Raw genomic sequence first — 72,089 nt, 5'->3', positions numbered from 1 at the left:
TCCAGCCACACAGCTGGTCTGATATTCCGTAGGCTCTTACTTTGTTTAACAGGCGACAGTGCGGAACTGTATCGAACGCCTTCCGGAAGTCAAGAAAAATAGCATCTACCTGGGAGCCTGTATCTAATATTTTCTGGGTCTCATGAACAAATAAGGCGAGTTGGGTCTCACACGATCGCTGTTTCCGGAATCCATGTTGATTCCTACATAGTAGATTCTGGGTTTCCAGAAATGACATGATACGCGAGCAAAAAACATGTTCTAAAATTCTACAAGAGATCGACGTAAGAGATATAGGTCTATAGTTTTGCGCATCTGCTCGACGACCCTTCTTGAAGACTGGGACTATCTGTGCTCTTTTCCAATCATTTGGAACCCTCCGTTCCTCTAGAGACTTGCGGTACACGGCTGTTAGAAGGGGGGCAAGTTCTTTCGCGTACTCTGTGTAGAATCGAATTGGTATCCCGTCAGGTCCAGTGGACTTTCCTCTATTGAGTGATTCCAGTTGCTTTTCTATTCCTTGGACACTTATTTCGATGTCAGCCATTTTTTCGTTTGTGCGAGGATTTAGAGAAGGAACTGCAGTGCGGTCTTCCTCTGTGAAACAGCTTTGGAAAAAGGTGTTTAGTATTTCAGCTTTACGCGTGTCATCCTCTGTTTCAATGCCATCATCCCGTAGTGTCTGGATATGCTGTTTCGAGCCACTTACTGATTTAACGTAAGACCAGAACTTCCTAGGATTTTCTGTCAAGTCGGTACATAGAATTTTACTTTCGAATTCAATGAACGCTTCACGCATAGCCCTCCTTACGCTAACTTTGACATCGTTCAGCTTCTGTTTGTCTGAGAGGTTTTGGCTGCGTTTAAACTTGGAGCGGAGCTCTCTTTGCTTTCGCAGTAGTTTCCTAACTTTGTTGTTGTACCACGGTGGGTTTTTCCCGTCCCTCACAGTTTTACTTGGCACGTACCTGTCTAAAACGCATTTTACGATTGCCTTGAACTTTTTCCATAAACACTCTACATTGTCAGTGTCGGAACAGAAATTTTCGTTTTGATCTGTTAGGTAGTCTGAAATCTGCCTTCTATTACTCTTGCTAAACAGATAAACCTTCCTCCCTTTTTTTATATTCCTATTAACTTCCATATTCAGGGATGCTGCAACGGCCTTATGATCACTGATTCCCTGTTCTGTACATACAGAGTCGAAAAGTTCGGGTCTGTTTGTTATCAGTAGGTCCAAGATGTTATCTCCACGAGTCGGTTCTCTGTTTAATTGCTCGAGGTAATTTTCGGATAGTGCACTCAGTATAATGTCACTCGATGCTCTGTCCCTACCACCCGTCCTAAACATCTGAGTGTCCCATGGGGAGATGACCATGAGGAAAACGCTGAATAACCAACTAATAGACAATGAGTCAGGCGATGGAATGACAGAATTTTGAACGTGGTAAGGATGTTATAACATCTGAAAACGAAAATGCTAAAGCTCAATCTAGATACAGTGGGGGGTCAGTGAAGTGAAATGGAAGGAAGACAAAGATTATTGGTCAGATGAGTATATGGTAGTATCTATAGGAGCAGAAAATGGCGTGACAGGAGTAGGATTAGTTATGAATAAGAAGTTAGGGCAGAGAGTGCGTTTCTGTGACCAGTTCAGTGATAGGATTATTCTCAACAGAATTGACTGCAGACCAACATCCACCACGATAGTTCAGTTATGCATCTCGTCGTCACAAGCCGAAGATGAAAAGATGGAGAAAGTTCAGTATGTAAAGAGAGACGAAAATCTAAGTCACGGGTAATTGGAATGCGGTTGTAGGGGAAGGAGTACAAGAAAGCGTTACCGGAAATTATGGGCTTGGTAGTTGGAATGAGAGACCAGAAAAACTAACTGGGTTCTGCAGTAAATTTCAGCTCGTAGTAGCGAATACTCTCTTCAAGAATCACAAGAGGAGGAACTGTATATGCCGGGAGATAAGGGAATATTTCAGTTAGATTACATCGTGGTCAGGCAGAGTTTCAGAAGTGAGATACTGGATTCTAAGGTGAATGCTGGAGCATCTCCAAAAAGGGCATTTACGGAAGTTGCAAAGAAAAACACGAACAAGGAATGTAATTGGGAATAAACTATGGGTAACAGAAGAAATACTTCAGATGACTGATGAAGGTAGGAAGTACAAAATGTCCAGGGAAATTATGGAATACAGAAATACAGGTCACTTTGGAATGTAATAAATAGAAAGGACAATGATGTCAAGGTGAAATGCCAGTTTGAAAAATATGAGGAGGTCGAAAAACAAATTATTGTCGGCGGGACTGACTCAGCATAAGGAAAAGTCAAAACAGCGTGCGGTAAAATTAAAAGCAAGGATGCTAACATTAAGAACGCAATGGGAATTCCACGATTAAATGCAGAAGTGATAACAGATGGATGGAAAGAGTACACTGAAGGTCTCTATTACAGGGAAGACAGTCTTGATGACGTGATAAAAGAAGAAGCAGGAGTCATTATAAAAGAGATAGTGTATCCAGTACTAGAATCAGAAGTTAAAAGGGCTTTTGAAGTCTTAAGATCGAATAAGGAGCAGGGATAGACCACTCTCAATTGGAATTTCTAAAATCAAGGGGGAAATAGCAACAGAACGACCATTCACGTTGAGTCTGGTGATAGGCCATCTGATTTTGGGGAAAACATTAACCACATAATGCCGAAAATTGCAAGGACTGTTAAGTTTGGGAATTATTGCAGTCAGCTTAACAACTCATGCATCCAAGTTGCTGACGAGAATAATGTACAGAAGAATGGAAAAGAGAACTGAGGATGCGTTGGAAGACGGTCAGCTTGGCTCTAGGAAATATTGATATTGGAAGCAAGACACGTTCATAGGTTTTGTCGATCTGGATAAACCGTTCGACAATGTAAAATGTTTCAAGATGTTCGAAATCACGAGAAAAAGAGTGTTAAGCTATAGGGAGAGACGGGTAATATACAATATATACAAGAGCCAAGGGGAACAATACGAGTGGAAGACTAAGAACGAAGTGCTCGGATTAAATAACAGTGTAAGTCACGGATGTAGTCTTTCGCCCTACTGCTCAATCTATACATAGAAGAAACAATGACGAAAATAAAAGAAGGTTTAAAGAGTGTGATTAAATTTCAACGTTAAAGGATATCAGTGATATCCGGATTATATACATCATAAAATCCTTAAAATGTGAATGCAAATATGCATGAGAAATGCTTAAAATATGCATGAAAAGTTTCTAAATATGTAATATCAAATAATAAAAAAACATGGCAGTTACTGTGTGCATTGTATCTCGAAGTCGTACCTGTGCGTATCAATTACGAGAAAGAGCGCCGACCTCGCGAAAATCGGTACATTTAGAACGCCGATACCATTTTCTGAATACTTTGGGTCAGGAAGCGAGCCTTTCTGGGACTATTTTCTAAGACTTTGCAAAATGGGGACGCATGCGGTGTTTCAAGAATTGTTCCTTCTTTGCTTTTGTTGTCGGTACAAGCAGGTGCGTTGCGAATGAGTCGCAGCGAAACAGTCGAAATGTACAGGACAAACTTCGAGATATATCGCACGGAGAGCGACACGCTCAAAAACCCCGTAATATTTTATTTAAAAAACAACATATAATCACGAATATTTTGAACAGCATTAACTTTTAATTAATACTATTGGATCGAAGCAACATTTACGATTTATTACAATTTATATTACACCACTCAAAACATTTTTATAAGCAGAAAAGGTCCGTTCTAAATGAATTGAGGTAACTGGTCAGTATCTGAATTTGGGTGCTATGTTGGCACTTATTGATTCTGGCAAAAGTACCACGGTCCCATTAATAAAACTACAAATTTGGCACAAGGGTTCACAGCCTGGGTTATTATTTAAAATGTTTTCAAACTTTTCTTTGTTTTCTTGGGAATACCTCCGGCAATGAGCAGTTCATTAGCATAATTTTATTCATTAACTGAGTAGATTCATTCACCGCCAAACCATGAGTTTCAGGCTTTTAATACTTGCTGGTATATGGGAAAAATTAGTGCTACTCACAGCAATGTCTTTTTTTAATACCGGAATAATTAAAAGCTTCCTTGCACTAGAAAACTGCCAAAGCGTCTGCACTATCGAAGTCGTTTACTACCCCGCTAATGGCCTCGAAATGTTAGTTTTAAAACAAAACAACTTCACCCACGTACGCCAACGAGTTACGACTGGTTTGAGAGCTAAAGGCACATTTGGTATTTTTTCTTGCTAGGTCTTGATGCGAGCAGGATCCTTTAGAGATACTTTCTTTGTGGATGAAATCAGTTTATTTACATTCACAAACGTGGAACTTACTTCTTCAGCAAGGCGATGTACTCCATGAGCAAGGCACGTCGCTTGAACCAAATTGGGATAAAGTACTCGGAGGGCTTTTCCTGCTTTGATCATGTAGGGAGCAGCATCTGAAATAAACACAAACACCCTCTCATCTGCACAAGATAGTGGAAATATTTTTCTAATACACTCATTCACAAATCTGGTGATCGTAGAATGATTTATGTTCCCAAGTTCTTCGTAGGCCGCTAAATAGGAAGAAGAAGGCTGTTCATTTAAAGCACCAACAATTATATTTGCAACGTAATGGCCAGAAGTGTCTGTAGTTTCGTCAACTGAAATCCAGATAATGGTGTGCTTGAGTTCATTGAGTATTTCTTACAGAACATTTACGTAAATTGCCGGTATGTAATTTTTATGCAGTGTTGATTCAACTGATACATTTTGATTTAAGCAGTACTTGCGCAGGAAGCCTTTGAGGGTAGGTTACGTAAGTTTGTGAAGAGAAATGTTGCTTGCAGTGAATGCTTCATATAGATGCACGTTAAACTGACTTTCCTGGATTACCTTGGGACAAATCTCTGCTACTGCAACTTTCTGTTGTCAGAGGTTGTTGTATTGGTCCTTTCTTCTGCATTCCTGCGATATGAAGACTTGTCTTGACATGTTGGTCTATCTGAAACTTCTTTTGTGCGAGACGTTTTCATCGCAAACTCGACACTATAAACCAATTCCGTCATATTTAAATGTTCCACGTGGTCAGCTATCCACGAAACGACGGCCGGCATGGAGCACAGCACGTTACGAACTACACGTCATAGACTCTTTCAGATGTGTACAAGTAAATAGAAAGCTAAACTGAAACAATGGACGTTCAACTAAAAGCCTGCGTAGTTTAATTTAATTGCCGACGCGTGACGTATGACAGCGGTGGGGATTAACCGAGGGCACGGACGCAGAAGCGTTGACTCTGTCTGCCTGTTCCTGTTCCTCTTTTGTAATGATTTCGCTAGGCAGTGCCCTTTCGGCTAGCGATTGCACGGAGTTCCAAGTCGCGGTCAATCTGTGAGACATCAAAACTAGATCGAGCAAGAGACAAAAAAAGCATCGTCACTATTTTTTAGTTGACATATACAATATCCGGTGAAAGGGAACCAAATATGAAAATGCATTTGCAACATCAAAATGCATACAATGCGGTCTGTACTTATAAAGGTCGTTGATGACATTGTCGTACACAGTGAAAGTGGAGAGGAATTACAGGATCTGTTGAATGGACTCAACAATTTAATTACAGAATATGGATTGAAAGTAGATAGAAGAAAGACGAAAGTAACGAGAAGTAGCAGAAATGAGAACAGCGAGAAGCTTAACATCAGGATTGGTGATCATGAAGTAGGTGAAATAATGGAATTCACTTATCTAGGCAACAAAATAGCCCATGACGAACGAAGGAAGAAGGACATGAAAAGCGAACTAGCACTAGCAAAAACAGTCATTCCTCACCAAGAGAAGTCTACAAGTATCTAACACAGGCCTCAATTTGAGGAAGAAATTTCTGAGAATGTGTGTTTGGAGCACAGAATTGTATGGTAATGAAACGGGCACTGCGGCAAAACCGGAAAAGAACACAATCGAAATATTTTAGACGTGGTGCAACTGAAGAATGTTGAAAAATAAAAGGATAGTAGGACATTTGTTAAGACATCAGGGAATAAGTTCCATTATACTAGTGGGAACTGTAGGGGGTAAAAACTGTAGAGGAGAACAGAGATTGGAATACATCCAGCAAGTAATTGACGGCGTAGTTTGCAAATGCTGCTCTGAGATGAAGAACGGGAATTCGAGGCGAGCCGCACCAAATCAGTCAGAAGTCTTATGACTGAAATAAAATCGTATTTCCTTTCCGGATGTAAATGCGCTCCAAACATGGCTCGAAGACTTCTTTGCCTCAAAACCAGGTGATTTCTACAGGGACAGAATCGATAAAATAGCCCAGCGTTGGCAAACTGTCCTATATAATGAAGGAGAGTAAGCTATTGATGACTAAAGTCTCTGTTATGTGTATCGGTTGCATTTATTAAACTTATGGAGAAATACCACAAACTTACGCACGTACATGTTGGGTAAAAACTGTAGAGGAGAACAGAGATTGGAATACATCCAGCAAGTAATTGACGGCGTAGTTTGCAAATGCTGCTCTGAGATGAAGAACGGGAATTCGAGGCGAGCCGCACCAAATCAGTCAGAAGTCTTATGACTGAAATAAAATCGTATTTCCTTTCCGGATGTAAATGCGCTCCAAACATGGCTCGAAGACTTCTTTGCCTCAAAACCAGGTGATTTCTACAGGGACAGAATCGATAAAATAGCCCAGCGTTGGCAAACTGTCCTATATAATGAAGGAGAGTAAGCTATTGATGACTAAAGTCTCTGTTATGTGTATCGGTTGCATTTATTAAACTTATGGAGAAATACCACAAACTTACGCACGTACATGATACATACAAGATCTGAAACTGTTTGATGATGGTGTTTTGTAGAGGAATGTGTCGTGTTTGAGTGTCTGTAGAAAGATATAGGATGACTTGCATAGAATTTCTGTTTGATGTGATGAATAGCAACTTCTTCTTAATGTTGGAAAATCTGCGTTAATGCAAATGGATAGGAAATGCAATCCTGTAATGTTTGAGTACAGTGCCAGTGATGTGCTGCTAGAGACAGTCACATTGGTTTATTATCAAGGTGTAACATTGGAAAGTGATATGAAACTGAACGAGCACATCGTATAGGCAGTGGCAGAGAAGGCGAATTAGGAGAGTTGCATGAAAATGTAGCTCATCTGTTAAGGAGACCGTATACTGAACTCTTGCACGAGTTGTACTTCGGTACTATGTGCGTGGTGGAGATTTCCATAAGTATAGTTTAAACGAAGGAACCGAAGCTATTCGGATGCTTACGGCTAGATTTGTTGCCCTTTAGGTCCCATCAACATGTTTGTGTTACTGACGTGCCTCCGTGAACTCAAATGGGGAAGCCTGGAGAAATACTGTTGATAAAAGTTTAGAGCACCGGCAATTACAGCAGACTGCAGAACGATTCTGCTGCTACCAAGGTACATCTCACGTAAGAATCCCGAAGACACGATAAGAGTAATCACGGCCCGTACGGAACCATGGAGACAGTTGTTTTCCGTCACTCCACTTGCAAGCAGAAAAGGAAAAGTAAAGACTAGCAGTGGCACAAAGTGCCCTCGTCCAAGCACCACATCTGGCGTTTGTGGAATGTGTTCGAATCCCTCACTCATGAGAGCTTTATGCTCTGTGAAAGTGTTACGAATCACGATGCCGGTAATTACACGAGAGGTTGATTAACTAGCTGCATTACGTTCAGCGACTGAGATCACCATTTCTACGTGCGAGGACCACAAGTCGAGAAAACAAATGTCGAGAATATCAATATGTACATGAAAATGTGAACCTAACCCACTACAAACTAACCCGCTGGCCAGGTGTCTTAAGCCAGTTTCAACCGAGAATCTCTGTACATCAGGAAACAATACAACAATGTTAGTTTCATAGTTAACGTGTTTTAATTACTAAATTCTTGAGATAGTTCTCGAGAAGCTCCGTAAAGCTGTATCGGAAAATATCTAGCGCTACAATGGACAGAAACAAAAACCAGATGCTGCCGCGGAAAAAAGAAGGTGTCAGCCGTGGTTATAAAACTATCTGCTGATGTTCCTCATGCTGGCCTCTTTCCACCTTAGGTTCTGTAACTAGGTTCTCGATAGTCCGTCAAGATAAAAATAAACTGTACTTCCTATACAGTATTTACAAAGACAATGTGTTCTTTAGATAAAACAACGTCTGAATCAGCTCTCTCTAGTTTGTAGAATATGGACCCAGATGACATGTCCCTCAGACATGCTAAGTCTATTATGAAATCTTAAGCTGGAGATTCCTCCTTATGCAAGACACCTTTGCAGTTTTGTTTTCACCCAGACGTTTTCAGCACTTCTTGTGCTATCTTCAGTGGGATTGTTTATTTTCCTTTTCAGATGAAGCTGTTGGATATTACGCTAGGAGCCTTAGATCTACTGCGAAATCAACAGCTTGTCATAGTTTTTTGATGTTCTGGGGTTTTTTACTTTTTGTGTCGAGATAACACGCTTATTTACATCGTTTTTATCGTCATACGCCCATATTACACTATTTCTTGCCAATGCGCAAAGTCAATAACGGTAGACGTATGCGTGTTATCTCGCTCCAAAAAAGTGAAAACTTCACAACATCAAAAAACTATGACAACCTGTACATTCTGTAATAGACCGAGAGGTACTAACGTAAATATCCAATAGTTCCATGTGGGAGACCGCCTGTTTAGCTAGGTGGTTACGTTCTTGCCTCCCATGCAGCAGGCCCGGGTTCGATTCCCGATTAGGGATTTTCTCTGCTCGTGGACTGGGTGTTGTGTTGTCCTCATCATGATTTCATCGTCATCACCGGCACGCAAGTCGTCCGATGTGTCGTCGCCTTTAATAAGACTTGCACTCGGCGGCCGAACTTCCCCGGATGGGGCCTCCCGGCCAACAATGCCATACGCTCATTTCATTTCATTTTTCCATGTGAGAAGGAAAATAAACAAACCCATTGAAGATTGCGCAAAAAGTTCTGAAACGTATCAGGTGAAAACAAAACTACGAAGGTGCCTTGTATAAGGCGGAATTCCTCTCCCGTTTTCTTAGCAAGCACGGAAATATGAAGAACTGCAACATTCACAAGATGAACAAATCTTCAGTGTTTATCATTACGAAATACACACATGCAGACCTGGAAGTAACCGACGAGAAACAGGTAGAAGAAAATTAGAAAACTGTCGATTCACTATGGAGACGATAGGAACTGCAAATGGAATAGGTGCTTAGTTTTTAGAACAGCAAAAGACAGGGTAAGGTATGACCAATAGTCTAAAATAGAATTAACTGCGCTCTTGCCTCTGTCACAAAGAGAAAACGCCTTAATGTGAAATAGAAGAGAGTGTATCTAATTACGACCAGCTTTCTAGATACATTTCAGACTCTTAGTTAAGTACCTAGTGTTCCCAAGAAAGTCAAACGAGACTTGTGATGAATTAAACCTGTACTTTTCGTGGTACTTAGAGCAGAATCACAGTGAGAACTTAGAGGAAAATATTTATTTTCCATGGTTATCATCACCAGTTTACATTTATTCTTAAATGCTACTGCATTTTTCAGACCATTGTCAGGCTGACCCATCTGAGAAATCTGCAGCAAAATATTGTATTTGGTTGTTGGGCTTCCCCACGTGCTATTTACTAATCTTACTTCATCCTGCTACATTTCTAAGCATATCCACTTGCGAAAACCAAAAGCTTTGCTCTTAGAGAAGAAATGAAAATCACAGACATCCAATACAAACAGTCATTCTACATCATTTTTAACAGATATATAGTAAATTACGTTTGATGACACAATTTTACTGATTTTAGTCGAGAGATGAGCCATTTTCACACGTTTAGAAAAACGTTTTTGAACAGGAATGTGGGGCACATAGGGAGACCGGGTTAGGTTGCCACACGGATTGGCTGCCACATATTTGTCGGTCCCTGCTTCTTCCTAGCGATCTAAACTCAACCCACAGTACCATTCTTGTGTAGCAAATTCTTTTATTTATCCAAAAGCCCGGGCGTGTGTACAAATAACTTGTTGTAAGTTACGTATCCGAAAGAGTGTTGCCGGCCGATGTGGCCGAGCGGTTCTAGGCGCATCAGTCTGGAACCTCGCGACCGCTACGGTCGCAGGTTCGAATCCTGCCTCGGGCATGGTTGTGTGTGATGTCCTTAGGTTAGTTAGGTTTGGGTAGTTCTAAGTTCTAGGGGACTGATGACCTCAGATGTTAAGTTCCATAGTGCTCAGAGCCATTTTTTCGAAAGAGTGCTGATAGGAAAAACATGGACAAAAATAGCTCCCCGCCTCGTGATGACTGGGTGTTGTGTGATGTCCTTAGGTTAGTTAGGTTTAAGTAGTTCAAAGTTCTAGGGGACTGATGACCATAGATGTTAAGTCCCATAGTGCTCAGAGCCATTTGAACCATTTGAAATAGCTCCCGGAAAAGAGATGCAGCAAATTAAACTCATTCACCGGTTACAAAAGAACGGGAAGAAATTGTTGAAAATCAAATGAGGGTTTATTTAGAAATGCAACTCAAGCTACGGAAATGCAAAATTAAGAAGGAAAGTAAAAGCAAGAAAGAGAGGATGATGATCGATTTGGTTAGTTTGTCTTGAAATTTTTTCTAACCATAACGGACGGAAAAACGCATCCAGTGTAGGGAATGTAACAAATGTACGTCTGGCTCAAAAAAGTTTTATGCGTACCAAATTTGGTGTGTGGTCGAAAATTTTGAGGTAAAGCTACGAAATTCTTTTAAAATATGTATTTATGACTTTTCTATACTTAATACAATTTTAGTTGATAAATATTTTTTTCCGAATTGAATTACACGTTACAACGAGATCCAACGTCTGTGATAAACAGCCGAGAGTATAGGCAATTCGTCGCAAAAATTTACACCGAACGAACTTTTTTTCTGGAAAGCCACTAATGATATAAAGGGAAACCATAAACATCGCCGCTGCAAAAATAAAAAAATCATAAATTTTGGCAACCTGCACCACCCTCTATTGCTCTGGTTATTGACACGACTGAGTTATCTTATAAGATAAGGGCATATAACTTCGAAAAAAATGTTAAATTATACTTTTTCTTTTACTCTGTTGCCTTAGTCTAGGTCAGATTCGTTAGACAATTATGTCTATTTGTTCGAAACTGAGCCGCTAGAAACTTTGCTGTCGTCAGATGTCATCCTATTTATAGCATTATCTTGTCAATACATACAAGGTAACAAAGCAGACAATCGTCTCTGGGTCGGTCGAAACCAAGTACAACGCTGTTCTGCAAATGCTGTATCAAGGGAGAAGACACTTACCGTCGACCGCGTTATTCAGGCATTGTAAGGACAGGACGACGATACCTGAAAGGGTACGGTAACGTGCCATCACAGAACACATTTATAATCATGGTAACTGCAGTACCTTTTTTTTAATCGGAACGGGTAGAAATTTGCAGCATACTAATGGTATGTCTCTGATAAAAAATAACTTTTTACTCGAACATACATGTCACAAACTCGAAGCTATGGAGAGATCAAACAAATGTACAGATTTTTGGGAATCCTAGTGCAGATATCACAAAGAGTGTACCGTAATTAACATCAGGTATTTGAAATCTATGTCAATATAAGTTTCGGTTCTTGTATCAGACAGATCGATTATCTAACATCAAAGTCCTCAGGTATACACTAAATACGCCAGCACAGCAAATATCGACTTGAACAGCTAGACTGTACATTACGAAATAAACTGGAGTGTGTAGATGTTTACTCTATGAGAATGTCAAAAGAGAGGGGCAAATGCGTCATACCTCTTTCTATGTGCTACACATTTCTCTTTAATGCAGTTGTATAAATAATGAATATTGCCTAAATATCGCTAGAAATATTTTTATCTACAATTTGTAATAACTGTAACGTGCTCAACGTAAAAGAAATTATTAGTAGTCGGGTTAGCGAAACGCTGTTAGCAGAAACGAATAACGTTCTCAGTATCGGTAATACGGTGGAGCACCTCGCTCATATCCCGTTTAGAATGTTGTAATCAAACTTAACGTTCGCACTTTGTTGAACTGGGGGAAACTTGGGGAGAATAGGCGAAGGGGAGAATTTGATTATCAGCAATCCCAGGGTGCGCGCGGCTCATATGCCATGGAAAGTGAAATCATTTATGGCACTCTACATCATCCCTTACTTCGTTAAATTGAACGGTGGAGCAAGGGTTGGGGATGAGGCGAGGGTTGGAAAGCGAAAATAGCGCACTGCCTCTAGGCTAAAAGCAGTGCACTAATTCATTGAGACTACTTCACAGAATTGTGATGTCCAGCCATCGCTTTAGTGTCAGAAGGTTTTCAGAACTAGAGTCGAATGTGAGATTCAGTTGTACACCATAGTACACTGCGTGCTGTACAATTTCATGGTTTTCGGTGCTGTCATGACTGTTACTTCTTGTTTTCTAATGGTAGAAGATTGAAATAACGTTAGGAGCTAGTCACCGCTTTCACAAGCCTTATTCTGTGATGTATCTGGACTAGGAAACTATTGGCTGGAGCTGAGTTTAAGCTACAACTATTTCAGATTTAATGACAAAATTTATAGCCAACCTGATGGATTCGCAGTCTGTCACCATTTCCGATATATTTACGAACCACCTTGAACGATAGACATGAGTAATTAATCTTAAGTCAAGAAAATTATTTACTACCTATGTTGATGACACACTATTTTTAATAAAGGTATACATTGGGGCTCCACATATACAATAAAATTTTTCTTTAACTTACACAATAAAATAACAGTTACTCTTGATTAGAATTAAAGCAACGTTATAACGTTTCTGTCTTATATGTTAAAGTACAGTAACAGACACAGCTTTAGTATTCAAAGAAATCGAACACCTACAACTATATACTTTGAATCCCCTACGATGAGCATGACAGGGGGTTCATAGCACTGTACCACAGCCTACGCCCACATACACGGAGTAACTCAAAAGCAACTCGTCGCCGACGTGAGTTGGCAAGGGGTCAGTAGCGGCTCACTTCCTATGTGGCTAACTGGGGCTCCGCAGACAGCGCGACTGCAAAGTGACTCACCAGTACATGGCTTGCAGAGCGTTGCCATCCAGTTGCCAGCGACTCGGCGCTCTCGCTGAGATGCGAGCTGAGTTGCGTCGTGTGTTCGAACACAGCTCTGTATTGGTTTTATTTGAAGATAAACGAGTAGGTTGTGAAGCATGAGAATAGAGCTTTGCACGAGATGTCGGAAAACATCCAATGTTATACAACTATAAGCTCCCAAGCTTTGTAAGAGATATTTGACAGAAAATGCTGGGTGTGAAAAGGGTAAAGAACTCAATTCCATGTGTAGTGTACTATACTTTCCTTTTAGTCATCAGTCTACCGACTGGTTTGGTGCTGCCCGCCACGAATTCGTTTCCTCTGCAAACCTTTTCACGTCAGAGCAGTAATTGCAACCAATGTCCTCAATTATTAGCTGGATGTATCCAATCTCTGTCTGCCTCTATAGCTTTTACCCTCTGCAGCTTCCTGTAGTACAGTGGACATTAATCCCAGATCTATTAACAGACGTCCTACCATCCCTTCCCTTCTTTTTTTCAGAGAGTTTCGTGCATTCCTTTACTCGCTGATAATGCGTAGCATCTCCACATTCCTTGCCTTATCAGTCAACCTGATTTTCAACATTAGTCTGTAGCACTACATCTCAAATGCTCTGATTCTCTTTCCTTCCTGTCTGCCCTTCAGTCCATGTTTCACTATCATACACTGCTGTGCTCCAGACCTACATTCTCTGAAATTTCTTCCTCTAATTAAGTTCTATGTTTGTTATTAGAGGACTAAATGGTGTTGACATGCGAACGATTTAACGAGCGCAAATCAATAACATTTTCGTGTACCGGTATATAAATCTCAAGGTTTCAAAATAAAATTTACAGTGCGTTATGGTAGAAGAAATCAACTGCGCCAAATCATTTAAGTACTTTTCAGTCATTCTATGAGGGTTTTTCGAAAAATAAGCAGCGGTCGGTCACGAAATGGAAAATACAGTGAAAACCTGGTGAAGCTTTGCACAGATGCGTTGGTCACTGTGTCTAGTACGCCCGTCGATCGCATCATGAGCTCACAGTGAAAACGTGAAGTTGGCTGGAAATTGGTGTCTCCCGCCAAGTAAGAGGGCCTGGCGAAAGATTTCGCCTGAAGCTATGCAATTCACATAACACAACTGCCATGCGGTTCGTTCTACACGACAACTCTCGGCTGCACTCTGCAGGGGCAATGAAGATGCTCCTGCAGGGTTTTCGATGCGAAGTGTTTGATCATCCTCAATATAGCCCGTAAATGGCTACTCATGAGGTTCATCTCTGCTCAAATGAGACGCTTTCTATGAAAACAATATTTTGACACTGACAACGAGCTGCAGCCCAGAGTAGAAAGCACTGACGGCTGTCTTCCTTAACGAGGAAAGCACTGACGGCTGTCTTCCATAACGAGGAAATTGAAAAGTTGGTACAACGCTGCAACAGATGTCTGAGCGGCGACTGCGTAGAGAAGTAGCTGGAAGGTGTAGCTAACCGTTGCAAATGAAACAGTTTTGATTTTCACTGTGGATTCCATTTCGCGACCTATCGTTCCTTACTTTCCGAATAGCCCCCCTATAAAAAGCTATGAATTTCGAATCTGCCTGTTACAACTCCTTAGCTGCGACACATAGCCTGCAGTTTATATTTATTTCGGTCTTCAGATGAATGCAGGATTTTCTTTATTTCCGTATTCGTGTGTAATGAAAATAGAGAACCATACCTTACTCTGTGCTTGAATCTGTGCTCAAATGCCGAGTATACAAAAGAGGCTTGGGTGCGAGAAGGAATTTTCCCCCTCCTCGGCGCTCGCACGCGGAAACCGCAGTTTCTTGTTTCTGAATTACCAACTAGTAGGCAACTAGTTGTCGATATAGATCGCCTGCCTGTTTCGTTCGTTTTCAGTCGCTCCGTGTACAGTCGGGCTTGGGGCTTCTTCCCGTTTAAGTCGCACATGGAATGCGGGAAAAATAACTGCTTAAATCTCTCTGTGCTTCCTGTGATTAGCCTAATTCTGCCTTCATGATCCCCACAGGAGCGATGCGTACGGGACAGATGCGTGTCTATAGAATTTTCATTTCATGCCGGTCCTGAAACGCTGATAGTAGGATTTTCGGGGTTATTTTCTGTCCGTCTTCAAGTGTCTTCCCGTTCAGTTCCTCAACATTTCCATGATCTTTGAGCTTTGTGCTTCGCTGACTGCCTGCACGTTCCCAGTATTCTGTTAACGAAAATCTGCTATCTGCCTTATCTACGGCTGATCCTGTGTGGTTATGTCATTTCATTTCCCTACAGACTGCTACACCCAAACGCTGGTACTAAGTGCAAAATTGTGCATTTCTTAACATTCAAAGAAATTAGCCAATATTTTGACTACTTTACAATTTTATGAAGATGTGATTGAATGTTTCTGCATCTTTTCTCAGACAGTACTACATTATAAGTAACTGCAACACCTGGTAAAAACCTGAGGTTACCGTTAATATTGACTGTCAGGTCATTAATATACAACACAAATACCTAGGATCCCAACACACACTCTTTCCTGGGGCACACCTACTTGTCTAAATCCAAGATATCATGTTCCGTCCTGTGTACTAAGAAATCCTCACAAATTTGATTGATACGCATGTGATTGGACTACTGTTAGGAAATATTGGTGTGGCATTAAAACAACTGCTATTTAGAAATCACGAAATCATCTGCCTGAATGCCTTGATCCGTGGCTTTCAGTATATGTAAGAAAAGGTCAAGTTGGGTTCATCAATACCGATCGCTCTGGAAACCATGCTGGTTATCATGGATGAAGTCATTCTGTTCCAGATATCTCATTACGTTTTACAAGGGGAAGCCGCCAATTGTGAAATTCAGATTCGATTCATACTGCGCATAATAAAAGCTCATTGACAGAGGTGTAATGCGGCAAAGCAGCAAGATGCACTTATCAGCCGTTGTCGAGAAAATCGACAGTTAAAAGAAACCGTTGCGGTGAAATACTCTCTACCATTAATGATTTTCTACAGCGTCGTGGCGCAGCGGTAAGCGCTCGGCTTCGTAATCCGAAGGTCGCCGGATCGAATCTCACGCCATGCATTTTTTTTTTTATTACTTCTTTTTTGTAATTCAAATGTAGATACACACACACACACACACGCACGCACACACACACACACACACACTCACACACACAGATATATATATAATTCCCGGCAATCAGTTGCAACAATTATGCATATAAAAAGTTGTTGAAAGTCGTTTGTCGTGGAAAAACTGGCGACTTCGGACATCATTATGTTTTCCGCAAAGAAATTTGTATTTCACAAATGTTATTAATTGTCTTCATAATGTTTACCACGTATAGTTAACGGAAGTCGTAGAAACGGTACTCCGAAACGAATACGTATAGTGTAAGTCAAACGTTCGAATTAGAATAGAGACCCCACGAACACAAATTTGCTGTGGCAGGTATGAAATATAAACTCCGTTACTCGCTCGTTACACTTGAAGGACAGATGTCGAATGGGCCGAAACGAGCCGCTGCATAACAGCTTTGTGGCCTGCTAACTTCGAAAAAAGGTAGATGGGGTCCCTAGCGCAACTTATAACATCGTCGAAAATCAGTGCGTACGTGAGAGCTTTGGTACACCTTGTTAAACAAACGGAAAAATGAGGGCGGTACAACTGGAGAGCGATCCGGGCCCTTGGCATGAAAGTGATGTGATCGAAGAAGATTCTATACGCATTGAAGTGGCGAAACAACAATTGAAAGATGCGTTGGTGTATTTTGAAACCCTCGTTCGTAACAGTAATCGCATCGCAGCAGAACCGTCATCATCAATCAACGAAGAAGCCATGGTAATTGGGGAAGAAATATTCCAGAATACGTTGCAAATGTTCGCCGAAATATCCCTCGTTCATGATGAGGAACTGATAGACATTAATGAAATCGACGATAATAATGCTTACGAAGACGTTGAAACGAGTCCCATTGCCAACGAATCATCAGACGAATACGAGCCGGACGAAAAGGAAAAAAAAGGGTACGACTATATTTCTCTGGATTACAAAATTAGAGCTGTCAGTCCGACCAAAGAACATCCAGGCAGGAGTCTCAAAACTCTACAAAAAAAAAAAGGGGGGTGCTCTCGTTCGACAAATATGGGCTATTTATCCAGATGGGACGATCAAATCAAACGTGGCGGTAGTAAATTTGAAAAATATTGCACCATCGATTCATGGGTGCATGATCGCTTCGTAGAAGCTCGACAAAACTTCCAGCAAGTTACTACCAGAAACCTGCAGCAGTGGGCCTTGGGCGCTGCAAGTCAGTTCCCAGATCTCAACTTCAAAGCTTCAAAGACATGGGTCACCGTGTTTAAAAAGAAGCATGGGATTCGGCAAAGGAAAACCACAAAATTTGTTTCCCGGAGAGAGACGGCTACACAAGACGAAATTTTGGCCGCAGCGGACACATTTCGGATCCAGACGCGAACGTTGATAACTAACTTTGACAAAGATTTCATAATTAATACTGATCAAACAGGTACGTAAAGAGCTGTTCACAAATGTCATATGACATGATGATAGAATATGATAATCTGATACATGATAGACAACACACATTTCGTATATTTCTTATACAAACGATATTTTTATATTTTGTTTGTCAGGGTACCACTACCAGTCCACGTTCAACAGAACTCTCACCGAAAAAGGGTCAAAGGCTGTCCTGGTAAACCGACACGACATGAACAAGGTGACGCATTCGTATGCGGCACTATATTCAATCACGATGTCTGGACGAGTCTTGCCTCTTGTTTCGTATGTCTCCAAGAGTCCAGAGGTACGTTTGGACCCAGAGCACAGAAGACAGTCGACGAGTACGCCAAGAAGTATACCAACGTTGTTATTACATCCTCCAAATCCGGTAAACTAACAACGGGTTTGTTCATGGACTTCTTGCGTAATGCTTTGCAACCATACGGACAAAAGAAAGAATTTCTCATTCTGATCGACTCTTGGGGTGGGCAAACGAACCCGGCGTTATACGATGAGATGTTCCAGGACGATAAGAAGTTACCAACGTGCACTACAAAAGTCATTCCCCCAAAGAGCACTCCTCTCGTCCAACCGTGTGACGTGTATTTTCACCGGCAGAAAAGAAATTTGATCTAGCGCCTTCAAAATTGTGCTTTTTAAATCGAGCGAAACCGTGACCTCAACTCCAGAGACGACTGTATAAAAATCCAATCCATCGTCTACCAACAATTGTCTTCTCCGATTTTTGCCGATGTGATACGATACGCATGGTATGCATCAAACCTGACGAACGATAGAACAATTTTTCAGAATGTCAATCAGGTGTGTTTCCAACAGATAATTTAAAAAACAATTGTTCTTGTAAACATGCATCGTTTATCAGTTGTGCTCGATGTCGTGTTCTTCTCTGCTTTCCATGTTTCTGTGATAACTATCATTCTGGTTGGTGCGATACTCCAGCTACTTCTGGTCACTAATTGTTGATTATGTGCGAGTGTATACCGAACTTTTCAATAAATTGTATCCACTTGAATATTATTTGTGATACTGTGTTTTATTTCAAGTATTATTTTTCCACGGCATACGACTGATTGGCGGGAATTACATATATATATATATATATATATATATATATATATATATATATATGTGTGTGTGTGTGTGTGTGTGTGTGTGTGTGTGCATTTGAATTACAAAAAAACAAATAATAAAAAAAAGTAGCATGGCGCGAGATTCGGTCCGGCAACTTTCGGATTATGAAGCCGAGCGCTTACCGCTGCGCCACGACGCTGTGGAAAATTATTAATCGTAGAGAGTATTTCACTGCAAGGGTTTCTTTTAACTGTCGATTTTCTCGACAACGGCTGAGAAGTGCATCTTGGTGCTTTGCCACATTACACCTCTGGCCATGAGCTTTTATTATGCGCAGTATGAATCGAATTTGAATTTCACAATTGGCGGCCTCCCCTTGTTAGCTCAGAATATGTTCTAAGATTATGCGACGGATAGTCGATAATGAGATGGTACTGTAGTTTTGTGGGCCACTTCTGGTACTTTTCTTGCCAGTCAGCTCTGAAAATGTTCTAAGATTCTACGACATCTCAGACAGAATATATTCTAAGATTTTACGCAACGCGGAATGGTCGTGCGGTTTGAGGCGCCATGTCACCGATTGCGCCGCCCCTCCCGCCGGAGGTTCGAGTCCTCCGTCTCCCTCGGTTCTAGGCGCTTCAGTCCGGAACCCCGCTGCTGCTACGGTCTCAGATTCGAATCCTGCATCAGGCATGGATGTCTGTGATGTTCTCAGGTTAGTAAGGTTTAAGTCGTTCTAAGTATAGGGGACTGATGATCTCCGATGTTAAGTCCCGTAGTGCTTAGAGCCATTTGAACCATTTGAACATCCCTCAGGCATGGGTGTGTGTGTTGTTCATAGCATAAGTTAGTTTAAGTAGTGTGTAAGTCTAGGGACCTATGACCTCAGCAGTTCTGTCCCTTAGGAATTCACATACATTTGAACATTTTTTTAACAATATTTTACGACAGATGGACGACAATGAGATATTACTGTAGATTTATGGGCCACTCCAGGTATTCTTCTTGCCATTTGGTGTAAGATGTCCTTTTTCTTCAGTTATTGGGTACAGCCTTTGGGTAAAAGGAGTACACCGGAGCAATGAAATGAAAAGAAGTCACATGGAACAGAAATAAGGAAGCAGTTTATTATTTCAAAATAATCGCCGTAACTGTCAATACATTCATCTCGCTGTGAGACAAAACGGAGATTCCCTTCATGTTTGCGGTTGCCTATGGAATCATGTTTGTATCGAGGCGCCCACCCTTTCTTCCGAAGAAAATAGACAGCCAGAAATGTCTTTCTTCAGTCCAAAAATATGTAAATCGCATGAGGAGATATCGACCATGTGTAGGAGGACGCGTAAGGCCCTCACCTGTTGTCAAGATTATTTCGAGTGCGCTGCAGAAACTTCTCTGGGAAATCCTTACGCATCCTCCACACACTAAATGTATCCGCAATTGCGAATATGGACAACCCTCAGCTGTTGAACAGAGTGAGGATAATGAAAATTTGTGCCGGTCCGGGACTCGAACCCGGACATCCCGCTTATCCCAAACAGTCGTCTTACCATTGGCCTTGTCGTGCACGACTCACGATACGACCCGAACTTCCGCATCTCATAAACCACGTGTCTACAATCTATACTCGCACAGCCATTATGAATATCTCAGTACAGGAGAGACATTTTACTTGAAAGTCGCTTGCCCAGTGTCGACGCATAAATACGATATTTCAGTGTCAATGTTATTCCAAATTAAGTTGCAAAGTTCCTTTGGACATGCATGCATGCATCGTGGGCACTGGGAAAGCGACTTTCAAATAAAATGTCTCACCTGTAGAGGAATATACATGATGGATGTACGAGTACACGTTTTAGCCACATTGTTGACGACATATGTACGTAAATTTGGGTCTGGCTATGAGTGTTGCTCGAATAGCAAAATGGTGAGGCGACGGCTCAAGATAAGCGGGCAAGTTCCATTCTTGGCCCGGCACAAGTTTTCATTGTCGTCATTCCACTCCACAGCTGATGGTTGTCCATTTTCGCAGTATCAATGGGTTTCATATGTTTCATAACGGCTGAAGAAGCTGCAGTGCGTGTTCCTGTGGACATACATGCATGTCCAAACGAACTTTGCATCGTAAATCGGAATAACACAGTCACTAAAATATCGTGTCCCCTTTACAGTCCCGATTTCCATACTTTTGGAGCCCTTACGAAAGACGGTTGCAGTTGTCGATTTTCTTCGGACGAAAAGGTGCACATCTGGCTATAATCATGGTTCTTTAGACAACCACTAACATACTGTCATTAAGGCAATGACCATCTCGCCTCACATTGAGACAAATGTAAATGTATTAACAGTTATGGCGATTACTTTTGAAATGATAAACAGTTTACTTACTTTTCAGCCATCTGTCTCGTTTTTTGGAGTTAATTATGTTGCCAATTCCTGTAGAATGGGCGACAGTACAATAAAATCGTGTGGTGCCTGTTAGACAGGATGTGACTGCACCAGTAGAAGTGAAAATTACAGTTCCGCTTGTCCTGAATGAGAATGTCCTGTTTACAAGTGAATTAAAGGCAAAAAATAGTATTATTACACTGTGTGACTACCATCAGCAATGATTCGCCACAGACACGCATGCATAACGCAACGGAAATTCTCTTAGCATTTGTAACAATCTATTTATTGTTACCTATAATGTAACTGTGTTACAGAACATAAAAAACGAAACGATGAAACAGCAACTGCCCACATACTCCGGATTTAGTCTTGCCGCCAGTAACCTGAAAACAATTTACTAATGCTAGGGAACACAGCAGACGAGTGGTTGAATATAGTATAAGCAGTTCCAGGTGCACTATCGATCGAATTAACGCATGAGAATACTTCTGTAATCACCTCTGCATCAGGCATCAGTGCAAGCCTTGTAACTATTCAGTGCTGCAGTCTTGCATAAAGCAGTGCTCCATTTAACTGAATTACCGAAAGGAATGAAATATCAATGACATGAGACTTCCTTCTAACTTCAGGAAAGTTGTTTGATCCCAGGAAGCAAAAGTATTCTATGAAGGACAATCAGATTAATGTCACAGAATTCATGTTGTGCTCATACACAATCAAACAAAGATCTGTTCCATAACGCGTATTTGACAAAACAATTGAAACAGAACACACTGTGGTAAATGAGATATCGTCTTCATAGCCCGATCACGAATCAGAAACACCACCACACAAAACTGCTCTAGACTATCGTAACCACGAGTGTGACACTGCTGCGGAATTTTATTTTTATTTTTTGGTCATCAGTCTTCTGATTGCTTTGATGCAATCCGCCACGATTTCCTCTCCTGTGCCAACGTCTTCAGCTCACAGTAACACTCACAACCCACGTCCTCAATTATTTGCTGGATGTATTCCAATCTCTGTCTTCCTCTACAGTTTTTGCCCCCTACAGCTCCCTCTAGTATCATGGAAGTTATTCCCTCATGTCTTAACAGATGTCCTATGATCCTGTCTCTTCTCCTTATCAGTGTTTTCCACATATTCCTTTCCACTCCGATTCTGCACAGAACCTCCTCATGCCTTACCTCATCAGTCCACTTAATTTTCAACATCCGTCTGTAGCACCACATCTCAAATGCTTCGATTCTCTTCTGTTCCGGTTTTCCCACAGTCCATGTTTCACTACCATACAACGCTGTACTCGAGACGTACATTCTCAGAAATTTTTCCTCAAATTAAGGCAGACATTTGATATTAGTAGACTTCTCTTGGCCAGAAATTCCCTTTTTTCCATTGCTAGTCTGCTTTTGATGTCCTCCTTGTCCGTTCGTCATTTTTCATTTGTCATTTTACTGCAGAATTCCTTAATTTCACCTAATTCGTGACCATCAATCATGGTGTTAATTTACTCACTGTTGTCATTCCTACTACGTCTCATTATCTTTTTCTGTCTTCGATTTACTCTCAATCCATACTCTGTACTCATTAGACTATTCCGTTCAGCAGATCATTTAATTGTTCCTCACTTTCACTAAGGATAGCAATGTCATCAGTGAATCGTATGATTGATATGCTTTCATCTTGAATTTTACTTCGACTCCTGAACCTTTCTTTCAATTCCATCATTGCCTCCTCCAGATTGAACAGTAAGGGCGAAAGACTACATCTACACCCTTTTTAATGTGAGAACTTCTTTCTTGGTCGTCCACTATTATTATTCCCTTTTGGCTGTTGTACATATTGTATGTCACCCGTCTCTCTCTTTAGCTTACCCCTACTTTTCTCAGAATTTTAAACATCTTGCACCATTTCACATTGTCGAACGCTTTTTCCAGGTCGACAAATCCTATGAACGTGTCTTGGTTTTCCTTTAGTCTTGCTCCCATTATTAACCGAAACATTAGAATTGCTTCTCTCGTGCCTTTACTTTTCCTAAAGTTAAACTGGTCGTCATCTAGAGCATCCTCAATTTTCTTTTGCACTCTTCTGTATATTATTTTTGTAAGCAACGTGGATGCATTAACCGTTAAGCTGATTGTGCGGTAATTCTGCACTTGTCAGCTCTTGCCGTGCTTTTCTGGAAGTCAGATGGTATTCTTTACAGCAACGTGAGTAGTCGTTTTCTTGCCACTTCCTCCAATGATTTTAGAAATTCTGTTGGAATGTTATCTATCCCTTTCACTTTCTCTATCTCTTCATCTTCAGATTGCGACTTCAGAACGTATACCTGAACTATTTTTGTCGGTGTTGGTTTGCTGTCGAATCTGATAAGAACAACCCTATCACTGAACTGTCCACAGTAAGACACTCTCTGCCCTTCCTTCCAATTCATAATGAATCCTACTCCCTTTATAACATTTTCTTCTGCTGTTGATATTACTCTATACTCATCTGACTAGAAATCCTTGTCTTTTTTCCACTCTACTTCACTGATCCCTACTATACCTAGATCGAGCCTTTGCATTTCCCTTTTCAGATTTTCTAGTTTCTCTACCACGTTCAAGCTTCTGACATTCCACGCCCCGACTCGTGGAACGTTATCCTTCCATTGATTATTCAATCTTTTTCTGATGGTGACCTCCCCCATGGCAGTCCCCTCCCGGAGATCCGAAAAGGGGACTATTTCGGAATCTTTTGTCATTGGAGAGATCATCATGACACTTGTTCTACTACAGGCACATATCCTGTGGATACACATTACGTGTCTTAAATGCAGTGGTTTCCATTGCCTTCTGCATCATCATGCCTTTGATCATTGCTGATGCTTCTCCTTTTTAGGGACACTTTCCCACCTCTAGGACAAGAGTGTGCCCTGAACCTCGATCCGCTCCTCCGCCCTCTTTGACAAGGCCGTGACTTCTTATGGCGGAAGTCTTCGGCTGCCAATGCTGATTATTAATCAAAATTTAAGCAGTGGCGAGATTCGAACCTCATACCGTAGACGATTTGACTATTGATCAAAGAGGCTACCCCCTTTTTTTCAGTACCCCTACACCACGGATAACTTGTATAATACTAATGCCCAAAGAATCACTGTCTTCTAATAAAGTCCGCTAGGTCGGAAAATAGAAAAATACATTACCCTGTATCCTGGAGTCGGCAAACAGAAAAAAATGCCACGTTTCTCAGTGTAATACAACTTCATTGCAGAGGAGCACAACCGGAAGGACACTTCGTTTACCTTTCAAACTGGCAAGTGATGTGTGACAGCCACGCCCTCGCTCGATATTGGCCGAAGCTCAGGCAGGTACACCGTGTACAGCGGTGAATATGCGGAAATCGACCAATGTGCCGCAGATGTAGTAGCAAAGATTGCTTGTGAAACGAAGCTAAGTAAGGGAATATTTGGAAGGTAGTCGATTGTACCGTACATGTTTCAGACTTATCATCATTCCATCCTAACTGTCAAAAGTTGGTGTCACAAAGGTCAATGCTGCATATAACATGCCACTCAAGAAACACAGTTTCCAGTGTGAACGACATAAAGGGGCTAAAGGCTTCTTTAGTATCTATTAGTGAATCAGATTTTCTAACCAGCTCGGATATCGATACGGAGTACAAGAGGGAGATACTCGGTTCTTCTCATCAAAACAGCATTTCATACGAACAAACCAACTCCATATTTACTTGTGTTTACTCGTACGTTAGGTATTTGGCCTATGAACCACTCTGTTTAAAAGGCTCCTGTAAGCCCTAACTCTCCAACATTAAAACAGCGCTCATAAATGACGTTTTCTCAGAAAGTATTTGAGCTAGTAAGTTGAAATTTTTACAGGTTATTTATTGTAGCATTGGTTACAACTTAACACAGCGATTTAAAAAAAAATGAATTCAGTTGCTAGAAATTAGTTCTTCATAGTGTAATAAAAATTCATTACTTTTTATGCCATTTTTTGTTCATAAATTCAACAGTATACAGGTTTCGGGAAAAATGGATGTGTTAAGTTACGCAGAAGGGACTGTGTAGCATTTCCTGAAAATTTAAGCACATTGGTTTCGCTAGATCTTGAGAAAACATGTAATTTGTATGAAAAAATACAACTTTTGGGAATCGAGCCATAAAATTTGGATTACCTTTTCAGAGCATTCCAGGTCCATGCGATGGGTTATCTTCACTTTATGCAAACTCATCCTCCAGCTTCCTCTTTGTTCTCCTCCTGTTTACTCTGGCTTCTATTTCTAGGTTATTTACAGCCCTGTCCCCAACTGAAGACGTTCCTTGTTTAGAGCAAGCACCGTTCGTACCATGTCGAAACTTACCTACATTCCCATATTTCGAAACACTTTGCACCTTTCGACGTTACCATCATTGAAAGTAGTACCTATTCCAACAAACAAAGTCTTGCGGATTTTTGGCTATATAACACTATTTACACTTTCGTTGGGGTTTTGAGTTTTTTCCATGAACACATTTTCTCAACAGATCGGGTGCTGCTAAGTCTCTGAAGATAGGTTTTATAACATCCATTACAGCATCAGGCAGACTATGTTTATGAGTGTATACTTCACCAGTTAGCGATCTCTTGTACTTACACCAACTGTTTTCTCCTCTGGGACAGAAATAATGACGGGGACTTTCACCGGCTGAAAAAGTATAAAAAAAAAGAGCCCAAACAGCTTTCATCATTTCATCGACACTGTGTCTTGCCGAATGGCCATTCCATAATAGTTCTGTATTTTGCCATTTACATTGTCAGTTAAGCATCTCTTCCAATCCAAACCTTTACCTTCACTGAAGATTTTTTTTTTTTTTTACGAAGTTTTCAGTAGTCGTTTCTGTACGTGTCTAATACTCTCAAATTTCTGCACTACAACATTAACAGCATACTAAAATCACCATCAGCAAGGTAATTCACACACCGCACTTTATCACACGTAACAGAACGTTGAAATGTACTAGCGCTACCAGCCTCTTCCATTCCTCCACTTCTGCCACTATAGTTAGTTAGCTGTGCAGTTATTTTCATGTGTACCTTCATTTTTTTGTGGACATCTATAATATTTAGATATTACTGTTCATTTGAGAATTTTCCTTTATATATATATATATATATATATATATATATATATATATATATATATATAGTGGTAGCGGATCGAAAGCTGCAGTCATGTCTCTGTTATCACTGTTTTCTATTACTGCCTCTTCCACATCGTTCTTCATAGAGTCTGTACAGAAATCTTATACTTTAGACCATATAAATCTATTATAGTTCGTAAACTTGGTTGAGGGATTTTGAAGATTCATCATACCACACAAAACTGCACCTGCAATAGCATCCTTACCAATTGCACGCTAGCCATAAACAAATCTAATGTTGTGTTCATAGGTTTTGCTACCATTTTCTTCATCTGGCGTTAGTGGAACACTGTCTTACCGCACTTCAGTTCCTTTTCATTGAGAGGTCCTACATCATTGTTCCAGAGAGTTCCAAACCGACTTCATTACACTGAACACATATTACACAGTTTGCAAACACTCCATTTGGAGCTGACATATCAAATATTTCATTCACATCTGATTCGCCCATAAAACATTCAAATTTTACACCAACTAAACCAAGTGTCCACTGCGAAATACTTTCCTTCTCACTTTCATTGCAATGGGCAGGTATACCAGCAAGGTTAGGTTCACACACTTGGTTATCGTCGTTATTGTTTGCGGTAATAAGACCTACCTTTGGCTTTTCAACATTTCTTTTCATAAAAGCCTTCAAAGGATTTCTAGTCACTTCGGTTTAACCATGATTATCATTCATTAAAGGAGGAACTTAAATGAACAGAATTCACTGCAAATACTTTCAGGACTACAAAAGAGTAAATAACCATGAAGCACACGGCAATAGAGCGAGTGATATATAGCGAAATATCACAGGTTAGCCACAACACTTATTTTGTAACACTCATTTTCTCACACATCACTAAAATGTAGATAATGTGTGGTGTCACCGCCAGACACCACACTTGCTAGGTGGAAGCTTTAAATCGGCCGCGGTCCATTAGTACACGTCGGACCCGCGTGTCGCCACTGTGTGATCGCAGACCGAGCGCCACCACAAGGCAGGTCTCGAGATACGGACTAGCACTCGCCCCAGTTGTACGGACGACTTTGCTAGCGACTACACGGACGAAGCATCGCTCATTAGCCGAGCAGATAGTTAGAATAGCCTTCAGCTAAGTCAAAGTCTACGACCTAGCAAGGCGCCATTAGCCTTACATAGCAATTGATAGTTTGATAGTTATCGTATGAAATGTCTCATCAAGAACGCTGTATACAAATGGTGGATTAAAGTTAAGTATTCCAGCAGCTACCTACTTTTCTTTATAGCATTTATGAAGTATCCTGTTTCAGACCATCAAGTCCGCCTGCTTGCTTAATGGCCGCCTCCCTTAAATAATGTGCGTAGTGTTGGCAATCTGTCAGCACTACAGATGGCGACGAGGATTAAAAGAGGATTTCGCGTTCGTATTGCTCTAATTTATGGCGCCGACGTTACAAACCGCCTTCTTTCTCTTTGATTGATTTACTTGTGTTATGGCTTCGCCACAATCTCCCAATGTACTGTCCGAATTTTATCGCTTGCAGAATCAGCAGACGCAGGCGTTATTGGATGCCCTTGGCCAGCTCGTCCAGGGTCAACGTGCACGGCAAACCGATGTGGCAGCCGCTGCTCCACCGCTACCGCAGCCACAACTCGCAGTTGTACCGCCTTTTAGGGCCTACGACTCAGCGCAAGAAACATGGACCGAGTGGTCACGCCAGTTTGAATTTCATCTCGCCGCCTACAGAATTCAAGGTAATGAGCGGCAGCCTCACTTATTATCCTGTGTCGGTGTGTCCACCTACCGTGTGATAGTGAAATTGTTTCCCCGACGCGACGTAGCAACACTGTCCTACGAAGAAATTTTGTCTGCTTTAGATGCCTATTTCAAGGAAACAGTTAATGTAGTTGCAAATAGGTATACTTTCTTTCGTACAAAACGTACGGCCGGTCAGACTAATAGGGAGTGGGTTGCAACATTGCAAGGCCTTACACGGGATTGTGCTTTTGAGTGTGAATGTGGACTCCTTTATTCAGATACAATGGTACGTGATGCAATTGCACAGAACGTTTCTGATGTTCGTATACGGGAGCACATTTTGGAACTAGTTAATCCCTCCCTTCAGCAAGTGATAGACATATTAGATAGACAAGACACACTTGACTTTGCTCAGGACTCATTTGCATCTTCGCCAGCCATGTGTAACATTAACCGGCCCGCCGGGCGCGCTGCACGGCCTGGTAAACTGCCCTCGCACACGTCCGCGCAGCTGCCGCCACGCTCTAAACCAGGTGTGCCGCGCCAGCGTACAAATGCAATGAAATGATGCCCCGCGGTGTGCAACTAGACATTCGCGTGAAAATTGTCCATCACGCCAAGCTATTTGCTTTTTCTGTAATGAAAAAGGACATGTTCAAAGTGTTTGCCAGAAAAAGCTCAGATCAGAAAATCACAACCATTCCAGGCCCTTTGCTTCGCGCTGGAATCGAACCAAGGACACTCAGGCTTGTGGACCTTCACCCATGGACATTCATGTAGTTCATTCCACTTCGTCCAGTGCCACTGTCTCTAACAGTGACTGTGTTCGTCCCACGAAAAGTGTGCGTCGACGTCGCCGGAAATCACGTCAATTAGCAAGTGATGCTGTACCTGTATCAGTTCAAATTGCACGAGACAGTCGCTCTTGTCGTCAGCAGGACAATAAACCTTTTGTAGATTTGGACTTTAATGGCAAGGTCATACCATTCCAGCTCGATACCGGAGCTGCACTTTCTTTGCTCAATCATGACACGTACAAACAACTGGGCAAACCTCCGTTGCGTGCCGCAACTGTTAAGCTCACTACATATTCAGGACAGCAGATCTCTGTGTTAGGACAGTGCACTCTTCTTGCAACATACAAGGGACAAACAAAACTTGTGTCATTTTACGTTCTTCGTTCTTCTACTGCAGTGAACTTGTTTGGTTTAGATTTATTTCAGTTGTTTAACTTGTCTATTGTAAATCAGGTCCTATCAGTGAATCAGACTGTGCCTTCAGACAGTGTTTCTCGGCTATGTGAAGAATTTGCAGACATTTTTGCACCGGGCCTTGGTTGCGCTAAGAACTATGAAGCACATTTGGAACTGAAAGTAAAAGCGCAACCGAAATTAATCAGAGCGTGCAATGTTCCCCACGCATTGCGTGATGAGGTCGCACGAACATCACACGATTTAGAATCACAAGGTGTACTTGAACATGTGCAATGCCTCTGCATTTCAGCTACGCTTCATAGCTTACGCCGTAAGGGTGTTCCGTTCGTCTGGTCGACGGAATGCGAACGCGCCTTTCGCCAGTTGAAATCGGCGTTGCTTTCAAATACTTGCCTTACGCCATTCGATCCCCGGAAGCCCCTTTTGTTGATGGTGGATGCATCGGATTTCGGGACCGGTGCTGTGCTTGCGCACGAAGATGGATCGCACGATCGCCCTATTGCCTTTGCGTCCAAATTGCTCTCGTCTGCGCAAAGACATTATTCACAGATCGAGAATGATGCATTGGCTCTCGTATTTGGTGTTACTAAGTTCCATGATTTCTTGTATGGTTGTCACTTTACCATCGTCACAGACCACAAACCTTTGACGTCGCTTATTCATCCGAACAAGCCTGTACTTCCACGTACAGCGCAGAAATTCATTCGCTGGTCTATTTTCCTCTCGCAGTACCGCTACGATATCTTGTATTGGTCCACTGCTAAGCACAAAACGCCGATGCGTTGTCCCGTTTGCCTGTTGCTGAGGATAAAGCATTCGATTCTTCTGCACTTGCTTGCATGTTCATTGATGCGGAAACCGATGAAGTGGTCAAATCTTTTCCGATTGATTTTCGTCGTGTAGCTACAGCCACAGCTGCTGACCCGGTCCTTGCTACCATCTTGCGTTTTGTTGCTACGCAATGGCCTTTGTCAAAGTCTCGGATCGAGAATCCGTTGGTTCGCCGATTTTTTGCTCATAAGGAGAGACTTTTTGTTCGACGTGGTGTTTTGTTGTTGCATTCTGATAATGATCAGTCCAGAGTCGTGGTCCCACGTTCGTTACAGTCCTCTGTTTTACGGCTTCTTCACCAAGGACATTGGGGTATAGTGCGAACGAAACAACTTGCTCGTCAGCACTGTGCTTGGTTCGGAATCGATGCTGCGATTACGAATATGTGCTCGTGCTCTTCTTGCATGGCGTATGGCGAACAACAATCCGCACCGCCGCGGAAAGTCTTTGCATGGCCACAAGCCACTTCCCCTTGGCAACGCTTGCACATCGATTTTGCTGGCCCATTCTGGAATGCTCGATGGTTGGTTCTGGTAGATACCTTCAGTAATTTTCCTTTTGTTGTCCGGCTGTCTTCCACGACGTCAACTGCCACCATCCACGCATTGTCTGCAATCTTTTGCATTGAAGGTCTTCCGCAGACTCTTGTTTCCGACAATGGCCCACAATTCATGTCTGCAGAATTTCAGTCATTCTGCCAGGCCAATGGTATTCAACATCTGACATCCGCGCCGTTTTCGCCTCAGTCAAACGGTGCCGCTGAACGATTGGTCCGGACTTTCAAGTCACAGATGTTGAAACTGAAAGAGTCGCATTCTCGGGAGGACGCATTGTTGCTCTTTTGTCATCGTATCGCTCTCAGCCCCGAGATGGTCGCCCGCCGGCTGAGTTGCTCCACGGTCGTCCTCATCGAACCTTGATGTCTTTGCTGCATCCGCCGCATCAGGTTCCAGTGCAGCGGCAGACTTCTGCTTTAGCTCCAGGCGACGTTGTATTCTGTCGCAACTCTCGAGGTTCACGGCGTTGGCTCGCAGGGCGCATTCTTCGCTGCCTCGGCCGCGCGATGTATTTGGTTTTGGGGGCCTCTGGTGAGGTGCGTCGGCATCTCAATCAGCTGCGCCTCTGTCGTCGCACGGGTTCTGCCGCTCCCTGTCTGCTTTCAGCGACGGTGCCGTCCGGTCAGCGCCCTGGGGACCCATCTACTGGCTCGCCTCATCCCCAGGTGTTACCGACGATGCCTTCCATTTTGCCCCTTGGCGACGCACCGCCGCCGCCGCCTGTCCTCCAGCCGGCGCCGCCCGCAGTGGACGCCTCGCTGCAGCCGCCAAGTGCCTTCCTGGGTGACGCGCCGCCGATCGCTTCCCGTGACCAGCTGTCCTCCGCCATGGAACTCTTGCCCGCTCCGGACCACATGACGTCTTCGCGCGTCGGGTACCCCGACGCAATTGGGGTCGACCCTTCGGCCCCTCCTGTCTCTTTACGGGCGCATACACCGCATGTTGACGTGCACCCTGGACTAGGTTTTCAGGCGTTTCCTAGATCCCCTGGGAGCGAATGGCCGGGTGCAGGTGGCACAGCCTCGCCTGTTGTTAGGCTCCCCACCTCATCGCATACGTCAACATGGGGTCCTCCCCACGGCGGGCGGAAGCCTTATCACACGACCGTTCGCCGATTTGCGGGGGAGGAATGTGGTGTCACCGCCAGACGCAACACTTGCTAGGTGGTAGCTTTAAATCGGCCGCGGTCCATTAGTACATGTCGGACCCGCGTGTCGCCACTGTGTGATCGCAGACCGAGCGCCACCACAAGGCAGGTCTTGAGATACGGACTAGCACTCGCCCCAGTTGTACAGACGACTTTGCTAGCGACTACACGGACGAAGCATCGCTCATTAGCCGAGCAGATAGAATAGCCTTCAGCTAAGTCAAAGTCTACAGCCTAGCAAGGCGCCATTAGCCTTACATAGCAATTGATAGTTTGATAGTTATCATATGAAATGTCTCATCAAGAACGCTGTATACAAATGGTGGATTAAAGTTAAGTATTCCAGCAGCTACCTACTTTTCTTTATAGCATTTATGAAGTATCCTGTTTCAGACCATCAAGTCCGCCTGCTTGCTTAATGGCCGCCTCCCTTAAATAATGTGCGTAGTGTTGGCAATCTGTCAACACTACAGAATGAGCATTTATATTCATGGGTACAACATTTGACAGCAGTTTAAGAGCGCCACGGTGGGTCACGCCCATGCAAAACATTTTTCAAAAGTGTTTTAAAAATTGTTGTAGTCTTCTGAACTGAATAAATTACATATCATATCAAAGGGGAAAGTCAGCAGATTTTTAAAATGAGGAAAAGTAAAAATTGAACTTTTATTAGTTTGAACCTTTACAGAGCCCCTTAAAATAACAGTTCGACGTAGTTGCAGGGTCGATCCACGCATGTCTGCTTTCAAGCCCCACAGTTAATTCGCTTCAAGTAATAACTTGCAGCTGTGATCCTGTAGTCAAATAGTCTACGCATTGAATAGAATTGCGAATTAATAAAATATACTGAAGCACAAAATAAAAATTAAATGATTAATTTAACAAGGGTTCTATTCTAACATCTGTAATTCATATAGACTACAGAGAATTATGTTGAATAATGTTTACTCAAGAGAGGACATCTCTAATAAACGAGGATTGATCCTGCAATACTCAGCTGGAACACGGACAGAAAATGCCCTTATCAAATGCAGTAAAGTTACTTTAACAGCGTTAAGACAATGGTAGCAAAACCCCAAACAAAACAGACATCAAAGATTCGCGAAAACTAAGTCTATTTCGTAATCGCAGTACATTAAACATACACCAGCTCAAAATAGTCCAGAGTTCAACATGACGATTGACAAATTAACATATATGATGCAAAGAACTGTAACTTAAGCTCTGTTCTCCCTTCCGCGAATCAATCGGTTGAAGTTAGAGTTCTACTCTGGAACACATTTAGACTTGTCGAAATACAAAGTTCCCTCAAGCATAAAAGTAGTTTAGCGGCCGTTTACCGCCCACAATCGAACACCTATACGACTGAATCACGCACGATACCACAGGTAGGTCTGCCTTCTTGCAGAACTCGACAAAAAGTGTCCAGAATCACTACCCTGGGTTCTTCACTCGAAAAGTACGAGTCACCACTAGACTTCAGCAGTGTTTCGCCACTATTCAGCTCTCATCGGCTGAAGGCCGTCCCCTACCTAAAATAAATCGTTCTCAAGTTCTACACACATCATCTGACTCATCTTGACCACATTCCCACAGTAAACTAATATGTTACAACAATATTTAAATAAAAGAAATGGTGTAAACATACGGTTACATTCAGATCATTTAATAATGTAAGTAATAGTTGGTTCATAAATAAGTGCAAGTGCACTCGCTTTAAATAACTACAGATTGTCACTAAATTTTATTTAAACAATTATTTACGCCTTCTTGACAGAAGCGTCCTTTTGCTCTCTTTTCAGTTGTGGTGTCCGCGAACACATGCGATTGACTATATTTAAATTAGCACAGTTTTAATAGCACTTGCAGTTGACACTTAAATAAAGTAGTAGACTGCTCCATTACATGACTACACAAGTGTGACAATATGTGAGGCATTTATGTAGTATTCATTTGCTGGGTAAATGTGGAGAATACGATGTTCAGACAATCATTTGCGTAATGAAAAAGGTATAAAAGACGTAAGAAATCAGGGAATAATACAGATAACGACACGAGACTTTCCGAGATGTTATCTACAGTGTTATGCTATCACCTGAGAAAACGGTTGTTGAACGCGCATGAAGCGATTAAAAGTTGTTAATTCATAGAGTCGTCGTGAAAATGTTTACTCGCTATGAGATATTGACTTGTATGGTTGTAGAGATTTTGAGATATTGTTGCAGTACTGGCTGTGCCCTACTTGTCTGAGATCGCAGGTGTATTAATATTTGATGTTACTTATTTTCGAATCTCAGAATGCTGTAACTTGGCCATCTTCAGGTGTGTCTAACACTCCGACGTTTCCTGGAGCATAGTCTCACAAAGGCAATGCGGGCATCAGTCACCCAAATTCTCAGCTTAGGGATTTTCCCCAGATACCGTCGTTTGTTATTGCACGTGGTCCGCCTGCAGCGGGTGCGGCGCCCCTCAGAACCGCGTCGTGCTATCGGACCTGGGACAAACAATTTCACCTTCACAATTCTAGGTGTCCGATTAGGTCCCCTATATATCCGTAACGTTATAGGACGAAGCCGCCCTAACCGCAGGCATGTCGATTGGACCCACCTACTGACGCGGCAGAGTCGGCAAATACCACGGTCCCGCACTTGTTCGGCGATACTCGATATTTCTAAAGTCTTTTACGTCAAAGTGTTTGGCCATGGGTGTATTTACGCTTCTTTTTCCTTTCGAATCGCTCCTTTGCTGTTCGTACGCGCTTATGACGATTTTCGCTGCTCTCCGGACTTCACTTCTAGCTAGCCTTTCGCTTCCCGTCTTAGACCTATCTGTACCTGCGCCCTCCCCGCTTCCTTCCGTTACTGCGGGTGTCTGCAAACTGTGTTCTACCTACGCATAATAGGGTACGAACCGTGATTTATTTTCAAAGGATATTCTTAAGAATTTATTTTTTTACTAGCGATCATCAAGAACGTTAACAGATTTAATCACACTACGTAAGCATGGAAGTAGTTGCCGGGGAGTAACTGATGAAATCATAACCAAATTTCTGTTAACAAATGGGAATTTTATTCACTTTAAAAGTGCCTGAAAGTATTTTTTAAAAGAAACAGATTTAAAATTATAATCAGAAAGCATCCTCTAAATATCAAAGTTACAATTTACTCAGAGGCAGAAAGAAACAAGTTTTGACGGTATGACCTATCGGGCAGAGAACCTTGCCGCTCCCTTTCGACATGGCCGTAGTTACGACCGCTCACAACAGCTTCTGAAAGATTACACTGCTGCAAATCTGCAGCACACCAGATAACTTTGAATTAAGAGTTTTAAAAAGCGCACAAACTATGCACCCCCCGTAGGAGGGATGGAAATGGTACGAAACACTAACAATTAAAATATTAACCTTGCCACCGAAGGTGTAACTCGATTTTAACTTCTAAGAAAAGTCTTACGGTGAAAGGGTGGCAACTTTATATACTAAAATGATCATTTAAATAAAAGTTCATGAAATGCAATCTTATATAAAATTCTACAAGGTTGGCCGAACAAGAGTTAAGATGCCCTACAGTACACAGACACCGCCTCTCAAGATCATAGGCAATAATATGAAAGTTTCCAAAGATCAAAGCATATGTCAGGTATTAGGCCGTTACACTCCAAGCAATAAATTCTTTAACACACCAAATGCGATAAACATGACAGAGACAGCTACTAACGTGCGTTAGATTGATAGGGAGATTACCGAACAACCTGAACCGCAGGTTGCTCTAACCCGCCCCTACTCCACAAGGGAAAAACGGACCACCCAATAAACAACCATCTTGCCGATGGTGGGCAAACGGAGGAGAATGGTGGTACGACCCCAAAGCAAAACGGCTGGTGACCTCACCAAGAAAAGAAGTAGAATCTAACAAGAGTAAATCAAACAACATATCACCACTTAACTTCTAATAACCTGCGATTTCTCGAGAAGACCTGGCGCAGCGACCCCAAATAGCTCTACCGAACCATCCGCTGCCAGCCGATTCAACGGACCAACGAAGGCGCGCCGGTATCCCGTCTCACGGCGTCGCAGCTCGCACCGGCCAGACCGATGTCGTGGGTTGACTCATGTTGTTCTCGTGTCGACCGCGAAGCCACTACCACTCGCTATACGCCGCGGCCCACTGGACTCACGTGGCGACCTCATATGCGCCGACGCTCAAGACGGACCAGTCATCTTGTGTCTCAATGCGCGACCGACCAACCGATCGATCCAACCGCCTTGACCATTGCCTGAGCAAACTCGAGCAGAGTGGCGGCTAACGCGCAGACTCAGATGCAGGAACTAAGCCCCGACCGGGCAACCACTCGCTGAGATCCCTTACTGGCGGAGTGGAAAGACTCTCATTTTGCCGGCCTTAAAGGTTGATCCGAACGACAGACATACTAGCACTCCGAATGACAGACAGACACTAACTGCCAAAAAATGCGGACGAGAAACAGACTGGTAAGCTGGGGACGAGAGACTGACCCGGACTGACCGACTGGCGAGCTCATAGCGCCCCTTAAATATACGTGAACAGGCAACCTTTACCCTTTTCCACCAGAGGGAGACACCAAATCTGCGATTGCCACAGCGGCGCCACCGCCAGAAACGGAGGACGACTGCTTCACAGTACGCGCTGCGGCGCGCTCTTCAAAACAGCAATTTTTTACCACGGCTCAGGGTAGAAAATATTTCCCAATAAATACGGAAACGATAGAAAAAGAAAATAGCCAGATACAACTAGCACAGGAAAGAACTACGAACACACATAAACGGTGAAGTCACATCAACATGACCACCTCATGCATTAGCCCGCATCTCGTGGTCGTGCGGTAGCGTTCTCGCTTCCCACGCCCGGGTTCCCGGGTTCGATTCCCGGCGGGGTCAGGGATTTTCTCTGCCTCGTGATGGCTGGGTGTTGTGTGAGGTTAGCTTTAAATAGTTCTAAGTTCTAGGGGACTGATGACCATAGATGTTAAGTCCCATAGTGCTCAGAGCCATTTTGAACCTTATGCATTCGAAGTCAACCTAGAATAACCACACACAGACTGCAGGTGGCAGCACTAGCACTGGAGGGTATATGAAGCGTGTCGTGTCGCAGAAGCCAGTGCAGTCGTTGTCGTAATGCGGAAACGGAGCGATTTACTTGACGCCGAAAAAGTCCTGTTCATTGGCTCTCGGGCCAACGGTGGAAGCATTTTTGTAATGATTATGTTTGTGAACTGTTCGAGTGCTGCCATGATTAAAGCACACCGTGCATGGAAAAAAAGCGCTGCCCTGGTTAAAGTGCCCCGTTCAAGGCAAAATGGCGCTATCCAAAACCGCCTCCAAGGCAACTCTGGTGCACCACAGGTCATAGATGACAGGGGTGAACGATGGCTGCAGAAATGTGTACAGGCGAACAGGTGTGTAGCTGCCGAGCAACTGACCGGCCAGATGAACCAAAGGGATACGATAAGTGTCCACTCAGCGACCATTGAGGGAATGTTGCTGCATACGTGCCTCCGCAGCAGGCTCCTGGTCCATGCCTCGTGCTGTCTTCGTCTGCAACGAAGGCTCGAACTTGCTTAGCAGTATCCCAACAGGGCGTCAACTGAGTGGCTACAGATGATCTTTTCGGATGATCACATTTTAAGCTCCATAGGACAGTTGGGCGTCGGCGTGCATGGTGTGAAACGTCTGAAAGCAAACACTATGCAGCAATCGTCGAAGACTCCAGGCCAGGGCATCCCCTGCGTGGTCCTGTTACTCTTCAAGACGCAGTGGATAAACACAAGTATGCATCCATCCTTGAGAACCATGTCCACCCCTACGTGCTGTTTGTATTTCCTCGGCACGGCGGCATCTACCAGCAGGTTGAAATAGCGTCTCACACAGCTCGCGTACGTGAGGCCCAACAGGTTGAGTTACTGCACTCCCATTGCTGCCAAACTCTGTGGGTTTAAATCCAATCGAGGATCCGTGGTACCTCCTCGATCCCGCTGTCCATGCCATGGATCCTCAACCAAAATCCTAGCAGCGGTGGGCACTGCAATGCAGTCGGCATGGCCCCACGTCCCTGTCGGGACCTCCAGAATGTCACTGACACTCTTCCTACACATCTCGCAGCGGTGAGCGCTGCAAAAGGTGGCCGGCTAGAGTGCCCGAGCGGTTCTAGGTGCATCAGTCTGGACCGGCGCGACGGCTACGGTCTCAGGTTAGAATCCTGCCTCGGGCATGGATGTGTGTGATGTCCTTAGGTTAGTTAGGTTTAAGTAGTTCTAAGTTCTAGGGGACTGATCACCTTAGATGTTAAGTCCCATAGTCCTCAGAGTCATTTGATTTTTTTGCAAAAGGTGGTTGACAGGTGGTCACAGTGATGTGTGTGAACAGTGTACCTGTACGAAGATTCCATGCAGAGATGACTTACCTTATAGAAAGTAACCAATGTCTTCGGAGCTCTCATAATCAGTAATGCATTTTGCACAATCAATATATTTCGGCACAAGTTAATGTGCGAACTATACTATCTTGCAAGAGTAATATGTGGAAACAGTGATGTATGATAAAATATGTGCGACATGTTGCCAAATGTACAAAAAGCAGGTAAGCTGAAAACATCAACAAATACATCCCCAATAGAAGTATAGAACCTGTTGTGGGTTGGCAGGAGAGCCAACACCGGTATACTAGAGGAAGACGAAAGGCACGCGTTTTAGCTCACGCAGGCTGGCTTGAGGTCTGGAACAGGACAAGGAATTTAGACTTTAGAAAAACGGACGTAGCTGGTGGAATACTTAACTTTAATCCACTAATGATGAGCGTCGCTCTTGACGGTACATGATTACAGTATCTATAGTAACTGGTACTGGCACCTTCCTAGGTCATAGCAAATGACGTAGCTGAAGGCTATGCTAACTATCGTCTCGGCAAATGAGAGCGTATTTTATCAGTGAAGCATCGCTAGCAAAGTCGGCTGTACAACTGGGGCGAGTGCTAGGAAGTCTCTCTAGAGCTGCTGTGTGGCGGCGCTAGGTCTGCAATCACTGATAGTGGCGACACGCGGGTCCGACGTATACCAACGGACCGCGGCTGATTTAAAGGCTACCACCTAGCAAGTGTGGTGTCTGGCGGTGAAAGCACATTCCTCCCCCGCAAATTGGCGGACGGTTGTGGCATAAGGCTTCCGCCCGCCGTGGGGAGGACCCCATGTTTACGTATGACGTGGGGAGCCTAAAACAGGCGAGGCTGTGCCACCCGCACCCTGCCATTCGGACCACGGGGAGCTAGGAAACGCCTGAAAACCTGCTCCAGGGTGCACGCCAACATGCGGTGTATGCGCCCGTAGAGAGACAGGAGGGGCCGAAGGGTCAACCTCCATCGGGCCAGGACACCCGACGGGCGAAGACGACATATGGTCCGGAGCGGGCAAGAGTTCCATGGCGGAGGACAACTGATCACGGGAAGCGATCGGCAGCGCATGACCCAGGGAGTCGCTTCGGCGGTTGCAGCGACGCATCCACTGCGGGCGTCGCCGGCGGGAGAACAGGCGGCGGCGGCGGCAGTGGCGGCGCGTCGCCATGGGGCTAAATGGAAGGCAGCGTCGGTAACACCTGGGGCTGAGGTGAGCCAGTAGATGGGTCCCCAGGGCGCTGACCGGACGGCACCGTCGCTGAAACCAGACGGGGAGCAGCAGATCCCGTGCGACGACTGAGACGCAGCTGATTGAGATGCCGATGCACCTCACCAGAGCCCCCAAAACCAGATACATAGCGCGGACGAGGCAGCGAAGAATGCGCCCTTCGAGCCAACGCCATGAACCTCGATAGTGACGGTAGTAGACAACGTCGCCTGGGGCAAAAGCAGGTGCCTGCCGCTGCACAGGAACCTGATGGCGCGGATGTAGCAAAGACATCAAGGTTCGATGAGGGCGACCGTGGAGCAACTCAGCCGGCGAGCGACCATCTCAGGGCTGAGACCGATACGAGGACAAAAAGAGCAATAACGCGTCCTCCCGAGAATGCGACTCTTTCAATTTCAACATCTGTGACTCGAAAGTCCTGACCAATCGTTCAGTGGCACCGTTTGACTGTGGCGAAAACGGCGCGGACGTCAGAGGTTGAATATCATTGGCCTTGCAGAATGACTGAAATTCTGCGGACATGAATTGTGGGCCATTGTCGGAAACAATAGTCCGTGGAAGACCTTCAATGCAAAAGATAGCAGATAACGCTTGGATGGTGGCAGATGACGTCGTGGAAGACATCTGGACAACAAAAGGAAAATTACTGAATGAATCTACCACAACCAACCATCGAGCATTCCAGAATGGACCAGCAAAATCGATGTGTAAGCGTTGCCAAGGGCAAGTGGCTTTTGGCCATGCAAAGAATTTCCGCAGTGGTGCTGATTGTTGTTCGGCACACACCATGCAAGAAGAGCACATATTCGTAATCGCGGCATCGATTCCGAACCAAGTACAGTGCTGACGAGCAAGTTGTTTCGTTCTCACTATACCCCTATGTTCTTGGTGGAGAAGCTGTAAGGCAGAGGTCTGTAACGAACGTGGGACCACGACCCTGGACTGAACATTATCAGAACGCAACAGCAAAACACCACGTCGTACAAAAATTCTCTCCTGGTGAGCAAAAAATCGGCGAACCAACGGATCCCCTATCCGTGACTTTGACAAGGGCCATTGCGTAGCAACAGAACGCAAAACGGTAGCCAGGACAGGGTCGGCAGCTGTGGCTGTAGCAACACGACGAAAATCAATGGAAACGATCCGACCACGTCATCGGTTTCCGAATCAATGAACATGCAAGCAAGTTCGGAGGAATCAATGCTCTATCCTCAGCAACAGGCGAACGGGACAACGCATCGGCGTTTCCGTGCTTAGCAGTGGAGGTACAGGCTTGGTCGGATGAAATAGCGATATCAAAGGTTTGTGGTCTGTGATGATGGTAAAGTGACGACCATACAAGAAATCATGAAACTTTGTAACACCAAATACGAGAGCCAATGCATCATTCTCGATCTGTGAATAATGTCTTTGCGCAGACGAGAGCAATTTGGACGCAAAGGCAATAGGGCGATCGTGCGATCCATCTTTGTGCGCAAGCACAGCACCGATCCCGAAATCCGATGCATCCACCATCAACAAAAGGGGCTTCCGAGGATCGAATGGCGTAAGGCAAGTATTGGAAAGGAACGCCGATTTCAACTGGCGAAAGGCGCGTTCGCATTCCGTCGTCCAGACGAACGGAACACCTTTACGGCATAAGCGATGAAGCGGAGCTGGAATGGAAGAGGCGTGGGGAACATAGCGATGGTAATAGTGAATTTTGCGCAGCACACTCTGCAGCTGCTTCAAATTCTGCGGCGAAGGCAAGTCTTGTATGGCACGGAGGTGCTCTGGACTGGGATGTATGCCTTGGGCATTGAGTACATGTCCCAGATAGGGTAAGTCACGAGCAAAAAACACACATTTGGCCTTCCGCAACCGAAGACCATTTTGTCGCAAGACCTGAAATAATGTCCTGAGATTGGCTAAATGTTCTTCTTCCGTCTTTCCGGAGATCACAATATCGTCCAGATAGTTTGCTGCAGTAGGGACCGACGCACAAACAGTTTGTAGATATTGGTGAAACAATGCAGGGGCAGATGCACACCCGAATGGCAGTCATTTGAATCGGTAGAAACCAAGATGCTTGTTAACCACCAAAACGCGCTGGGATTCCTCGTCCACTGGTATTTGCAAGTACGCATCTGCTAGGTCCAACTTCGAAAAATATTTACCCGGGCACAGTTTGTCAAAAAGCTCTTCCGGAAAAGTTGCAGTCACTAGTTGTGGATTCACTGTTGCCTTGAAGTCCACACAAAGTCTCAGTTTTTCCAAAGCTTTTGGCAAAATTACTAAGGGTGATGCCCAGAGAGTAGCCTGCACACGTTCAATTACACCTTGTGATTCCAAATCTTGTAATGTTCTTGCGACCTCATCACGCAATGCGTGGGGAACATTGCGCGCTCTGAAAAATTTCGGTTGCGCATTTACTTTCAGTTCCAAATGTTTTTTATAGTTCTTAGCGCAACCGAGGCCCGGTGCAAAAATGTCTGCAAATTCTTCACATAGACGAGAAACACTGTCTGAAGGCACAGTCTGGTTCACTGATAGGACCTGATTCACTATACGCAAGTTAAACAACTGAAATAAATCGAAACCATACAAGTGCACTGCAGAAGAAGAACGAAGGATGTAAATTGACACATGTTTTGTTTGTTCCTTGTATGTTGCAAGAAGGCTGCACTGTCCTAACACAGGGATCTTGTGAGCTGAATAGCTAGTTAACATTTGCGGCACACAGTAGAGGTCTGGCCAGCAGTTTGTAAGTGTTTTGATTGATCAGTGAAACTGCAGCCCTGATATCGAGCTGGAACGGTATCACTTTGCCGTTAATGTCCAAGTCGACAAAAAGTTTACTGTCCTGCTGACGACAAGAGCGACTGTCTCGTGCAACGTGAACTGACACTGGTACAAAATCACTTGCGACTTGACGGGAATTTCGGTGATGTCGACGCACACTATTTGTGGGACGAACACAGCCACTGTTAGAGAGAGTGGCACTGGGTGGAGTGGAATGAACTATATGAATTTCCATGGGTTAAGTGTCGCGAGCCTGAGTATCCTTGGTTCGATTCCGATTCTGGCGCGAAGCAAAGGACCTGGAATGATTTTGAGTTTCCAATCTGAGCTTTTTCTGGCAAACACTTTGAAAATTCCTTTTTTATTACACTAAAATCAAATAGCTTGGCGTAACGGGCAATTCTCATGCGAATGTCTAGTAGCACACTGCGGATATGATTTTAGCACTGCATTTGCTTGCCAGCGCGGTACACATGGCTGAGAGCCTGATGGCAGCGTCACAGCCGGGTGCGAGGACTGTTTACTGTTCTCTGCAGCTCGCCTGGCGGGCCGGTTAACCTGACACATGGGTGGCGAAGTTTCAAATGATCCCTGAGCAAAGTCAAGTGTGTCCTGCCGATCGAATATGTCCATCGCTTGTTGAAGGGAGGGATTGACTAGTTTCAAAATCTGTTCCCGTATACGAACATCAGAAATGTTCTGTGCAATTGCATCACGTCCCATAGTATCTGAATAAGGAAGTCCACATTGACACTCAAAAGCACAATCCCTAGTAAGGCCTTGCAAGGTTGCAACCCACTCCCTATTAGTCTACCTGCCGTACGTTTTGTACGAAAGAAGGTATACTGTTTGGCAACTACATTGACTGATTCTTTGAAATATGCAGCTAATGCAGACAAAATTTCGTCGTGGAACAGAGTTGCTACGTCGCGTCAGGGAAATAATTTGACTATCACATGGTACATGTGCACCCCGACGGAGGTCAATAAAATAGGCTTCCGCTCATTACCTTGAATTCTGTTGGCGGCGAGATGGAATCCATATTGGCGTGACCACTCCGTCCAGCTTTCCAGTACAGCATCAAAAGGACGAAATGTTGGTGCAACTGCGTGTTGTGGCTGTGTTAGCGGTGGAGCAGCAGCTGCTGCATCGTTTTGCAGCGCACGTTGACCCTGGACGAGCTGTCCAAGAGCATCCAGTAAGGCCCGTGTCTGCTCATTCTGTAAGCGATAAAATTCGGACAGTAAATCTGGAGATGGTGGGGAAGCCATTACACAAGTAAACCGGGGCGGTATCGTTACGAACGCGGTGTTGCCTCGTCGCCAATGTTGTGGGTTGGCAGGAGAGCCAACACCGGTATACTAGAGAAAGACGAAAGGTATGCGTTTTAGCTCACGCAGGCTGGCGTGAGGTCTGGAACAGGACAAGGAATTTAGACTTTAGAAAAACGGATGTAGCTGGTGGAATACTTAACTTTAATCCATTCATGATGAGCGTCACTCTTGATGGTACATGATTACAGTATCAATAGTAACTGGTACTGGCACCTTGCTAGGTCATAGCAAATGACGTAGCTGAAGGCTATGCTAACTATCGTCTCGGCAAATGAGAGCGTATTTTATCAGTGAAGCATCGCTAGCAAAGTCGGTTGTACAACTGGGGCGAATGCTAGGAAGTCTCTCTAGACCTGCCGTGTGGCGGCGCTCGGTCTGCACTCACTGATAGTGGCGACACGCGGGTCCGACGTATACTAACAGACCGCGGCTGATTTAAAGGCTACCACCTAGCAAGTGTGGTGTCTGGCGGTGACACCACAGAACCTGCAACATTTCCGCACTATGATACGAATTTGTTAGTTGAATTTTCAGATATTTTTGCTATAATGCCACCTCCTTGGACGAGAAATGAAAATCAAAAATTAGCTCCAAAATTCCCAAAGATTTCCCCACAACATGTTCCAAATTCCATGAAAATGAACAGGCAAACAAATTTCCAGTTAACACTATTATTTGGATATTAACCAGTAACTGAATCAGGAATCTAATACTTAGTAATTTATTAACATACGAAAGAAAGATAGGATTCCGGGAAAATCAAACTCAAAATTCGAAATCATAGTAAATTTTTAGCTAACAAGGAGCTATTCTGGAGAAAAAAGAACAGTAACTACATGCATGGTCGAACACTTTGATACAAAAGGCCTCAGAAATATGAAGAACTGCCGAACAAGTGCACGGCCGTGGTATTTGGTGACTCTGTCCCGTCAGTGGATGGGTCCACGCGACATGCCTGCGGTTAGGGCGCTATCCTCCTGTAACGTGAGCGAGCTAATCGGCCACCTAGAAATGGTGCAAGTTGAGGTGAATTTGTCTACCCCAACACAACGCATCATAGTAAATTTTTCCCGAGGGCATGCAGCTTTACTGTATGGTTAAATGATGATGGCGTCCTCTTGGGTAAAATATTCCTAAGGTAAAATAGTCCCCCATTCTGATCTCTGGGCGGTGACTACTCCGGAGGACGTCGTCATCAGGAGAAAGAAAACTGGCGTTCTACGTCTCTGATCCCTTAATCGGGCAGGGAGGCTAGAAAATTTAAAAAGGGAAATGGAGTCTTTAAAGCTAGATATAGCGGGAAAAGGGGAGTTCGGTGGCAGGAGGAACAAGACTTTTGGTCAGGTTGTAACTAGGCTGTTTAAGTTTTTATGTTGGTAACATCACGCAGCGCTCTGTATGAAAATCACTGACTGTGCTGTGTGCAGTTTGTGGCTGGTTTGCATTGTTGGAATTTGCTATTGTAGTGTTCGGCAGATGGCTGTTAACAGCGCGTAGCGTTACGCAGTTGGAGGTGAGCTGCCAGCAGTGGTGGATGCGGGGAGTGAGGTGGCGGAGTTTTGAGAGCGGATGATCTGGATGTGTGTCCATCAGAGACAGTAAATTTGAAATACCGGATGTCATGAACCGATACATATATTACGACTTTTGAACACTATTAAGGTAAATACATTGTTTGTTCTCTATCAAAATCTCTCATTTGCTAAGTATGCCTATCAGTAGTTAGTGCCTTCAGTAGTTAGAATCTTTTATTTAGCTGGCAGTATTGGCGCTCGCTGTATTGTAGTAGTTCGAGTAACGAAGATTTTTGTGAGGTAAATGATTCAGGAAAGGTATAGGTTATGGTTAGTCAGGGCCATTCTTTTGTAGGGATTGTTGAAAGTCAGATTGTGCTACGCTAAAAATATTGTGTCAGATTCGTGTTGATCAGAATAAATAAAGAGAGTAATGTCCGAGTACATTCAGTTTTGTTCATCTGTTTGAAAATCAAACAACGTAAGGTGTTTACCAGCGCCGTAATTCACTAATTTTTCTAAGGGGACGTTTCATATGGCGACCCTGCCACGATTTGCTATATTGTCCGCAAGACTCTTTGGTGGTGATTGGGCACCTGCACAGTCGCAACAGATGGCTGCTGGCCATCTCTACAAGGGCTGCAGTGGATCTGCACCTTTGATGACCCACCAAAACCATTATTTCTACAAGGACTGCAGTGGGTCTGCACGTCAGGTGGTCCACCAATACCGTAATCTCTAACAGGACTACAGTGGTCTACTCTGCAATGACTTGCCCACCAATATTCTTCAACACTTCGACTGACTCTGCAGTGGGTTTGCTCTGTTGTGACCCATTACCTGTCTGCATGTCAAGAGTCAGCATTGTCTTTCCGTTGGAAGGACAACCCCACTTCTTCAAGACTGCATGGAAATCCACTACTTCTGTGTGCATTTTCTTTTACTGATCAGACTTTGAGAAAAAGAACAGTGCAATTTTACTGTGATGAATGATCAGGACTATCTTCATGGACTGTGTGAAAAGTATAGCTTTTGACCAACATTGTATCAATAAGTGTGTTGCATTTGATTTCTTTATTATTGAAATCTATTATTGTAATTTCTTCAAATCTGTATTGACCACTACCCAAAACAATTTGCAAAATTTTGTTGTGGGGAGCATGGGGGCTACGTAAGTAGGGTGTTTAGGTTTTTATGTTGGTAACGTCACGTAGCGCTCTGTATGAAAATCACTGACTGTGCTGTGTGCAGTCAGTGGCTGGTTTGTATTGTTGGAATTTGCTATTGTAGTGTTGCACAGTTGGATGTGAGCCACCAGCAGTGGTGGATGTGGGGAGTGAGATGGCGGAGTTTTGAGAGCAGATGATCTGGACGTGTGCCAACCAGAGGGAGTAAATTTGTAAGACTGGATGTCATGAACTGATATATATATATATATATATATATATATATATATATATAATGACTTTTGAACACTATTAAGGTAAATACATTGTTTCTTCGCTATCAAAATCTCTCATTTGCTAAGTATGCCTATCAGTAGTTAGTGCCTTCAGTAGTTAGAATCTTCTATTTAGCTGGCAGCATTGGCACTCGCTGTATTGCAGTAGTTCGAGTAAGTTAGATTTTTGTGAGGTAAGTGATTCATGAAAGGTATAGGTTATTATTAGTCATGGCCATTCTTTTGTAGGGATTGTTGAAAGTCACATTGCGTTGCGCTAAAAATATCGTGTCAGTTTAGTGTTGATCAGAATAAGTAGGGAGAGTAATATCTGAGTACGTTCAGTTTTGCTCATCTCTTTGAAAAGCAAATAATGTAACGGGCTTACCAGCTCAGTAATTGACAAATTTTTCTAAGGGACATTGCAAGGTGAATACCGGGTTATAAATACAAAACCAAATAGGGGTAATGCTGGAGTAGGTTTAATAATGAATAAAAAATAGGAGTGCGGGTAAGCTACTACAAACAGCATAGTGATCGCCTTATTGTGGCCAAGATAGACATGAAGCCCACGCCTACTACTGTAGTACAAGATTATATGCCAACTAGCTCTGCAGATGACGAAGAAATTAAAGAAATGTATGTTGAAATCAAAGAAATTATTCAGATATTGAAGGGAGACAATTATTTAATAGTCATGGGTGACTGGAATTCGATAGTAGGGAAAGGAAGTGAAGGAAACGTAGTAGGTGAATCTGGACTGGGGACAAGAAATGAAAGAGGCAACCACCTGATAGAATTTTGCACAGAGCATAACTTAATCATAGCTAACACTTGGTTCAAGAATCATAGAAGTAGGTTGTATACATGGGAGAAGCCTGGAGATACTGACAGGTTTCAGATAGATTATATAATGGTAAGACAGAGATTTAGGAACCAGGTTTTAGATTGTAAGACATTTCCTGGGGCAGATGTGGACTCTGACCACAATCTATTGGTTATGAACTATAGATTAAAACTAAAAAAGCTGCAAAAAGGTGGAAATTCAAGGAAATGGGACCTGGATAATCTGACGGAACCAGAGATTGTAGAGAGTTTCGGGGAGTCTATTAGGGAACGATTGACAAGAAGGCGGGGGAACTAAATACAGTAGAGGAAGAATGGGTAGCTTTGAGAGATGAAGTAGTGAGGCAGCAGAGGATCAAGTAGGTAAAAAGACGAGGGCTAGTAGAAATCCTTGTGTGACAGAAGAAGTATTGAATTTAATTGATGAATGGAGAAAATATATAAATGCAGTGACTGAAGCAGGCAAAAAGTAATACAAACGTCTCAAAAATGAGATCCACAGGGAGTGCAAAATGGCTAAGCAGGCATGGCTAGAGGACAAATGTAGGGATGTAGAGGCATATCTCACTAGGGGTAGAATAGATACTGCCTACAGGAAAATTAAAGAGACCTTTGGAGAAAAGAGAACCACTTGCATGAATATCAAGAGCTCAGATGGAAACCCAGCTATAAGCAAAGAAGGGAAAGCAGAAAGGTGGAAGGAGTATATAGAGGGTCTATACAGGGGCGATGTTCTTGAGAACAATATTATGGAAATGGAGGAGGGTGTAGTTGAAGATGAAATGGGAGATATGATACTGTGTGAAGAGTTTGACAGAGCACTGAAAGACTTAAGTCGAAACAAGGCCCCGGGAGTAGACGACACTCAATTAGAACTACTGACAGCCTTGGGAGAGCCAGTCCTGACAAAACTCTACCATCTGGTGAGCAAGATGTATGAGACAGACGAAATTCCCTCAGACTTCAAGAAGAATATAATAATTGCAGCCCCAAAGAAAGCAGGTGTTGACAGATGTGAAAATCACCGAAATATCAGTTTAATAAGTCACAGCTGCAAAATACTAACGCGAATTCTTTATAGACGAATGGAAAAACTGGTAGAAGCCGACCTCGGGGAAGATCAGTTTGGAATCCGTAGAAATATTGGAACACTTGAGGCATACTGACCCTACGACTTATCTTAGAGGCTAGATTAAGAAAAGGCAAACCTACGTTTCTAGCATTTGTAGACTCAGAAAAAGCTTTTGACACTGTTGACTGGAATACTCTCTTTCACATTCTGAAGATGGAAGGTGTAAAATACGGGGAGCGAAAGGCTATTTACGATTTGTACAGAAACCAGATGGCAGTTATAAGAGTCGAGGGACATGAAAGGGAAGTACTGGTTGGGAACGGAGTTGGACAGGGTTGTAGCCTCTCCCCGATGTTATTCAATCTGTATATTGAGCAAGCAGTAAAGGAAACATAAGAAAAATTCGGAGTGGGTATTAAAATCTATGGAGAAGAAATAAAAACTTTTAGGCTCGGAGATGACATTGTAATTCTGTCAGAGACAGCAAAGGACTTGCAAGAGCAGTTGAACGGGATAGACAGTGTCTTGAAAGGAGGATATAAAGTGAACATCAAGAAAAGCAAAATGAGGATAATGGAATGTAGTCGAGTTAACTCGGGTGATACTGAGGGAATTAGATTAGGGAATGAGACAAAGTAGTAAAGGAGTTTTGCTATTTCGGGAGCAAAATAACTGATGATGGTCGAAGTAGAGAGGATATAAAATGTAGACTAGCAATAGCAAGGAAAGCGTTTCTGAAGAAGAGAAATTTGTCAACATGTATAGATTTAAGTGTCAGGAAGTCGTTTGTGAGAGTATTTGCATTGAGTGTAGCCATGTATGGAAGTGAAACATGGGCGGTAAATAGTTCGGACATGAAGAGAATAGAAGCTTTCGAAATCTGGTGCTACAGAAGAATGCTGAAGATTAGATGGGTAGATCACATAACTAATGAGGAGGTATTGAATATAATTGGGGAGAAGAGGAGTTTGTGGCACAACTTGACCAGAAGAAGGGATCGGTTGGTAGGACATGTTCTGAGGCATCAAGGGATCACAAATTTAGTATTGGAGGGCAGCGTGGAGGGTAAAAATCGTAGAGGGAGACCAAGAGATGAATATACTAAGCAGAGTGAGAAGGATGTAGTCTGCAGTACGTACTCGGAGATGAAGCAGCTTGCACAGGATGGAGTAGCATGGAGAGCTCCATCAAACCACTCTCAGGACTGAAGACCACAACAAAAACAATAGTAAATCGCAAAATCATTATAATTTAAATTCGCAAAGTAGAACAAACGTTCCCAAAGAATACTCCGTGTGAGTACTCTTTGAGACTTGTGAGTAATGGCTAAGGATAATTCAATCCATTGTCACTACGTTACGAGAGTTAGCCGAAGCAGGTCATTCTTTTGAATGCTCCTATATGTAGGCGCATTTATATTGTTTATTTCAGGACTGATTATTGCGATCTACTATGACGCAGTGAAACGATACTTTGACTTCAAATATTACATTATTTAGAATTCAGATAGAGGACTTGCGTATATTAGACAGAAGTGACTTTTAATTAAATGACATGAAGTTAACACTATTTAGGAAGTGAACACAGATAGACAATTTCACTCGTAATAACTAATGGACTATGGAACTTGGCGATAGTTACGAAGCATATAATTTATAATTCCCCCCAACACCTAGTAAAGCTTCTTCCTCACGGTTCTATTGGGAAGTGAATAATATTGTGTAATAAACCAGCATATAGTGTCAATTCACGCATTTATCATTCAAGTTTTACAATATTATTTACAGAGATAACGTGCTGCGATATTATTTGACTGAAGCGCTTGGCGCTTATATAGAAACTCTTTGACGTTAGGAATTAATAACACTGCTACGACTGATTATAGATTTGCGATGACAACCAGGCTGTAGGGAAACTGGTGTCGCTGGAACTAATTTGAACTTATCATTAATATTTAAATAGCAACTGATAAACCATCGATTAAAAACGATTTAATTACTACATTTGGTGAAGTAGATATCTCGCACAAGTCGCGAGTTCAGTTCATCAATGTTCTGTTTGTAACGTCGATACCGATACATAAGAAATAACACTTTTGTTGCTCAACCGCTGAGTGTTAGCCAAGACCGAAGATCTGAAAAGACGTTACAGTGCTACTTGAGCAGTTCACTGTGTCAGACAGAGTTTCAAAATAATTAACTTAATTTGGTGGCCAATCATCATATTTTAAACTTCCTTGTTCTTCCGTTGTCGTAAATTGTCTCCGTCTCTAAAAGATCCAAGAGTCTCAACGGTCTTCTTTTTTTAACTATCACGCTTATATCCATCATTCTAACTGTCTGTGCCACAACTGATCATCAACATAATTCCTTTTTTGCAGGCTCTCCAGCAATGACGTCCGTCCGGTTGTATATCATTCCAATTCGGCCGAGTAATCTATCGAAAACAAGTAGGGATGCTGCATGGTTTGTGAAGACTTCCTATCATGCTGCTCTACTGCCTCCAATCAATATTCTCGTTACGTTTATCACTTTTATGTAATCTGTACTGATTTCATGTCAATTTTGTCTGTAGATACTGTGATTTCCCTTTTTAACGTCAGTTAACACGACATATCAATCCACGGTTAGTTTTGTCAGAATATTCATATGCTATCCGATGATAACCGCTCCTTGTCTGTGTGATAGTACCATTAAACGTGTTCCGCAACTTCTTCAAGTAGCTGTAGCAAAAAAATGATGACGGTATCATTTCAGAACTTTTGGCACATATGTAAATCGCATCATTGTCAGCCTATGTAATCCTTACCTTACCACTCCATTACGTCTATTACCAGTGCCAGCATTCCTGGCGCAGATGTAATATGATACAGGCCCTGAAAGACAACACTGGTGCATGTAATCACTATATGATGAATAAATATAAAGATTTGCAAATAAAACGTCGGGAAGACAGAGTATTGGTCATATTTTAAACGGCCATCCTATCTCGACTATACACGAGTAATAAGATGTAGTGTCGAGCTTATTTTATTCCCTGAAATCTGTCTCCAGACAGTGAATATGAATCAAATGTTCAAATGTGTGTTAATTAGAAAGGGACGAAACTGCTTAGGTCATCGGTCCTTAGACATACACACTACTTAAATTAACTTATGCGAAGAACAACACAGACAACCATGCTCGAGGCAGGACTCGAACCTCCAGCGGGAGTGGTCGCGCATTCCGTGACATGACGCCTCAAACCACGCGGCAACTTCGCGTGGCTGAATATGAATCAATGATAACACAATCTGAGCATTTGATTAGTGACAGGAGATGACAGGCAAGCCCACATAAAATGCAACGAAAAGGGAGAAAGTTATTCGAAAGTAAGTCAATAGAGGTTTTAACACGCACTTGAAACCATTAACCACATACTATACATCATTCAAGTATAATAAGTCGCATTTTATAAGTCTGACTCGTGCAAGGAAATACGTTTTCGTCGTCTGTTAAGATAAGTGATAAATATTCGCCGTGGTGGTGATAAATAAACGTCAAATCTCAGTATTCACATTCCTTCCGAACAACACAATGAAATTTTAAAAGGAATAATATCGCATATCGCGAGGAAACTTCGACGTGAGTGTGAAAATCGGCTTTTAAGTGACTTGAATTTACAGAATCCTAACTCAGAGGCCACATCACATACAGAATCGATATTAATATGAACAAGGACGCGGTATCCTCCATGTGTTATATGCATGTAAAAAGACGAGCGAAAACGATACGAATTAAACGTAACTTGGCTTCTATTATAGTTCCCAATCATGTGAAAGCTATTGCAATGCTTGAGGCTTGCTACATTTGCACCGTTATACTGATGTTTTGCGCCGGCCGATGTGGCCGAGCGGTTCTAGGCGCCTCAGTCTGGAACCGCACGACCGCTACGGTCGCAGGTTCGAATCCTGCCTCCGGCATGGATGTGTGTGATGTCCTTAGGTTAGTTAGGTTTAAGTAGTTCTTAGTTCTAGGTGACTGATGACCTCAGATGTTAAGTCCCATAGTGCTCAGAGCCATATGAAACATGTGAACTGACGTTTTGCGTTCATATTCACTTAAGGCAAATATCTGCAGAACTGTTTGCTGCACCGTATTGCTACGGCAAACGATAAGGGAGAAGTTCTCTTTCCAGTAAATCGCGGCGGAACGGAACCGAATTCTGCCACCTATTGCTATCATTGCTCGAAACCGGTCAAAATTCTCCACTCACCATTAGATAGACTCGTACATTCTCGTTTTTCCAACGATACCTCGCTCTAGTAGATAAAGATGGCACCATTCCAGTGTGTCTGTGATCAAAGAAATAACTTACAAAGTCTGTTCCAAATTGTCCGTCTTTCATCTTACCCAGTTGGCGCGAAGTCACTGGAAACAGTAAGGGGAACGAATGCAGAGACAATCATAGGAAATGCAGATGCCAGAAAGAGAATCATTGGAAAGACCCTAAGAAATTATTGTTCTGCCACGACAGAGGTAACTCTTGACATGCTCATTTGGTAGATTTTTAGATACTGGTCGCCACTATAGAAACTTTAACACATATTATTAGTATAAGAGATGAGGAAGACCCAAGGAATAGTGTTTCGTTTTGAGTCACACAGATGCTGGTCAAACTTCAGTGTCAGACACAAAAAAAGTGTTGAGATTCCGTAAGCTTACGTACCAGAAGAGTCTGACGACATATTAATTTTCCCCACATTCGTCTTGTTAAAAGTTCGATGGGAAAATTTTTGGGATTGCGTCATCCTACTCAACATTCTCGAATGGAAGAGGGAAAGGAGAAAGCGACCGTGGCACCCAACGTACCTACAAGATATCACTGATTCCCTACTATAGATGCGGAGCAGGTATGTAGATGCAGATTTCTCTCTGCAGCTCAGTGTGCAACTGTTTGTAACTTGAAGCACCATGTCATTACCTAGAAAAACGACGGGAACGTTTCCTAGATAGCGCAATTATACTTCCCGTTTCTCAAAAAAGGTAGGAATTGTTTTCATAACTATCCCTCACATCAACTGGAAGAACTGTATTTATTTACTTATCTACTTTTTTTTTAATCATTGATCTTCTCACTGACTCTGTGCGAGTTGTTACGAAATCCTCTCTTGTGGCAACCTTCTCATGTCAGAGCAGCACTTGCACCCTACATCCTAATTTATCTGTTGGACGTATTCCAACCTCTGTCTTCTCCTACATTTTTTTTACCCTCTACATTTCCCTCTACTAACAAGGAAGTTATTCCATGATGTTTTAATACACGTCCTATCATCCTGTCCTTGCTTCTTGTCCATGTATTCCGTATATTCCTTCCTTCCCCGAGGCTGTGGAGGATATTCTCATTCATTATCATAGCAGCTAATCGTCAACAACCTTCTATAGCAGCACAGCTCAAACCTTTCGATCCTCTTCTTTTCCGGTTTTCCCACAGCACATGATTCACAGTGTTCTAAACGTACATTCTCAGAAACTTCTTTCTCAGGTTAAAGATGAACTCTGGTAGCAGAATTCTATTGGCCAAGAAGTCCAGCTGCGCTAATCTACGTTTTATGTCCACGTTTTGCCGCCAGGTGTAATTTTGCTTCCAAAGTAGCAGAATTCCTTAACTTCGTTTATTTCGTTGTCCACAATTTTGACTCGTCTCCGCTACTCCTTAGCATTTTCCTCTTTCTCCGCGTTGCTCGTAATCCATATTGAACTGTTCCTTAAATTTTAAACCCATTCTCGAACCATTCTTTTATTTTCGTTATTGGTTTTTCGGTGTATGGAGTGAGAAGTAGGGGGAAGATTATGTCTATGACTTACGTCTTTTATACTCCGAATTCTTGGTTTTTTGCGTTCCATTCTTACTGTTCTCTTACATATATTTTACGTGTTCCCACATCTCGCTTTATGACGTTAAGTGAGGCAACAGGGGACATTCTCGTACATGAACGGTTTTGTGGACCAGGTGTTATGATGTGGGGAGGCATAATATTGCACGGTAGTACTGATCTGCAAATCTTTGAACACGGTACACTCAGCGTTCAGTACTGTGCTCCTTCCGCAGGCGGGTCTTTTCAGGGGCGCAATGGGCCCTGACTTCTTTGTTATGGATGACAATGCACGACCACATTTAACGGCGCCGGTGGAGGACCTCTTGAAATGAGAGGATCTTCGGCGAATGGACTGGTCTGGCCGTTCTTCATACCTAAATCCCATCCAGCGCATGTCGGATGTGTTGGAGATGTATGTTGGAGCACGTCTGCGTGCGTGAACGGCCGCCCAGCTGTAACCAATCTCGCTGGTGGAGGAACTGGACGCCCTTCTAAAAGAACCCCTCACCAACCTTGCGGCCAGCAGGGGAGCACGTTGCAGAGCTTGCGTTGCGGTCTGTGGTATTCACATTTTCCGTTAAGAACTATCTATACGAAGACAGTAACTTGTTCTCGAAAGAACAGTTACTGTTGATGACCGTGCAGCTTTTCACTGGAATAAATGATGACTGACTGAAAACCTCAGCTGCCGACAGGTGTTGTTGATATACCTCGATGTGGACAGCTGAAAATGTGTGCCCCGACCGGGACTCGAACCCGGGATCTCCTGCTTACATGGCAGACGCTCTATCCATCTGAGCCACCGAGGACACAGATGAATAGCGCGACTGCAGGGACTTATCCCTTGCACGCTTCCCATGAGAATCACATTCCCAACTGTCCACAATTCTACATATGTATTGTACCTTATAGACATTTGCCCACCCACTCATTACTCGCGCACGCTTTGGCGATCCCCGTAAGGGTTTGGGCAACCTGTGCGCATTCGCACAGACGAAGGTCAATGGCTGGGTAGCCTTTAACTATCTATACGAAGACAGTAACTTGTTCTCGAAAGAAGAGTTACTGTTGATGATCGTGCAGCTTTTCCCTGGAATAGGGTTGCCCAAACTCTTACGGCAATCGCCAAAGCGTGCGCGAGTAATGAGTGGGTGGGCAAATGTCTATAAGGTACAATACATATGTAGAATTGTGGACAGTTGGGAATGTGAGTCTCACGGGAATCGTGCAAGGGATAAGTCCCTGCAGTCGCGTTATTCATCTGTGTCCTCGGAGCTCATATGTATAGAGCGTCTGCCATGTAAGCAGGAGATCCCGGGTTCGAGTCCCGGTCGGGGTACACATTTTCAGCTGTCTACATCGAGGTATATCAACAACACCTGTCGGCCGCTGAGGTTTTCAGTTAGTCATCATTTATCTACTGAGTCTTGTAGTGTCCATAGGACCATCAATGGTAACTTCAATGTAGTTATTGCCTTCGAATAAAAATGGCATTTCTATACGTCTCACTGTGTACTTCTTTCACTCCCTTCTGTACTGTACTGTAGCAGTTCATTCTATGTATGGTGCAAGTTTCATCATGTTAGTTAGCAGTGACACATCACGCAAAAGTTTGGCTCTAATAATGGCTCCGAGCACTATGGGACTCAACATCTGAAGTCATCAGTCCCCTAGGACTTAGAACTACTTAAACCTAACTTAACTACAGCACATACATCCATGCCCGAGGCAGGATTCGAACCTGTGACCGTAGCGGTCGCGCAATTCCAGGCTGAAGCGCCTAGAACCGCTCGGCCACACCGGCCGGCTGCAAAAGTTTCTTCATGCTAAATGTTTGCAAACCTGCCGATTTTTCCGTAGCACTCAGGGCTGTTGACGTACTTTCCATTGTGTCCATACTTAACATCTGTTGTTCAGAGAAAGAGAGAGATCTTATTACATTCTCACCGAACGACATTGGTACTTCAGGTGATCATTCACGACATTACGGTATGGTGTTTATTTCCGTCTCATTATTTTAATATTGCAGCTTAAATCAGTTAATAAAGGCAAGGCCTCCGGTGCAGGTTGAATACCAGTCAGTTTCCTCTCAGAGTATGATGATAAAATAGCTCCATATTTAGCAATTATATACAACCGCTCGCTCACAGAAAGATCCGTACCTAAAGACTGGAAAATTACTCAAGTCACACCAATACCCAAAAGGGGAAGTAGGAGTAATCCGCTGAATTACAGGCCTATATCGATAACGTCGATTTGTAGTAGGGTTTTGGAACATACGAGGGCAGTTCAATAAGTAATGCAACACATTTTTTTTCTGAAACAGGGGTTGTTTTATTCAGCATTGAAATACACCAGGTTATTGCCCAATCTTTTAGCTACACAACACTATTTTTCAACGTAATCTCCATTCAATGCTACGGCCTTACGCCACCTTGAAATGAGGGCCTGTATGCCTACACGGTACCATTCCACTGGTCGATGTCGGAGCCAACGTCGTACTGCATCAATAACTTCTTCATCATCCACGTAGTGCCTCCCACGGATTGCGTCCTTCATTGGGCCAAACATATGGAAATCCGACGGTGCGAGATCGGGGCTGTAGGGTGCATGAGGAAGAACAGTCCACTGAAGTTTTGTGAGCTCCTCTCGGGTGCGAAGACTTGTGTGAGGTCTTGCGTTGTCATGAAGAAGGAGAAGTTCGTTCAGATTTTTGTGCCTACGAACACGCTGAAGTCGTTTCTTCAGTTTCTGAAAAGTAGCACAATACACTTCAGAGTTGATCGTTTGACCATGGGGAAGGACATCGAACAGAATAACCCCTTCAGCGTCCCAGAAGACGGTAACCATGACTTTACCGGCTGAGGGTATGGCTTTAAACTTTTTCTTGGTAGGGGAGTGGGTGTGGCGCCACTCCATTGATTGCCGTTTTGTTTCAGGTTCGAAGTGATGAACCCATGTTTCATCGCCTGTAACAAACTTTGACAAGAAATTGTCACCCTCAGCCACATGATGAGCAAGCAATTCCGCACAGATGGTTCTCCTTTGCTCTTTATGGTGTTAGGTTAGACGACGAGGGACCCAGCGGGAACAAACCTTTGAATATCCCAACTGGTGAACAATTGTGACAGCACTACCAACAGAGATGTCAAGTTGAGCATTGAGTTGTTTGATGGTGATTCGTCGATCATCTCGAACGAGTGTGTTCGCACGCTCCGCCATTGCAGGAGTCACAGCTGTGCACGGCCGGCCCGCACGCGGGAGATCAGACAGTCTTGCTTGACCTTGCGGTGATGATGACACACGCTTTGCCCAACGACTCACCGTGCTTTTGTCCACTGCCAGATCACCGTAGACATTCTGCAAGCGCCTATGAATATCTGAGATGCCCTGGTTTTCCGCCAAAAGAAACTCGATCACTGCCCGTTGTTTGCAACGCACATCCGTTACAGACGCCATTTTAACAGCTCCGTACAGCGCTGCCACCTGTCGGAAGTCAATGAAACTATACGAGACGAAGTGGGAATGTTTGAAAATATTCCACAAGAAATTTCCGGTTTTTTCAACCAAAATTGGCCGAGAAAAAAAATGTGTTGCATTACTTATTGAACTGCCCTCGTATATTGTATTCGAACATTAAGAAGTACCTCGAGGAAAACGATTTATTAACACATAGTTAGCACGGTTTCAGAAGATATCGTTCTTGTGAAACACAACTAGCTCTTTATACTCGTGAAGTAATAAGTGCTATCGACAGAGGATGTCAAATTGATTCAATATTTATAGATTCCCAGAAAGCTTTCGATACAGTTCCTCACAAGCGTCTTCTAACCAAACTGTGTGCCTACGTGCATACGGAGTATTGCCTCAATTGTGCGACTGGATTTGTGATTTCCTGTCAGAAAGGTCACAGTTCGTAGTAATAGACGGAAAGTCATCGAGTAAAACAGAAGTAATATCCGGCGTTCCGCAAGGAAGTGTTATAGGCCCTCTATTGTTCCTGATCTATACTAACGACAAAGGAGAAAATAAGGCCACCCAGTACTTCGGCGCATCCAGCGAGGTACAGCTGAATTCACAATTTCGAACAGGAAACCTTAATACAGTGGATAATTCGATGGTAGCTGCCACCATTGACGATGCGGGGCAAGGAAACAAGAATGTTCAGGTTGTATAAAGGTGTCCTGCGGCCAGCAGGCTCCGTCGATGGTCGTTACAGGTTGAAAGCTAGAGGCAGAAGGACTCTTGTTGTCACCCTACAGCAGGCAGCTTGTTTAGGAGGCGTCACAGTTGCACCAGCCACAGCGCCGCCCCACAAGCGGGAGATCGAGTGCAACGCATCTTTTGAGTCAACACAATTTTTAATTTTTACAATGAAAAAGTTCGGTGGACTTCATGTCGTATCCAGCTTACGAATGTAATCATAAAGTGTTAATGCATTTCATTGATGTATACATATATGTATAGGCAAAAGGAAGATTGGATTCTGGCCACGAAACTTTGATCTCTATTTTCTGTCGTCTGTACTTGCTTTATGATAACAGTTTGTGCGAGAAGACAAGTTATAGATCCAGGCAGGTGCAAAAGAGGAGGTAAGAGTTGCAAGGAAACAGTAATAGAGGCATGACAGAAAGTTGAATTAAATAAACTATACGTATTGTGTGACAAGGTACATATAAAATTTGGCGGGAGAAACAATTTAAAAAATAATAGTGTGTACTGGACCAAACATAATCTCATGTTTTATAGACAGTACATTTTGCCAAGAAAGAAAAAGACATAGCAATTAACAACAGAAAGCATACACGAATAGAAGAGATCTACGGATGTTTGCATTAGTCATGCTTATTTAATTATGACAAAATGACATTCCAGAAGATATGACAAAGCAAGTGAATGCAGCCATTCGACCCCTGAGAAGGGAGAAATACGAATCTGAGTATAATGATTTTTCACTATGAATTAATAAAACTGGAGAAAACAATAACAGAAAACGTTCTTACATAATTATTTACTCAATAGTGGTGGTAGAAGAACATTCATAACATTATAAAATTGCTCTCATTCTTATCCTCACAATGAATTATTAAAGCTGGAGTAAACAATAACAGAAAACGTCCTTACATAATTATTTGCTGAATAGTGGTGGAAGAAGAACATTCGTAACATTAGAAAAATGCTGTCGTTATCATTATCCTCAAGAAAGGAGAGAGACGAGACATAAAATGCGATAGATCTATTAGCATCCTTTTCCTAATGAACAATATTTCCTGTAAAACTTAACACAAAGGAATCATCTGACAACAGTTGTGTACATAGCACAATGTACTATTTCCAAGTCGTGAATGAAATTATAGGGTGGAGAATGAGTACAAAGCACCGCATTTTAAAGAATTTGAAAAAGATTTTAATTTAATTTCATTAAAATATGCACTAATAATTATTACGGAATATATATAAAAGTGCTACAAACGCCATTTAGTTTCATCAGGATTGTGGAAAATGCAGAGTCAGAGATGTTTTGTGAAGGACTTGTTTATAAGTATACTAACAGGCACTGTACGAACTTCATTGAAATGTTCTTCTAACAGTCACCTATGTGAGCCATCTTCTGGCGTGCCAAAAAGACGTTTTAACACCTTGCTTTCTCATGAATTATACATACTTGACTTAATACTGACTTCAATTAACGAACATCTCTATTTATGTCACAAAATACGCCCTCATTAAAATTATTCTCAGCTACCCGAGAGGAAGTTTTCAGATCATTAAACTAGGAAAAAGAAGGAAGAATACATGTTTATCGAAAATATCTGACAACATGAATTTATTTTCTCTCATTAGAAATTGGGATTTTAGTAAGTCTTAAGGTATCGATAACGATTTAAATAATATATTTATTGGATTAGTTACATTTTTAGCCATAAAACATGTTTCACGAATATATCCTTATGCTATTATCGACAGTTAATAATAGTGGATTTTGTTGACTAAATTTGAGAATTTCTGCTTTGACAAGGATAACTCCAAAATATGAAGATAATGCCCTAGGGAAAGGGATCAAGAACAATACATACCCATACTTGACATTAGAAAATCGTGGAAGCTCATAAAGCACTAAAAGGTCCGAATGAATTCTTGAAATTCACTGTGTGTCATACGAAAAGACGGAACTGGTGCAGCAAATTTAATGTCTTGATTATTTTCGTTTTATTTTTGGGAACTGTAGTGTCACCAAGTGCATGTGAACTACAACAACGAATTGAAAAACTTTGCAGGGAAAGTTTGAAAATGGGTATCTATACCAGTTACAACAACTCTAAAATATCGTGTAATTAACGAGTCGAAACAACAGTTACACAAATTAACAATGAAAACATAAAACTAGTCGTTGAGCAGCTTAAGACAACTGAGGGACAAAAAAAAATGGAAGAGTGAAAATGGCCTGGGGTACTTTTGGTACACTAAATATGTGTATGGAACACAAAGTTTGAATGCAGCGTAATAGTACTGATTTATGGCACTCTGACATTAGTCACTAAAAACTAACTTTCAGAAATGACAGATGCTGGGCGTTACTTGGAAGGACCAAAAAACAAAGAAGATGGTCATGGAAGAGACTGGAGAAGAAAACGTATGTATGATCATGATAAAAACGAAATAGAGGTATCCAGAATGAGTTTTTCACTCTGCGGCGGAGTGTGCGCTAATATGCAACTTCCTGGCAGATTAAAATTCTGCCAGGAAGTTTCATATCAGTGCACACTCCGCTGCAGAGTGAAAATCTCATTCTGGAAACATCCCATAGGCTGTCGCTAAGCCATGTCTTCGCAATATCCTTTCTTTCAGGAGTGCTAGTTCTGCAAGGTAGTTTTAATCTGCCAGGAAGTTTCATATCAGCGCACATTCCGCTGCAGAGTGAAAATATCATTCAGGAAACATCCCCCATGGTGTGGCTAAGCCATGTCTCCGCAATATCCTTTCTTTCAGGAGTGCTAGTTCTGCAAGGTTCGCAGGAGAGCTTCTGTTAAGTTTGGAAGGTAGGAGACCAGGTACTGGCAGAAGTAAAGTCGTGAGTCGCGCTTGGGTAGCTAAGTTGGTAGAGCACTTTCCCGCGAAAGGCAAAGGTCCCGAGTTCGAGTCTCGGTCCGGCGCACAGAAATAGAGGTAGTTTGTATTCAGGGAAGTATGTGGTAAGTCGACCAACAAATTCCTAAAATATATTTCAGAAGATAAGAAAATAATGAGAGGATGTTGTAACGGAAGGTGGGTAGATGTCGTAAAAAGCTTACAGGGGCAGATTGAGTGAATGTACGTGTCAGTCGGTACATAATTAGACGACCAGAGAAGACATTCAACTAATAGTGAAGTTTAATTCCTGATGACTGTGACAACTCTTTCTTCCCTTGTTTGATGATTACTTCATTTGGAAATTATATTCGGAAATTCCGCAGGAATTCATTTACAGATTTAAAAGACTAATTGAAAACACTCTTCTTTTATCTCGAAGCTTTCCTTGCCCTAAAACGTACAAAACGAACATTGAGAAATTTCTAATGCTTGAAGACAGAAGTTAAACCACAATATATTCAATAATTTTCTTGAGTCTCCTTTTAAGAACCTTATCCTGAAACAGTTAAACTTTTAGACACCCGTGAAACGTCGGCCCAAATACTTCCAAAGTAAGTTTCACTGCCTTGTAGCAAAGTGTCATCTAAAGTGAATTTTTATAAATAATGAATATAATATTATTATGACCTCCGCAATTCAATCTCAGTAGCATTTGCATTTAATGCGAAAATTCGAATGTACCACAGAAATTTGAATTTTCTGGCTACTTTCGAATTTCCTGCCAATATTATGCGGTGGGGAGAGAAATCCTGTTTATTTCCTAGGGGGGCACATGGGGGGGGAGGAGCTGGAGGAGGAGGAGAAGGAAGACTGGGAGGCAGAGAGGGTGGGGAGGGGGCAAGGTAGGAGGGGCAGGTGGAGGGTAGAGAGGGGTAAGGGTAGGGGTAAGGGTAGTGTTAGGGGGTGGGGGAGGGTAAAAGGAATGGGGAGAGGGAGAAGTGTTGGTGGGGGGTTGGGGGTAGGTAGTGGTGAGTGGGGATGGCAAAGAATGACAAATTAACCCTAGTGGGTCAAATATAAGTTAGCATAACAATACGTTAATGGATTACATCATGAGTCCCACTAATTAGGATATCACTTTGATATCAATTTTGTCCCTAGTCCCGCTTGGCCTGATTACTTCCGTTCTCTAGTACGAGGATCTCCTGCACATACTAGCCGTCAGGTGACATACCATTCAAACGTATCATTCCCCAAAAGATGGATCAGCAGAAATGGTGACAGTTCTTCATGAGATTTTTACCCTAAAGTTTTTTGCTGTGCGAACGACCGAGAAATGAATCTGCAAAGTAAGGAGGTGCATTCATGCTTAAGATAATGAATAATGCCTTCCTCACGAAAGACAGCATTTGAAGATCTGCATGTCGGATTGTCAAGGGAAAACGAAGTTGCATTGAAATCAGCAATGGTATATAAACTTTGAATTCAGTCACTGGCCTTTTTTAAACATCTGTGAGTGCGCTACTAGGCAGCATGCTGTTGGCGACTGGAGTGTCCTGGTGGTTTCACTGGGCATGATTCGACTCATCATTTGTTGATATAAACACTACCTTCATTTTATGCCTCATGGTGTGCACAGTTTCACAGTCGTCGATCACAATCCACTTTACCAGCCATCTGCATATTATCAGATTTATCAATATGGAAAAAATCTTTCTCCTTTCAAATCAGTAAAAGATTTACAAGTAAGTTTACTATTGATTTTAAAACAGCTCTTCTACTCACAACTCTAAAAACATACATACGAGTAAATACATATATCTATTGGCTTCAAGTATACTGAACTCTTCACACATCTTTAGTGCATCTACCACAAAAAATGTTAACACAGTTAAATGGTGGCTGTTTTACATCAATAGCTCTCACTTACATTCGACAGTCTGTTGCACAATATCGGCGCAGCCAGTACACGAAATATTTAAAAGAAAACAAATGTCGGCAAGCTCCTAAATTAAACTTTCAATCGAACATCACATTCCTTTACATCACCTGAAATACACACAACTGTGACACACACGAGCGCCAAAGAAACTGGCATATGCATGCGTAAACAGGAAGAATACGGTGCTGAGGTTGGCAACGTCTATACAAGACGACTAGTATCTGACGCAGTTGTAGGATCGATTACTGTTGCTACAATGGCAGGTCATCAAGATTTAAGTGAATTTGAACGTGGTGTTAGAGTCCGAGGTAGCGATGAAGTGGGGATTTTCCTGTGTGACTATTTCACGAGTGTACCTTGAATGTAAGGAATCCGATAAAACATCAAATCTCCGACATCGCTACGTCCGGGAAAAGATCCTGCAAAAACGGGACCAACGACGACTGAAGAGAATCGTTCGACGTGACAGAAGTGCCACCTTCCGCAAATTGCTGCAAATTTCAACTCTGGGCCATCAACAATTGTCAGCGTGCGAACCACTCGACGAAACATCATCGATATGGACTTTGGGAGTATCCTTGATGACTGCACGACACAAAGCTTTGCGTCTAGCCTTGGACGGTCTAGATACGACTCTGACAGGTGACTTATAAGTAAGCATCCTGTCTGATCACCTACAGCCATTCATGACCATTGTGTATTCCGACGGGCTTGCGACACCCCACACGTCCCGAATTGCTACAGAGTGGCTCCAGGAACGCTCTTATGAGTTTAAATACTTCCGGTGGCCACCGAACTCCCCATACATGAACATTATTGACCACATCTGGGATGCCATGCAATGTGCTGTTCAGAAGAGATCTCCAACCCCTCGTACTCTTACGGATTTATGGACAGCCCTGCAGGATTCATGATGTCACTTCCCTTCAGCACTACACTACACATGCCACATCGTGTTGCGGCACTTCTGGGTGCTCGCGGGGCCCTGCACGATAATAGGCAGGTGTACCGGTTTCTTTGTTTCTTCCGCGTATGTAACAGTAAGCAAGCCAAACTTGATCCTAATTTTTAATAGGGGACGAACAAGAAAGGATATGGACGTCCAAAGTAAGACCCTCGCTTATATTATATAGACAAATACGCTACCACACACAGTTAAAAAATAGTCGGGTTCGTGATAGGAGTGAACATTAAACTGCCCTAATCCGTGAAAGAATTATGACGCAAGAGACCAATCAGAAAGAACTATGCTATAATAAACCACAATGGCAGCTTAGAACTACGTCTCTCATACACCAATCAACAACAGTGTCTGCCAAACAGCGCCACTGAAATACTGATCAACGACAACGTCTGTCAAACAGTGTTAGTCAAACATTGATTAACTACACTCTATGTACCTGTCACCCTGAAATATAGAAGAAAACAGGCTAAATAGTATTTAACTGAACAGAATGCATGGTACACAAGGCAAAGAGACAGTAACTTCAGCTCCAGCGATCACTTGATTGAGGCCTATTTATTCTCTTGTAAGCACAGGTGATGACCAGACAAGCGTAATTCTGTTAATTCCGCATCTGTTCTTGTCGGAACGTGACAAGCATAGCGTTCACCAGAGTGCCATACTCTGGTCCGCCTCGCGAATCCGAGTGGGTAGCGTTCGTCTACGTTACTCGCTATGTACGTGGATGTGGAGGCCGCGAGGCGCGCGGTTCATTCACTTGGTACCTCCCGCCACTCGCTCACCGAGTGACGGGCAACAACACATGGCCGTGCCAGGTAGGTAAGGAAACTCTACTTCTACAGCTTCGACACAGCGTAGCGGCACCAATGCGCCTCACAAGCATTCAGATGCATTTACAATTATAATGTTTTTAGATGTCGATTTTCCATGTTTTCTATGGAAAAGGTGTGTGCTTTGTACCTGAGAAGGTGCATGTTGTATACCTAAGATTCATCAAGTTATAACACAGCATAAAAAAATTTAAGTGATAACCGAATATTGAATGTTATTGGAGGTTACTGATTCATTCTTGGAAATGTACATTTCCCTTACATAATAGTTCATGAACTAATACTCGGTTTCAGTCTGCTGCGTAATCGTACTGACATTTAGACACACTTTGAACAGAACAAATTAAAAAGACTGACTTTGAGAAGTATGACAACTGACTATAACTCTCAACTTTGATTATAATTAACAAAAAAGCTTCAATCCACCTACGCAGCAATCTTTCGTGAGTAAATCGAGTAAATGAACTAATAGGACTCGTTACATAATATGAACACGGAGAGAAAGAAATCGTAAGGCGTACTGGTGAAAAGAGATGGATGTTATTCGAATGGATTTATATGTGGACAACTGTTCAAATAAGTAGATCATTCATAAAAATTTATTCGCCGATAAACTATCTGTAAATTAAACAACGAAAAACATATAATGCCACAGTATTTTCTTTCCTTACTTCTTCTACAAAATTATTATTTGTTCTCTTGGCTCAGTGCAGTTTCTGTTTGATAAATAACTTGTTAATGGTTTGTCCAGAAATGTGCATCCATAGCTCAGGGGCTTAAATTCCAGAGAACAAAAGTTGGACTTCGGCTCGATTTCTCGCTGATCCTACGATTTCCTCTGTTCTGATCTCTTCTTTCGCCAATAAGAATCACAATAATGCGAAGTCTAATTGCGCTGTATTTCGGATTGTGTTGAAACATAAATTCCCGTCTGACTGGCTGTATAAGTCTGTTCAGAGGTGGGAGAAAATCAAGGACACTTCACAAATGCCTAATAAATCATTGCATTGATGAAACCATCCTTAAAGTTGAGATTTACTTGATTTACAGCGTAATAAATGAAACTATGCTTATAGGTGTATGGCATCAATAGTTTGGGCTTTAACGCGCTAGGCAGCCGAATTCTTGAGCAGCCAATTTAATCAGCCACTTCACAGTCAGTCGTCACCGATCAGCCGAGGAAAACGTGGAATATGTTATGCCATTTTTCTTGCTACGTTTCCGTCGTTTTAGGTGCTTAATGCACTTCAGATTATAAGTTCACTTACATAGATCTTGGAGCATACGGAAAATATAGTGACTAACCTATTTTTATGCAATCAATTTTGCATGAAAATCTCTTTGTTAAAAGTTTTACGAATACCAGAGAAGAGCCCGACGTCAAACAAGGGAGTACCGATGCCGTGCGTCACTGTCAAAGACGGGGTATTTGAGATATCTCAAAATGTAATGCTTCCATATGAGGGAAGTAGTTTAACAAACAATAAAAGAACCTTTAAAACCTGACTGTCTCGCACTAGGCGGTTTATAGGAGGCACTTTTGACGCTCTGGCAAATAGATCGAGAAGGGAGTTCATCACCCAACGGTGGTTCGAGAAGAACTACCATAATAAAACCTTGCTGTGTTTTAAAAAATAATTTGCCAGAAATAGATGGCTGTAAATTTTAAGACATACTGTACGTCCCTCCAGAACTGGAAATTCCCACATGCACTATACGCTGTCGAAAGTCATCATCAAATTTGTTTCTGGATGCAGGCAAGGTCTGACTGTTTCGACAAGAATACGGAGGCTAAAGGCAGCCACATACCTTCTGCACAGTACAGATCGCTTAGAACTGGCTACAAAAAACCAGCTGGCTGTCGGAGTCACGAAATCACAGCGGTCCATTGCGTGGGCTACAATGCACGTTGTTTTTTTTTTGTTAAAGAATTCAGTGATGTTAACGATTTACATTACCAAACGTGTAATCTGAATAAAGTCTCCTAAAGCGTTCATGGAATGCTACTGAAAGTCCGAAGTCATCCGAAGTGTTTTAGGATTAACTCTAAGTAAGCCTGTTGTTAGAATATGCTATATTTTTGCGACCCAACATCCATCTATGCAGTTACGTAGAGCACTGAGATTAAAATAATTCATAAGAAAGTTTGTAATACCGCAGCGCACCTGTAACTTGTGTGTCGTGAAAGTGTCAAGAGGCGAGTGGGAAACGTTCTTCGCCCTACTGTATCAACTGCACTTATTGCTACAAAGTCTTACAATTAAAAAAGGAGTAGTTCACGTCTATTGCTGTCCCTGACCAATGGAGGCTTACAACAAACTTCAGACATATAAGAGCCAAAGAAATACAAAGGCAAGCAGGTCACGATTTTAGAATGATATTATGATAAAAAGATTTTATTTGGAAACACATTTAAGACGTGAAGTTGCAATGGAATCACAACGAATCATTTGCCAAAAACTACAGCGGAATTGATGATTTATCAATTTTTTATGAAGAAGAAAGTAAGCTGAAAGTCACACATGTAAGTCATGATTAAAGACAAATTTGGTAGTGCACTTCCTGTATAGAATTTATTCTCTTCAGTGACACAAGAGTTAACCTATGAAAATTAAGTAAAGCTTCTGATGAGATCTTTCAAAAAATTTCTGAAAAGTAACTTAAAAGGAACGAAAAGTATATTCGTTTAATAAATGACGAAGACTTGTTACAATAAATGTAATAGGATTTCAAATTTATCTATTATTTTTATCACTTTTTTATTCATAGATGAAGAATAAGTGATTAATTCACGTAACTGAGTAACGTTTTGAATAATATTTGTTAATCATACATAAAGAGTAGTAATTTATGTCGTTATTCATTATTTATCATTACCATGAACTTCCAAATGGTTCAAACGGCTCTGAGCACTATGGGGCTTAAGTGCTGAGGTCATCAGTCCCCTAGAACTTAGAACTACATAAACCTAACTAACCTAAGGATACCATACACATCCATTCTCGAGGCAGGATTCGAACCTGCGACCGTAGCGGTCGCGCGGTTCCAGACTGTAGCGCCTAGAGCTGCTTGGCCACTCCGGCCGGCACCATGAACTTCGCCCAAGTCTGGTGCTAAAGGAAGGGCATCATGCTTGTGCGTACTGCAAATCCGCATCTTGTGTGGAAGTGAGGTGCAGGCACGTGAAATATGTGTGGCTGCGGACAAGTGCTCACACGGCTGCGTCAGACGCTTGGCCAGTGTTCGTGTGCTCACGCGGCTATCATTAACATGGTAACTGAGCCGTGCTGCGGCTCGCGTTGCTGCCCTTACTAGGTTGACATCGTTTAGTTGGTATAGTTACGGTTGTCGTCTTCTTCTTGTGTTCACTGGCGCACTCCGTTTGCAAGCACTGTCTGTCCACTAGTGGCAGCAGCGGCGGTTATCGATATCTGGTAACAGCGGTATTATCTTTGGGGCTACGCTGTGGTGTTTCCGTGTGGTGGTGAGTCGTCAGTTCGGTTGGGGACGGACGAGCAGCCAGGTCCGCGCAGCGTGAGAACATGCTGGGACTGCTAGTGTAGTGGGACGCGAAATTGAAGCGTCACCCATCCACCAGTGTCAGCCCAGTTTGCAGGTGAATATAAGTTTAATTTAGTGTTTTGTTTATGTATTTTGTAATATTTGTAATGTTTGTGAATTATCTAAAGTTTTGTATTTATTTTTATGTTTCATGTACGGAGAGGGCGGCGCAACGAACGGAGACAGCATCTTCACTGCCGGGACCAGAGAGAAAATTGCTGGCCACTATACGTCGCGGGTCGACAGCCAAAGAGCAACAGAAGATCCTGAAACCGAGTTGTTGCGTCGTGCTTCTAAAAACTGAAAAATATGAATTTGTAATGTTTCTACAACAATGACGTCATAGAAAGTTTAATCATGTTGTAAATGTTCAGTCCTATCTTGTCAAGGCTCAGGTTTACTTCTATATGTAGTATATAGCAAGATAATTAACTAGTGTATACTACAAAAGTTTAAATACGTGTTCCGAGAATTTATTTATGAAGAATTATATTCAGGAAGAAGTATTACTGATTTATTTGACAAGTTTATTAATTTTTTGACAACGTCCATCGCGAGTTTGAGTCTTAAAAGTTTATTAAAGCATATAACTTGCATTAATATAATTTCTGAGAAGAAACAAACGACTTCTAAATTGGAAAAAGTTTGCGCAAAGCAATAGGACTGAGTGACGTAATTCTGCGCATACGACTCAAATGATGATGTTTTAATTACAGTTTCGTTCAAGAACCATTCAGAGACAACTTTAAAAGAATTTAAATAATTTTGAAGTGTTTTGTAACTGACGTAGGTGACGAAGTCTGCACATGGTCATATGTCAAAAGAAAATCATTTATACAAAACTTACGTCGTTACACTACACTAGCAGCACACATGCACTGCCGGATGGAAGGGCTGTAGTCGCGAGGGGTACACCATCATTGTCAACCGGACCCAGGAAGTTTAAATTGAGTGGACCTTAACTGAATTAGTGAAACCTCCACCATTGTTGAGATCTCGCCATTTGCTTGCTGTTGCTGCTCGCAGTGTCGCCGAGGCGAAGAGCAGCGAGTGCAGCATTTGGGGAAGACGAACCTAATGAGCTTTCCTCCACTTCTTATTGTTAACTGTTGCACTCTATATGTTACTATTTGTGAAGTTCAACCAGTGGTATTTTTCCTGCCTCGTGGCCACTAACGCGCTAGTTACCTGCCTGAAGCTTGGTGTTTGATACGGCAGGGTAGTTTTCCTCACCTTGCCACTGCTGCCCGGTAAGGCGTGTAGTTGGACAGTTTCCTTGATTTCTTTTTCCTACTTTCTGATTCCGGATGCTCCACACACCGGAGTCTGAAGACGTTGTGCTGACCACCAGTTCTGGCTGGGGTGTGTTATTCCATCGTTACGCTGGTCATTGGACGTTAGGTATATTCGACAAATGATTATTGCTCATGCGTTTAAACTGCCACTAGTCTGTTACCACCTAGTAAAGTGAGTACAACTCTTGGCTGCCTGTCTCAACGCTTGCGAAGTTTTGAGATACTTTCTCAGGTCGACCCTTGGAGCAACGTCTGCGCCCCCCCCCCCCCCTCTCCCCCTCTCCTTGGTTTGGTTAGATATGATGATTTTTTTTTTTTTAAAGAAGAAAATTTAATAACTTTAATTTCTAGTTTGAAGATGTTTAACTGGTTCTTAAGGGATTGCTATTCACTTCTTCAGCCGTGAAACGGTTTTTAAATTATTACTATTGGGGCCTTCAGCCAAGAAATAGTTCAATTTTTTGTCATTAAGGCCTTCAGCCGTGGGTCTTACTTGTCTTAAAAATTTTAATTAGACAATTGTATTCTGACAGTGACATTTTGATTTTACTTCAAAAATATTTTAATAACTGTAATTGCAGGTTGAAGTAGTTTAGTTGGTTCTTAAGATTGCTATTCAGGCGTTCAGCGGTGAATCAGTTTTAAATTATCACAATTGGGGCCTTCAGCTGAGAAATAGTTTTGAAACTGTTGTCCCTAAGTACTTCAGCCATGAAACACTTCTTAATTTATTGTCATCTTTTATTTGCAGTGGTTCCCAAATAAACGGCCGGCCGAAGTGGCCGTGCGGTTAAAGGCGCTGCAGTCTGGAACCGCAAGACCGCTACGGTCGCAGGTTCGAATCCTGCCTCGGCCATGGATGTTTGTGATGTCCTTAGGTTAGTTAGGTTTAACTAGTTCTAAGTTCTAGGGGACTAATGACCTCAGCAGTTGAGTCCCATAGTGCTCAGAGCCATTTGAACCATTTTTTTCCCCCAAATAAACGGTACGTGATTGAAAAATAAATTAACCAACAGTAATTGATTACGGCACCGTCCACAATCGTATCCTAACCCTGGCTTCCTTGGTACCAGGTCTCAGTAATCTTCGACTTCTCCCCCCAACGTTAGCGAAGCGTATCTGTGCTCCCCGTCGGACACCGCACGCGCGTTTGTCCCGCGCGGATAGGCCATGCCATGGCAGGGTTCCACAGTACACGGCAGCGAGAAACTGAAACAGGCTGTTCTGGCGTAACAAGACAGCCACGCCACTCTGAAGTAGCCGAAAGGCACGCGCTAAGCTCACGCAGATGGGCGTGAGGTCTGAAACAGGATACGTAATGAATGCTATAAAGAAAAGTACGTAGCTACTGGAATACTTTAATCCATTCTTGGTACATCGCTATTGACGATACAAGTGGGACTCTATAGTTTCAGACAATATACTGCTAATGGCGCCTTGCTAGGTCGTAGCCATTGACTTAGCTGAAGGCTATTCTAACTATCTGCTCTGCAAATGAGCGAGGCTTCGTCAGTGTGCATCGCTAGCTACGTCGTCCATACAACTGGGGCGAGTCTAGTAAGTCTCTCTAGACCTGCCGTGTGGTGGCGCTCGGTCTGCGATCACTGAAGTGGCGACACGCGGGTCCGACTTATACTAATGCACCGCGGCCGATTTAAAGCTACCACCTAGCAAGTGTGGTGTCTGGCGGTGACACCACACAGGCAGATAGCCAGACCCGTCGCCGTAGCTGCGTACCTTCCTCGTCTTTCAGTGGTTAAGCCACCGTGGCTGCAGCACACAGACTGGCTGCACACTGACACACTCCTGTAGACAGTCTGTTCACTTCCTAGTCGTCAGGCATAGTCCTGCTGAGACCTCACATCACCCAACGGCGCTTCGAATTCCTCTTTGGCCACAAATAGCGCCATTCACAAGGCAATCACAGCAAACTTTCTGACACGTACACTGATGTGCCAAAACTCTGTGACCTCTGCCCATCTCGGTGTTGGATACCGCCTGGTGTCACATAACGCGGAAACGAAGGTACGAGGTGTGGCTAGAAAAATACCGGACTAGTACTGGTGAAACAATAAAACGAATGCAATAAGGCTGAAAGTCGCGTGGCCTGTCACGTGACTCTCGC

At 42.9% G+C, this 72,089-nt stretch overlaps 1 non-coding gene across 1 annotated transcript; it reads right to left on the bottom strand.

Moving 5' to 3' along the window:
* Window positions 1–55,036: 55,036 nt before the first annotated feature.
* Trnat-ugu (transfer RNA threonine (anticodon UGU)) lies at window positions 55,037–55,110 on the bottom strand. Its single transcript has one exon. It is a non-coding gene; the product is annotated as a tRNA-Thr (tRNA).
* Window positions 55,111–72,089: the final 16,979 nt, after the last annotated feature.

The sequence above is a fragment of the Schistocerca serialis genome, chromosome 2, assembly GCF_023864345.2.
Source record: "Schistocerca serialis cubense isolate TAMUIC-IGC-003099 chromosome 2, iqSchSeri2.2, whole genome shotgun sequence".
Lineage (NCBI taxonomy): Eukaryota > Metazoa > Arthropoda > Insecta > Orthoptera > Acrididae > Schistocerca > Schistocerca serialis.
The sequence above is the reverse complement of the archived record's forward strand: the minus strand, read 5'-3'. Positions and strand labels throughout refer to the sequence as shown.